General features: G+C 48.8%; 3 protein-coding genes across 4 annotated transcripts; 2 read left to right on the top strand and 1 right to left on the bottom strand.

Moving 5' to 3' along the window:
* Nucleotides 1-7,793: 7,793 nt before the first annotated feature.
* On the bottom strand, nucleotides 7,794-26,204 carry pum2 (pumilio RNA-binding family member 2). 2 transcript variants are annotated; one of them, XM_018731551.2, is made up of 22 exons: nucleotides 26,023-26,204; nucleotides 22,369-22,762; nucleotides 17,167-17,235; nucleotides 16,736-16,841; nucleotides 16,093-16,283; nucleotides 15,711-15,883; nucleotides 15,014-15,290; nucleotides 14,740-14,833; nucleotides 14,554-14,658; nucleotides 14,318-14,460; nucleotides 14,046-14,172; nucleotides 13,796-13,936; nucleotides 13,339-13,671; nucleotides 13,011-13,247; nucleotides 12,521-12,788; nucleotides 12,291-12,420; nucleotides 11,842-11,976; nucleotides 10,658-10,795; nucleotides 10,447-10,572; nucleotides 8,391-8,512; nucleotides 8,062-8,254; nucleotides 7,794-7,956 (listed from the first exon to the last, which is right to left on the bottom strand). In XM_018731551.2, the coding sequence occupies exons 2-22, from the start codon at nucleotides 22,747-22,749 to the stop codon at nucleotides 7,825-7,827; spliced, it is 3,621 nt and encodes a 1,206-aa protein (XP_018587067.2). In that variant the 5' UTR covers nucleotides 22,750-22,762; nucleotides 26,023-26,204; the 3' UTR covers nucleotides 7,794-7,824. The 2 variants fall into 2 exon arrangements, with proteins under 2 accessions (XP_018587067.2, XP_018587075.2); XM_018731559.2 differs by having other exon boundaries at nucleotides 11,848-11,976.
* Nucleotides 26,205-32,491: 6,287 nt separating this feature from the next.
* LOC108921851 (b(0,+)-type amino acid transporter 1) lies at nucleotides 32,492-40,070 on the top strand. Its single transcript, XM_029258654.1, has 6 exons — nucleotides 32,492-33,193; nucleotides 35,641-35,774; nucleotides 35,947-36,076; nucleotides 37,221-37,345; nucleotides 38,660-38,747; nucleotides 39,760-40,070. The coding sequence occupies exons 1-6, from the start codon at nucleotides 32,492-32,494 to the stop codon at nucleotides 39,988-39,990; spliced, it is 1,410 nt and encodes a 469-aa protein (XP_029114487.1). The 3' UTR covers nucleotides 39,991-40,070.
* Nucleotides 40,071-43,213: 3,143 nt separating this feature from the next.
* On the top strand, nucleotides 43,214-45,209 carry LOC108939511 (rho-related GTP-binding protein RhoB). The gene has a single exon (XM_018760938.2). The coding sequence runs from the start codon at nucleotides 43,415-43,417 to the stop codon at nucleotides 44,003-44,005; it is 591 nt and encodes a 196-aa protein (XP_018616454.2). The 5' UTR covers nucleotides 43,214-43,414; the 3' UTR covers nucleotides 44,006-45,209.
* Nucleotides 45,210-51,846: the final 6,637 nt, after the last annotated feature.

Genomic DNA, 51,846 nt, shown 5'->3' with positions numbered 1-51,846 from the left:
ATTTGAGCTCTAGCAATGTAAACTGTCCTTTCCAGTGCCTGTTTACCATGGTTACAGTGTTTGTTTCTGATTCAGGGAACATTTTATCACTCTGCAGAGTTTCACGAGCCGTAAAACACCTGGCCCGATGCTTTCCATGCCCGGCTTGCTTTGCCCTCGAAGCCGAGACGGGAACGAAGAAGAAGCCAGGCAAACCGTTGCACAACCAGTGAGAGAAAAGCTACCGGAGCGCAGAGTGGATAGAGAGGCCGGTGCAGCACAAGAACCCCTATGTGCTGCACACACCTTTAAAGGGCAGATGCGCCCAGCCAGCAGGGGGCGCTTTCCACATGCTGCTCCAGAGCCCTTCGGCTCCAAGGAGCGGCGGCTCCCTCACGCTTTCGACAGGCGTGCTCGGCGAGGCTGTGCGTCCGATCGTGCTCCTGCCTGTCGGGGAGCGCTATTACAGCGGGATTGAAAATGAAGGCGCACACCTGCGCCCCCGGGGCAGCCGTAGAGGAATAAGCCGAGCCCTGCTTGCGCGCACAGACAGCTCCGTGGGGGCCCGGACGCTGCCAGCCTCCCCATGCGCCAGCAGCCTACAGAACACGCCTAAAGGCTGCATGGAAAATGCAAATCGAAGGTAGTGGTTAAAACTCCATTTGGGTCAAATTCACTTAGCTGATGCTTTTCTCCAAAGCGATTTACACTGATTTACCAATTTATAGGGCAGGGTAATTCAGGGTAAGTACCTTGCTCAGTTGCACTTCAGCAGGAGGGGAAGTTGAACCTGGGTCCTTGAAGTGCAGCCTGGCAACTCTAACCACTACACCCCCTGCTGGTCCCACACCACATGGCTGAAAGACATGAAAAAGGAAGAACACAACAGCTCTAGTTGTGATTATGGCAACATCGCTAGATTCACACGGATCAGTTGGCAGCTGTCGGTGGCTCCGCCCCTTGCCCCGCGGTCGGCCCGGCTCATCGCCCCTCTAAGTAGGACAGATACTGACGCACCTTCAGCGGCGGATCAGGTGTTGGAGAAAATTAATATTTGCTGTTTTTTCCTTGCTGAAATGTCACAACGCTCACTTGATCCCGGCGATAGGGGCACGGTGCGACGGTCCGCCGGGCTCATGAACGCAAAGAGCGGTAAGAGGAGACGTGTTCACCGCTCAGGGTTTCCCAAGTAAAAAGCACCCGTTTCCTTGTCATCGACGGCAGCGCTGAAGTAATGCTTTGTTAAATGTACTCGTAAATTAACAATATTAAATATTTATCCAGTGCTGCCAGGCTGGACTCTGGCCCGCAGTGACCGTGTCCTGGACCAGCTGTTACTGATAATGAAGGAACAAATGAGAAAAGCACTTCTGCTCTAGACCTTCACTCCCACACAGGTTTATGACGCGGTACTGTATAAAATCATGGTTCGAACAGAGTAATGGAACGGATGCCGTCTCCCTGACCGGCGACCATCGGCCCAACGTGATCCAAACAAGGGTCAACAGAGTTTGAGCGCCGAGCAGTATTGCTGTGCAGACTTGGTTGTTTCCTGCCGTTTTGGGAATTGGGGCCCGAGCCAGCACCGCGGGCGAGGCCTTCGGCAGGAACGCGGTACAAAACGGAACCGTAACGTTGGCAATGACATTGACTGACAGTTGGAAGAACAGGAAACGTGAGCGTGTGAAAGGCGGTCGTTTCTTTTACGGCATTCGGAACATTTCTCGGGGACAACATCGATCCTCCTGCTAAAGCGCCACGAGGAGTTCTGTCGTTTACCGCGGTTCTTGGTCTGTGGTTGCAGCCGTTCCCTGAAAAAGTTCTCACGGTCTTTTCTGCCCATTAGCAAATTGCGAAGACGACCGTGTGACCGCAGATGGAGCAGAGCTGTGATTCAGAAGCGCGTCGGGTTGAAAGCCTGTTCTGCGCCTCTGCGTGGACTGCGGCGTGAGGAGGCAAAGGCCAGAACGCTTTTCCCATGATTCAGCAGGGCTGCTGGTGGACGGCTCGGTCATTTCCTGCGTACCTGGGTTTCCCAGGGCTGCCAGGCGTACACACACGCACGCAAACACAGCTGGCATCGGTTAGTGACTCACGGCGCCAGTTCCCGACCAGATAACCAGGTTCTGTGCCCCCCCCCCCCCCCCGGTCCAACATGCTTCCATTCCCTGGATTTGTTCTCGGCGCTCTGTGCCAGGGGCATGTGGGTCACATGGGTCACGTCCCACTCTCACCTTCACTTACGTTCATTTATTCAACTGTCGCTTTTCTCCAATGCAGTTTACAGTGTTGATTTTTACACTGATTTACCCATCTATACAGCTGGACAACTTTTACCGTATGAGGTCAAGGTAAGTACCTTCATCAAGGAAACTATAGCAGGAGGCGGGATTCGAACCCCTGTGCTGCCCCCAGCACCATTTTAAGTCAACGAAAATTCCAGGGTAGAATCTCGAACCCCCAACCAGCCTCAGGTGCCATTAGGCAATGCTCACGTAAGGAGGGCAGGTCGTCGCTCGGCTCGCTCCGGCACAGGTCCGAACAGCACCTGGCCAGGGGCTCAAACGCTCATCCATGCACACCTGGGCAGGGATGACTAAGCCCGGTGGGGCAGCTTCTTGTTGCGCTAGAGCACGGTTCGAGTGCTCAGACCAACCCCCCCGAACATGACATCTCACAGGTGTTCTCACTTGTTCTGTTCCAGGGTGGTTTTGAGTTTGCGGCCCAGTGGTGCCGAGATCCAGACACAGGAACCCACACACACACTGCAGGGGGCGTTGTGGCTAGAGCTGCTGCTGCCGCCTTGTCGTCGAAGGACCCCAGTTCCAATCCCAGCCCCTCCAGCAGTAGCCTTGTTTCAAGTCCTTATCCTGAATTAATAGAGTAAAATTACCCTGCTGTATAAAACGGTTTGGAGAACAAACTTCACACTAATTGACCTTGGGTAAAGTGACAAATACATGAAACAATAAGCAACAGAAATAATGATGTGGGGCAGGAGGCAGCAGACGCTGGAGACATTAAGTTGCTTGAGCAAAACACGACTCCACAGACAGAGTTTTGTGTTTCTCCAAACAGCAGAGCAGGAGCAAAGCAGTGGGAAAACCGCGGTACTGCGACGGGTGTTGTGTTGTGCCCCGGGTTGGCTGAGGACAGGCTGCACGATAATTACAGCCCTACCCCTCTCTCGAACTGTCCAGAGGAGCTCTGAACTGCTGCTTAAAAGCACAGGCGGGGTGGGTCTCGTATCGGCATTTCGGGAACGAGGGATCCCGAACCCAGTCAGTCTTGACCCGGCTTTTCTCGCTCACTCTCTCACGCAGACACACACCCTTTCCTAGGTGCGGCCCTGTATGAGGAACGAGACCACCGACCACCCACTCACACAACCTGGCCCACAGGCTGAGGAAGAAGAGGGAGACAGGGGGGAAGCCCCCCCACCCAGTGCGGGTCAGGGGTCGCAGCCCTCAGCCTGTTTGTTTAGGTCTGTGCAGTTTCCTCCAGTGAGTCAGAAGCAGCCGGACGAGGGGCATACGGGGGGAGTCCCCCTCTCCCCCCCAGCGCTGGAGGCGTCCTGGTGACACAAGTTCACTTGCTCCAGTGCTGATGGAGCTCAAGCAGATTTGCACGAAGGTCCCTGATGACGCAACGCCACGCGGGCGGAGACTTGTCCTTGGAGCGGGGAGTCCCACACCCCACAGGGACAGTCCACATGCAGCGGGACTCGGGTCTGTGTTGCACTGGGGACGCTCCTGTGCCTCCCGCTCTGCAGTCCCCAGAGACACCGCTTTAGTGCCCAGCCACTTTCACCTGTGTGCTGGACACTGCCCCCCAAGAGACACGTGCGGAAGAGCCCCTAGCGATCCTCCTGTTTGCTCTGACTCATGTGAACTTGAGCAAACGCAGCTACACCCGCACTGTGACTCAGCGACTTGAAGAAAGGGGCCCGTAATCTTTTAATAAGGTTGGGTGATCTGGCTCATCTGCTGCATCTTGTCCTGACGTCCACGCCTCGCATTGTGAGCCCTGCTGCCGTAGGGGTGGGGGGGTTATTCGCAACGAAACCCAGGAAGCAAAAGACCGAGCGACCGACCGACCAAACAATAACTGCTTTCCACCTGCTTTGCATAACATGTCCCCGAAAATTTTGGGCCCAAAGAAGTTGGCCACCATCCCCCCCAAACATGCTGAACTCCTTCCTCACGTTTTAACTGAAAATGAAGTCCATTTCCATATTTAACTGATGCATCTTTAAACTGTTACGCAGTGCCCAGGCGCAGTGGGTTGGACCGCAGTCCTGCTCTCCGGTGGGTCTGGGGTTCGAGTCCCGCTTGGGGTGCCTTGCGACGGACTGGCGTCCCGTCCTGGGTGTGTCCCCTCCCCCTCCGGCCTTACGCCCTGTGTTACCGGGTAGGCTCCGGTTCCCCGTGACCCCGTATGGGATGAGCGGTTCTGAAGAAGAAGTCCATTTCCAGGTTTTTAACCAATAGGTTAGGCTTTCCTTTGCTTTTCCAACATCTTAGCACTTAAACAATTTAGCTTCAGGACTCTGTTGTTGCACATGACTGTTTTGCACCCTGATATGAAGTCAGCAGATATTGGGAAGCTCCACAGGGTACTCCAGATGACCCCCCCCCCCCCTCCCAGAGAGAACAGCTGCAGTTCAGGATGGCAACGAGGTATCGAGGTAGAGAGCCTGTCGTGTCGTTGCACAAAACGATGGAGTGACTCCGGTTGCATTGTGAGAAACACTTGTTTCTGTGCCCAGCGCTGCACTGACCACATTTACTAAATGGAAATAGAGAAGGAAAAGTAGTGGGGAAAAGTTACACTGGTAGTCATTGAAATGAGACACATGGAGGATTGTGGCGCCACCTGCTGGACAGGCTGAAGAACTGTGGACTGAAAAGGTTCATGAGGCGAGGCGAGATCTACTGCAGTGCCATTTTCTCTGTCCCCCTCCAGAAATGACATGAACCAGCTTTTGTATGTAATTCACTTTGTTTATACAGCAAAAACAGTCAAATAACAATATTCCATCAGAAAAAAGCCAAAGAAGGAGACTTGACTGCACAGAGCAAACTAAAGGCTTTCCTACAAACGTCCCAACTCTGAAGGGAGGTGTGCGGGACGGCATTCGTACCCTCCCGTTCCCACCTGCCCACATCGAGGAACGAGGACAAATGTCTCCCGACCCCGTTTGGCTGAACATCACTGCAAGGCGCAAACCTCGGGCGCTGACTGTCCGACGACCGAGGACAAGCGTGGACATTTTGTGCTGAAGAATACAGAGAACCCAGCGGGTGACAAGACGACACAAGGGAACGAAGGGTTTGACTAAAACAACACGAGCTCAAATGTGTGACCTCTTGGAACGATGCTACAAATAAAGCTGGAGACTGAAACAAACAAATAAATTGGAAATACACACGCATGCAGACGCACAGAACACACACCTGACAGTCTCCTCAATGGACACACCTCGGGACGACAGCCAGCACCAGAGCGGGCCTACAGCAGCCAAAAGTCGGGGCACCGAGACGAAGGGACACGAAAAAGCAGGGAAACTCCGTCATCTATACAAAAAGCTGACTGCTGAGAGCCAGAAGTACAAAGAAAACTGTCCGGTGTTGCAGAAATTGAATATACAAACCAATTTCCAAAATATATTCAGAGTCCAACATTACAAAGAATTGTTTTAATTGTACAGAGTCATAATTCTGCCTGGAAAACATCCTTTTGCCTCTGAAATTTACTTCTGTAAAATGTACATTAAGGCAGTCGAAAATGTACATCACCTCTGATAGTGTTACAACCTCATATGTTCAGATGTATATAATTGACAATATTTTACATGTTCACTTACAAGTTAGTAGCTCTTCGGTACAAAAAGGCCTGTCGACTCGGGCGGCGTTCCCACGGCTCCGTGGTAAATCGGGGGACAAAGTCCTTTCTACTCTAAAAATTTACTGCAAAACGTTTCCAAAATGTCAATATGAAGAGAATATTTGACAGCTGTCAGTACAAAGACTACATTTCTAGCAGATAAAAAGAAAAGCCATTTCAGATTGCGAAGCCATATAAAGATTTAAAAATCACTCTTGTTCCAAAGAAATGTACAGAGTACTCTATATGCAAAAGGAAGAAGGGCATGAATGAATATACACTAAAATTCAATTTTTTTCTGCTTGAAAAGGATAAAAGACACATTTACAGCATTGAGGTTTACAAATGTACAACTGTACAGACGACATAAGCTTCACTACAGAATCAGCAAGGCTTATTGGACATCGAAATGAGGTTGTCTCCTAATTCAAAACTGTAAACTTACACCTGTGTTAGCTACATATCCATTACATAGTTATACGAAGCAAAAAAAAGAAATGGCTACTGGTATCATGCATGCCTTAAAGGAGCTACCTGCTATAGCTATTAATGGCCCCCCGCTCATGATTTTGTTGTGATATATTATAATTGAACATTATAATACATTACAACATTTGGAAGCTAAACATTCCCCAGCCCTCGGAAAAAAGAAAAAGGCAAAAGTAAACTAAAAAAAGATTCTCTCCCAGCAGTGGATGGATAAGCAGAAAGCCTGTCTGTCTGGGCATCTGTCAGGGAGTAAAAGGACAGGACGGGACTGGGCTGGGCTGCGGGTTTGAACGCGAGATCCTCCTCTTGTTCACCCGGGAGACAGGCAGGCATACGGGTCGCTTTGCTCAGCAAGGGACAGCAATACCCCCCTCCCCCTGCCTGCGTTCGTACTGTCGTGATTCCGCACCCTTCAAACACAAACATTAAATATTTACTTATATACAAAAGCTGCTATACATGACTAAATTCATCCCAAAAACAAACATATTTATATTTATATATAGGGCAGTGTTCATCTCGGACTGCTGGGCTTTATCGAAACGAGATGAACGTGTGTTAAAACTGTTCCTCGCCTACCATGTGTCTAACGCGAGGCTCACGCCCACCCTGTGGAAACCACCGCAACACAACTGAACCTCAGTGTGTGTACACACTAACACACCGTCAGCGCCCCCCGTCATTCAGGGAGAGTACAGCAGGCATAGCGTCTGTAGCAGTGCAGTCACCTGGACACGTATCGTGTCCCTTACACACATATATATATATATATCTGTTGCATTCAGAACGAGCTACAGGTCTGTGTGTCACATCCTCGACCACAAGAGAACCAGAACACAGCTCTCGACGCAAACGGCTCTTGGCTTGGATCTGCACGCTCAGTCACACACAGGTATCACTACTGAGGGGATGGCTAGAGAACACCTTCCTCCCTAGTGGGCCTCTGTGCTCCTGCACACAGATGGTTCATCTTCCCATGAAAAACAGCTGAGGATGGATCACAGCTGCATTATTAAAAAAGAAACGATAAGAAATAAATACATGTTGGCTGTGCCGAACTGGCAGATTCTCCAAAGTCACTTGCTGGTTTACTGTAAGAATACTAAACTTCATTTTAAAAACGGCCCATACTTTATACAGCGAATTTACAAGGTAAAAATTTACAAAATATATGACAACTTTTGATACAATTAAATCCTATACAATCAATCTGTGCTTTAACCAGCTCAGTGACTAGACAGCTCTGTGGCCCCCGGCCCTGCACCATGGGGGGCGCTGCGGAGCTGGAGGATGGGGCTTGCTGGGCGGCCTGCGGGCGTGAGATGACATCACAGCATTCTCAGGTTGAGTTGGTTTTTGGCGATTCCCTTCAAGAGAGCGATCCCGCAAAGGGAAGCGTGGGGGGGGGGGGGGTAGGGTCTGGGGATGCTGGGGGGGGGGGGGGGGGGGGGGGGCTCGGGGGCCGGGCTCCTACAACAGTCCGTTGGTGGGAACTCCGATAGGGCCCAGGTCAGCGTTGTTCTTCATGTAGTACTTCTCCAGCTTGGCCAAGATGTGCTTCCCGTAGGTGTACTTGCGCAGCGTGGTGATGTGAGGCCGGATCTGCGAGGACAGAAGGAGAAGCAGCACAGCAGTGAGGGGACTGGAGCCAAACCTGGTTAGAGGAGAACCCTGAGCACAGGATCCGAGGGCAGCAGCGTCCTGTACCTTGTGCATGATGATCTTGCGCTGCGCAGGCTCGGCCACGTCAATCATCTTCTGCACCACGTAGTTGGCATACTGGTCCTTCATCATGGTGTAGAGGGCGCTGTGGGGGCCGTCGTTCTGGCAGCACACCTCATCGATGAGCAGAGCGCGCTCTGTGCGGGACGAGTGCGTCACACACTTCTCCACCACGTTGCTGAGGGAGGAGGCGCAGAGGTGAGGGGGGAGGTGGCTCAAGCACACCAAAAAGAGTCAAGATGCATGTGGTAGGGCCAGCAACCGATCCCACAGGTCCCAAAGCAGGTGAGACTGTCCCACCCCGGGAGCCCTACCTGGCAAACTTGTGCTGGCTCAGAGCCAGGACTTTGCCCCTGATTTCTGCCACAATCTTGCTCTTGTCCTCAGCGCGCCCGTGCTCCAGGACATGCTGGATGACATAGTTACCGTACTGGTCCTGCAGGAGAAGGTTAAAATGTGAGACTGCCCCCTACAGACCTGATCCCGTCACAAGTGTCCCACCCTTCGCCCACCAAAGACACGGATTCCTAGACCAAGCAACAGTAGCCTTGCTAAAAATGATCCTGACACACCTCACTAAATCATGATCTGTACTCCTCAAACACCCGCCATGGTTGAAACGTGACCGCAGCCTGATGCTGGTCCAAATCTGCACAGTCCAGGTGGAAGGAGGACAAACACACTCTTTGGTGATATGTAAAAGTTGAGCGTGCAAACAATACTTGAGGGCCAAACCCAGGATCATCTTCATGAGAGCTATTCCTCTAACTTCCTCTGTCCTCTTCATGTTATTCTAACACGTATAGTGGTGCACAAGACCCCTTCTCCACACAAACTGCAGCCATAAACACATTTGGGGTTTGACGTCAGAGAAGGCTGACCTTCGAGGGGGGGTGTGTCTACACTTGACCAAAAGGTCCCTACACCCAACAGAATGCGCCCACAACTAGCCACAGCAGATGGTGCACAGAGCATGACTAGTCAGTGTGGCAACACCGGGAAATCTCAGATGGCCAAAGGTTTGCAGTGTCGAGTGTCTCTGAACACAAAGGAAGAGCTCTATACACAGGACTACTGGCACCTTCAGTTTTTCTGGAATGCCATCTAAAACTCTGAAGGATTGACAGCCATTCTCCTGGTGTCAACACAGACATTTACATGTATTTCTTGATTCATTTAGCAGAGGCTTCTCTTCAAAGCGACACACATTTCAGTGAACACAAATATGCTGTGCATCACAGCAACAAAGGTAGGAAAAACATGTGACCACATGTGGGCTGAACCGTGTCACCGGCATGAACAACACACTTTATGAAGAAATCAGACAGACTGCTCTATGTCACATCCTGCACGCAAAAGATTGCACAGGACCATTGGACAAACTTCACACTCCCTGCTAGATCAGTGGCCAAAAGTTGCATATAAGAAATGGGGGGGAAACTAGTCTCTACGAGCCTATTTTAGAATGTTTACTCTGAGCTACATTAAAACAAATTTAAAATGATATACAAATTAAAATTTTTTGTCATGTAGATTGATGCAACGTTTCTCATCTCACTCAGTGACACTGAGGAACAACAGAAATGTGCTGTAAATACTGGTCATATACACTGACTGCTCCTTGCTGCCAGTTAACACTTCAACGTGTAAAAACAGGTTGCGTTTGCTCCACTGAATACTTTAAAATTTAGAGAACTGCCATATGGAAAAAAAATGAACAGCAGAGAAGTTATACTGGGAAAAAATTGTACCTTTTCAAAATGTATAACTTCGCTATTTTTAATGTAAGCAGTCAGTGTAAAAACATTCCAACTTTACAGAACTTAGACCACAATAAATAATAAACAACCACACACAGAAGCTGTGAAACAATATGGAAAGAAGAGGTGGGCATTGTTATGTAGTCATGTGGGTGGTTGGGGGGGGTGCGCAGCTGAATGATCAGCACATTTGGGAAAAAAAAATTTTTAGATTTGGTTGCCTCCAATAATACGCTGTGATACATGTCTAGACAGAATGGGGATGTTTTTGATGGCAGTCATTTCAATGGTTTGAAAACTTTGGTAGCATGAACTTAATTTGGGGTCTGCAGCTCAAAAAGGTCAAAGGTGGCAACTAAAACCTACAAGAACAGACATGCAACCAGACGTGGAATAGCTCATGAGCACTTGTGCACACAGACTGAACAATTAAAACTGGGTTGTATAAAACTTTATACAAAACTCATTAAAGCAATCAGACCAAGTTGGTATGAAAAAACTCCTTCAAAAATTAAGATGTCACAAGCCTGTGATGACAGACAGGGAGCCCCCTGGTGGCCTGGAGGCTCAAACAGAGGGCTGGACGAGGGCCTTGTCCGGCAGCGCTCACCTGGACGAGCTGCTCTGTGTGCTGGTGCAGTTCCTCCAGGATGGGCAGCGTCTGCTCCTGTGTGCAATGCTCCAGGATACGCTGGATCACCCTGCAGCCATATGGGTGTGTGGACAGCACAAACACCTGGCGGGAGGGGAAGGTCACCAGATTTAGTCACGTGATGCTCACAAGCCTCATGGGCACGAAGGACCAAGGGTGAGGCGCTGACCTGGCCCTTGAAGGCGTCGATGATGAACTGCAGAGCCTGTGGCTGGACGCATTCGATGCACTTCTGGACCACGTGGTTCCCGTTCTGGTCCTTCACACACTTCAGCACATGTCCGTCCAGCTCACGGACCATCTCACTCTGCGCCGGGGCAAAGCACGCGCTCATTTGTGGACGCACGCATACGCCACCTGCTCCCCTTTTCCCACCCTACTGTCACTCATTCCCCTCTTTACAGAAAATCAGTCCACACCACACTGCTAGGAAGTTAGTCAGGCTCTAGGAACATGCCATCTAATACCAGGAAACGTAAGGACAAGGTGCCACAAGCCCAAGTATCAGCGTCTCAGCATCCAGATGTCACTCTCCACCTATTCACGTGCGTAAGTAGCAAAGAACATCATCATACATTGACTCCTCGCGTTAGAAAGTTTGAGATATAAGCCCTTGGCCAGTGATTTTCACATGCATTTTCTTTTTACCTATTTCATACAATACCAGTTTGCGGTGCAGTCTATCACCTGTGTTTACAAACCTGGACAGCAGATGGCAGTAAAGAGAATCCAACCATATCAGGTTGGAGACTCCACTGGATCAGCTCACTTCGGCACTGCTTACAGCTCCTGTGTCTTAGCGATCAATAACAGAATTGCTATACGTTTAAGGGATGAAATGGTCCACAATCAGCACTGAATAGGAGTTTGTGGAGATGGCAAATTTACCTCATTTGAGCTTTAAATTTAGTGTAGCTCAGATTTAATAAAAGGTAAAATATCTTTGAAACAATTTTCACTATAGTTTACCCCACCCCCACAAGATTTTTTTTTTTTTTTTTTTTTTTTTTAACAGAACATAACCTGTAAATAAATGGAGGACTGTCTGTATCATTGCATTTCATTCATTGGGACTTAAGTTACAAATAGAATGAATTACGAACCAACTTCTGGTCCCAACAGTGTATTTGTAAGTTGAGGAGCCAGCACACATTACCAAGAAAAGATGTTAGCAGCAGCAGCTGAAATGATTAGGAAAGTAGACTAAAGCAAATCTGGCATGCAGCCATTAATGTGATTGGAGAGAGTGCCACAAACACATGAAGGAGGACAACAGGACAGGTGTGGTACCACGATGCAATGTGATCCCACACCAACTGCTTCGACGACAGCAAGGAAGGGGCTCCAACTTACAATTACCTGCTGGTCTGAGGAGATGGACTCCAGTGCCTTCTGGATAACACGGCAACCATACATCTGCAGCGCGAGGGGTAACACGTGGCCTCGGATCCGCGTGGCCAGCGCCAGCTTCTGCTCCACGTTCCCGAACTGCAGGGGGTATGAGAGGCGCTCACAACTGGGAACACCGACACCTCTCGGTCAATAAGGAAACGTGGCTCTCCAAGCAGTCACCTCGGACTTCCTGTTATGACTACTTTCTGTCAACAGGGAATAAAGTGACTGTTTCTCTCAGTAAAGCAACATTTAAGTCACATCTGCAGTTAAAAAGTGTTACACACCCTGAACTAGATAAGTGTAACGCTGTGAGTCGCTTTGCACAAAAGAGAGGAGAGAGTGGCTCAGGAATGACTAGACTAGTCATCAGCTCAGGGTGACTTGTTTTGGCTGCAAGTGGCTCTTACCTCAAAGAACTTCTGGATGACGTAGTTCCCAAAGACATCCGTCATCAGCTGGTATGCCGCCTGCAGGATCTCGGTGAACACCATCTGTCTCTCAGTAGGCGTGGCACGCTCCAGCTTCTGCTGGATGAACCTAGAGAGGGCCGGACAAGGAACAGTGAGAACCCCCCATTGCCTGCAAATCCAACCTGGCTCCACGACCATCTGACAGCTGGAAGCGGGCTGAGCCGCACCTGGAGCCGTGCTGGTCCTGGGAGAACTCCACAATGTGGCCAGCCAGGTCACGCAGCTGCAGGTTTGGGAAGCGGTTGTTACGGAAGTCCTCGAGCAGACGGCTGCGGCCCGAGGGCATGATGTCGGAGCGGCTGTAGCGCAGACGGGAGGGTGGGAACAGCTGGCTGCCAGAGCTAAAGAGGCTGGAAGTGGCTCCTGCTCCACGGTACTTTGCCTCAGCTCCAGGAGCTGCAGAGATGTAGCGCCCGCTCCCATTGGTCAGACCCCCTGTGTGCACGAGGAAGGACAGAGACCGTCACATTCAGTCGATGGAGCATCATCACATGGTACGAGATCATGACATCTCAGACACAGGGACAGAAAGTGATGTGAATTAAGATGGGTGTTTTTCTAATTCAGTGTAAAACACTGAATAATCTAGACTTTTCAAACTCAAGTCGATGTGTGGAACAGGGTCTCAGTGGAGGTCCGACTGCCACAGCAACATACCCAGGTGGAGGCTGGAGGAAGAGCCATGGGAGGAGAGCGATGGGGGCGGGGTCAGGGAGTGCCCAGGGGTCTGGCTGGGCAAGGGCATGCCAAGAGGGCTGGGTGAGGAGGAGAAACCCAGACTGTTGTAGAAGGGCTGGCCGATGGGCGTCAGTCCGCCGCCACTTCGCTTGTACAGTTCTGACCCGGCCGACAGGGAGTCCCTGCGGGCAGCACTGGTGTTCCCAGAGCTCGACACTGCACGTGACGGTGAGAAACACACACCGTTGGAACCAAAAACAAACACAGAAATGTGGCGACATACATAAAACCAGGAGAAAGGTCTGACCTGAGGAGCCAAAGCCCCCCAGCGCAGAGCCGATGGCGGCACCCAGAGAGCCGGCGGTGCCAAAGCCCAGGGACGAGCTGGCAGGGGGGGCAGCAGGGCCGTGTGAGAACAGCGAGCTGCTCTGGGAGCTGGGTGCCACTGAGCCGGAGCCGTAGAACGAACTGGACGGCATGCTGCCGCTGGCATGGGGTGGAGGCGGCGGTGGAGCAGGTGGCTGCTGCTGCTGCTGAGGGGGTGGAGGCTGCTGCTGTTGCTGTTGCTGGCCACTGATTGGACGGAACAAGCCATTGGCTGCACCTGTCAGGCTGTTCCCCGAACCGGAGGCAGAGGCAGCTGGAGCAGAATTGTGTGAAACAAACATGGGGGGGAGCGCACAACACGGCTTCAGCACAACTGTGAAGTTACAGCCAGGTGTTGGATAGGATGTCTAACACGAAGCACAGATGCCTGTACCTACCTGCCTGCGCAGCCGCAGGGTTAATGAGCACGGGGGTCTGCACCAGCCGCACTGGACCACTCAGGCCAGCACGGGCACCAGGGCCCATCACCAAAGCACCAGTCTGATCGTAGTAGGCGGCCGGGGCTAAAACCTGATAGCCTGGAAGACAGTCAATTGCTGTCATTACTGGAGATGCTCACAATCACAGCTGAGTCGGGCCAAGCTGGGCCAAGATAGGCAGTCCCTGGTACGAAGGGGTCAAGCTCACCTTGCATTCCTGTGGCCAGGCCCTGACCGAATGCCAGTGCTGGGTTGCCAGCCGCCAGGGACTCCTGCTGGTTCTGCTGGCCCTGCCCAGGTGTGAGGGGTCTCTGATTGGCTCCAGCACGCATTACCTGGTGAGCAAAGTGGACAGGACACAGTACATGATGTTTCAACTTCCTCGCACCATTAAAAAGAGAGGAGATATTTTACACTGTAACCCATGACACTATGTTTACGAAACAAAGTGAGCCAACAGAAAAAGCAGGAAGACCGTACCTGCTGCTGGCCCTGTCCCTGACCGGCTGCCTGCTGGTTGGCAGAGCTGTTGGCCGCAGCAGCCGCTGCCTGTTGCTGGAAGAGGTTGGCTGGATACATACCCCATGGGACACTGTAGTACTGGGGTGGTACCACCGCAGGGCCTGGAGCAGGAAGAGGATTTTTGCTTAAAGTCTGCCTCCAAACATCTCTCCCACTGCCATTCTCACCAGCATTCTGGTCGACTTGAGGCTCACCTGCAAGTGTGGCAGCTGCAGCTAGGCCAGCAGCATAGGGGTCTGTGCCAGGGGGCGCCGTGCTGATGATGTAGGGGTTCGGCATGAAGGCAGCTGGGGCAAGGCCTGCTCAAAACACAAAATCGTCAACAGAAAGACACATATAACCACGAAAGCAAACAAGTCCCTGGTCTCTCTGTCCCTTACCTATGTGCTGCTGCTGGGCCGCAGCCAGGGCATACTGCTGCTGCTGTGCAGCTGTTAACTGCTGGACCGTCAGGTGGTTCGGTCTCTGGAACAACTGGGGTGGAGTTAAACACAGCTTGAAAACCCAGCCTCGACAGTCGCCATATGCTGTCCTCCTGGATACTCATTACCCAGCGACTCCTGTGACCCCTTGGCAATCATGCTCAAGCAGTCAAGTGTCTCAGAGACCTACTGGTTTCTGTGTTCCTGAAGGCATGCTCCGAAGACCTCTTACCTGCTGCTGGGAATTGTAGTCAAAGAGCCCGACGGGAGCCCCGGAAGAGTCCATCTGGACCTGGTTCCCAGCGTAGTCGAACTGGAGCGACTCTAGGCCCACCTGCTCCATACCATCCATGCCCTGTGCCTCTGGGTTCTGGAACTCCTCGGCCGGAGCTTTGCTGATTGTCTGGCCAGGGTGCTGGTGCTGCCCCATCAGTTCCTGGCCTGCCTGGCTCGAGCCGATGCGCTCCGCCACTTCCGTTGGGGAGGCCTGCCGGCTGCCCGGAGTACGGCTGTTGGAGACAGACGAAGCGATAGCTTAGACATGAGAATGCATCATGCACTTCAGGACTAATGTCAGAGCAGCCAGCGTGCAAATTAATCCTTAGTGCACCAGTGTTGTGCTTCTCCAGCCCTTCTACTGCTTGACCTTTACAGAGGCATAAAGTCCTTTCCACTACCTGGGCACAAGACTGACATAGACTAAATGACGCTAAATACTAAACTCAGTCTCTTCTACGATGTTGGTCTATACGCAAGTGGCGATCTCAGTGGGGATCTCCTGGCAGACAACCTGCAGTGGGATCCCAGGATATCCCTGGAGGGTCCAAGTAGCGCCGATGCTGAGAACTAGGCAGAGAGCTGAGGTGTGCTGCTGTACGTCTGAGTGAAGCAGTTAACTTGACCTTCAGCCAGCACTAGAGAACACCCACTTGAAGTCCTTGCAGTCCCCCTCCATGCCGTTGGGCAACCCGCGGCTGTTGGCTTTGGAAACGTCGTCCCCCTCTCCCTGGCTCATCTCCCGGCTCTTGTCCTCCTCAAATGGGGATGGCTTGTCCTTGGGGTCAACCTTCTCTGTTCCGTCAGGACCGCCGTCTCCACCACCCTGTGGAATCAAGCAGTTCAGCAACTTCCCCAAAGAAGGAGTAAAATGCACTCATCACCTGTTAAAGATGCAAATCCACACCTGTGCAATAATCCTCCAGACTGCACATTTTTAAAATTTTATTAATCGACAGGCGACACTGAACCCGAGCCATTTCCACGGCATGCAGGTGCAGTGGGTGGAGAACCAGCAGAGCCCAACTGACTTACATAGCCCCTCTTGCTGTAACGGCCATCCAGCTTGTCTCCAGGGGAGGAGCTCAGCACGTACTCCACCATGCTCACGCCCAAGCCACCACTCTCGGACCGCGGTGACAGCACCGCGCCCACCTCATTGTTGCCATGGAAACCATGACCTGGTCGTGCCCGTTGCACCATGATTGGCTGGGATACAGAATGATCTACAGCATCGGGGGTACAAGACATGACACACACAAGTTACAATCGGCTCTGGTTTGCAGAAACGTCAGGAAGTCGTTTTTGGTCTGGCTGCAAACAGTGATATCATTTGCTTTAAAAACTTTGCACAGCAGCAGGTAAGTTGAGCTTTGAGACTGACAAACACTGCACAAAAGAGCTGAAATAATTTGTGATCGTTAATGTGCCAAAAGCGGGCATTTCTCCTTCCGATAAACAATGCTCCAACAAATTACCAGTGTTTCAATACGGTCACTAAAAGAAAACTTTATAAAAGATACCGAATAGTGATTCAGGATCATGGGAACAAAGGTAAATAGAAACACAAAAATGATAAAAGTGCTGTTAGAAGCACTGCGACCCAAAGTGTACTGAACAGACACTCCTGCACTGCCACGTGATCCACTCTCCAGAGAAGGGTGGCCAGTCCACTTACGGGATGCTCCCCAGGTGTTCTCCCTCCACTCCTCGCCAAGGAACATCGCTTTCTGCCCATCCTTGCCTAACTCGTCAGACTCCCACAGTTTCTTCGCTGGTAGCAACTGAAAAGTGTAAGATCAGGCTGACAAGTAAATGGATGAGTTCTCACACAGTTTGCTGGAAAATGAGGAAAAACAGAACCTGATTAGTAATCTCCTTATTGAGTATTCTCTGGCCATTCCCACTGTACCCTAGCTGTGTCGAGGAAGCCCATATCATCCAAAGGGTCTCCTTTCCACATGAGGTCTTAGAGAAAACACTAAATTCCTGTTTCATTGCGACATCAGTTTAGGTGATTTGCTTATTTTTTCACTAGGCTGCCATTTAGCACTTTATAAAGCAAGGTCAGAAAAGGGTCGTGGGACAGACGGCTGAAGCACCACCTACCTCGCCCATTCCCCGTGACTCTAGCGCCAAGGCCTGGAAATCGTGGTTCATCTCATCCATGGACCTCACCTGTACAGGAAACATACCGCTATCAGCACTCAAGAAGGTGTTGCCATGGACACGATGGAAATGGATCTAGGATTCTCCTGTCAGAAACAGGACTTCAACTCCTAGCAGCAACTCCATTTCCCTGAACAAGCAAGGCAGAACATTTGGGACTCGTTCCAGAGGCTCACGTTCACCTGTTCATCCAGGTTGGCAAACTACATCATAATTAGGCATCTCAGTTTTGACTAAACTGTGGCGCATTACTGCTTTCTTCCCATGATTCCTACAGACGTGGCTCTTGGCAAAGGGGCACCTTCATCTTGCGGGCCTTCAGCTGAGCTGGGTACATGCTCTACTAGCAGTCAAAGATTGGCATCAAACAGCAGGGTAGGCATGTTCTATGTGTCTGGATGACACAGAAAAGGACATGTCCACCACCCAAAACCACAAGGTGGGGGGGTGGTGTTAAACCTGCACCAAGTCTGAAACAGTTAACGTGTGTCTAATAATGTTCAGGAATCAGGCTGGAATGTAGTGACATGCAGGGAAAAAAAAAAAAAAAGAAAAGAAAAGAGAAGGATGCTCAACTGTTAATGAGCTCCTGAGCACCATTGACATTACACAACAACATTTCATAGGCAAATACAGGGGCTACACAAACTCTGTTAGAGAACAGGATAAGGTTGTATTTTTAAATTTAAAAAAAAAAAAAAGAAAAAAAAAAAACTCTGGCTTTGCTCAGGACGGCCACCAACACGTCATAAAGCTTCTTGTGGCATTAATTATTTTTATACTCTTTGGAGCATCACATCCTGTTTACTTTCTCTGCAGAGCTCAAGCAGTCTGCCTCATCACTATTGAGCAAGTTTTACGAGAGCTGCTGGGGGGATGACATGGATGATGCCAGTGGGGGTCTCCTCATGGGGGCTGGACACACTGAATAAGAGGAACAAGAAGGGCTTCTACATAAACAAAAAACATCCTATGTATTGAAATAAACACTGGCAGTTGCCTAGAAACCAGACATCTGTAATAGTATGACTAACGTTTACAACGTCTCCCAACGATGCTCCTACACTGGAAAGGCAGGGTGATAATCTGTCGAGTCAAGGGGAGACACAATAAAAACAAATGTGTGGTGTGCAGAATGCCTGTAAAGGAGTGGTGGAGCCGCTAATGATGGAACTTGAGAAGGACTGTGGACCACAGTAAAGGGTAGAAGGTACAGAGCTGCTGGGTTACGCTTTACCTTTCATTACCTATTAATTAACACCTGAAACACCACATAAAAGTACTGACCAGCCAAACTGCACCCAACAAACACCCACCTCAAGTCCTGGCTGTGGTGTAACCAGGGAACATGTACGAAGACCTTAAGCTTCACTAAAGACCATTATAAACTGGTTTTTCCTACAGTGTGTGCCCAATACACCTGAGGTGAGAAGCAGCAGCAACTATATCACAACCCACACACAAAGACTAAGTCAAGGGGTGAGCCTAATCCATCCTGCATGGCAGCAAACTTATCCAGTGATTATGGGTTACAGTCTGGCCAGCTACATTCCATGTTGACCATAGGATCAAGCCATGCCCACAAGCCCTGACCCAATGCACTGACTGGCTAAAGCCTGCACCCATGACCAATCAGAACCAGTACACTCCATTCCTCTAGTGATTCACAGGAACCAACGCAAAGCACTCACTACATTTTTTCATTTAGCACACACTTTTCTATTGAGTGATGTCAAGAGACAAAGGAAAAAAGTGACTCAACAAGCAATGACAAGCTTTACAGACAGTATTACTGAAGCACAGCTTATCTGATACTATCATGTTTCTGGCTGACATCACCGAAGCACCTTCTTATAGAGGTGACATTCAAACAGCAAATACATAATCACAACAGATGGAGGACTCATTTAGCAGTCAGGAGAAAAGTGAGTCAAAGATTTAAGGGTTTGAGGCCCTTCTTGAACATTGAAAAGGATTCAGAAGCTCTGAGGGACAGAGGGAATTCTTTCCACCACATTAATGATGAAACTAAGAACCTACTGTATGTAGTCTTGATTTAGGAACCTTTGTGAGAAAGAACATCAAGTCTAGCCAAGTGGCAAGATTGGGAGAAGTATGCAGCTCTTGCTTGTGTGATTTGGTACATAACACGGTCTGTTCTTTAGGTAAGCTGAAAACTAGCCCAACCTAGGTGTTGTCAGTATAGAAACCAAGATCAGGTAGCCAGATGTATCCACACCTCCAAGAAGAGAAGAGGCTCCACAATGCAGTAGCTAGCAACTGTAACAGAAGATATTTACACAGACACTGTTAAAAAGCAAACTGGAGCTTCAAACACTAAAAGCGCAAGCAGCCTATGGGCACTTTCCCACAGCTTGTTATTGACTAATAGAGTCAGGTCAGGTCTGACCCCTATGCCTCATACTGAGGGCAATTCAACCCACAGAGGGTGTTTGACTATCACACCCAGTCCTGCTTGCTGGTGGACCATGTGAGGTCCTCCCCCCACAACTTTCCAAAGCAAAAGGAAAGTCATGTTGTGGATGAGTAAGAGCTTCCACGTTGAGCAGCAGGGATCTACAGGAGAACAAGGCCTCCAGAACACATGCAAAAAAAGGACAAAGCAGTGAACAGTGCACAAAATATGTAAATCGGAGAGAATGCAAATGACGGAGAGCAACCGCTGGCGTGGGAGTAGAAGGCCTAAGGATCAGTGTCCACGTGTGAGGATGAGGGGGCGTGGCCAGGGACAAGGTGAACAAAAGGAAACGCAGCACTTTGTCAGCGCTTGCAGGAACAAAAAACTGCATCAACAAAGAGGTTAAGGCTGGTTCTAACAGATCTAAGACCTGAGGACAGGAGGATTTGAGATGTGCGCAGAATCCCGAGGTCTCCTGCCTGTGAGCCGTTTCTGTAGCTGCATAAAAAAAATAAAAAAATAAAAAAAACCTGCCTGCCATTAACTTCCACACAGATTAACATCTCGCAGCAGAGGATGTACGGGTGGCAGACAATTAACCTGTGGGAGGTGGAACTGTCCGTCAGCGTTAAACATGTCACGGAACACACTACAGGGATGCCTCAAACCCTCACAAGAAAGAGTGCACTTACAACCATTGAGGGGACTCAAAATTTTCAGTTACATGCTTCTCCATACATGCCAACTGATGCTCTGACAATTCGAGGAGCAGCACTGAGTTTTTCCAGTGTAGTCAGTGCACCATTTCTTTCACCCACACGAGCAAACAAGTTTGTAAAGACACACTTGCTGGGCACCCCCTTCAAACTGAGCGTCCCCCTACGCTGTCTGTAGAAAAGGAGCTAGTTGCACCACACATTTAAAGCCACAAATGGACTGTTGGCACAAATGGCTGAAGGAGAGTGGGTGATGGAATATAAAGGGTTTAGTTACTACCTGCATGGTTTTTTTTTTTTTTTTTTTTTTTTAAATATATGGGACAGCAGGTAGTGTAGTGGTTAGAGCTGCTGCTGCTTTTGGACCCAAGGGTCAGAGGTTTGAATTCCACCTTGGTCTGTAGTACCTTTGAGCAAGGTTACTTACCCTAAATTGCTCCAGTAAAATTATGCAGTTGTATAAATGGGTATATAATTGTAGGTAGATTAACACAGTCATTCTGGAGAAAAGCACTGGCTAAATGAATTTCCACCCAGTGGTCAATAAAGTACATCTATCCATCTAGTAAATGAATACATGTAAATATCACCTGTGACACTTTTCTGCAAGGTGACTTAACGTTAAGTCCGTGCACTAATGTACTTATGATTTCCCCACTTACACAGCTGGATCATTTTTACAGTATCGGATCAGACTAAGTACCTTGATCAGGAGAACTGGAGATTTGAACCAAGGTCCTTTGACGCCAAGGAGGGGGGTGAGGGTGCAATAGCAATGCTCCTCCAGTTTCAAACCTGGGTGAAGGACATGGTACCCAAATGGTAGACTCCAGGATGACAGCCTGGATATTTCACAGCAGCGCAGTAATTACTGATCCCAGACAGGTCACTAACTGTTGCATTACTCATTTAAGGAGACTCAAAAACACAAGCGTGTCTAATTTCCACAAAGAAAAAGCACAGAAATGTGATCTTCTGCCATTCTAAATTGAAAATGACAACAAAACTCTATATTGAGCTTGTAAGGAATCACGGAGCACGCACAGATGTGTGTCATAGTGACCACAGTGCCATTCGCAACCTTGTGCTACTGCAATTTCCCATGCTTGTCTTGACAAGTTTACATGAGCTTTAAACTTGGGGGGGGGGGGTCCTGACTAAAAAGCTAGAGTGCATTCTGGGGGAAACATCTGTCTGTTCTCTCCAGCTCTGGTGTTCCTCTCCTCTCTACACCCACCAGGGTGTTTCAAGGCTTTCAGAGCAGAAACACACCAGTGAAAACAGAACCCGAAGCACATGGATTAAAGTAAGATCACTGTGTACAGGCGTCACAGCCGAACATCGTAAACAGACTAAAAGGTCTCAGTTGCAGCAACATGGTGCATTTCAGAAGATCATCTGGAGATCCTTGTGCAGAGCACTGCCTCTCAGTGGTGCTGAACAACACAGAGCTGCAGGAAGAATCATATACTAACATTTGTTTATTCTTAAAATATCTGACACTTCTCATCAAGTGAACGACAGCACAATTTGTACTCATCTACTTACACTAATTTACCAAATTACACAGCTAAATTTTGCTGGAGAAATTCAGGGTAAGTACCTTGACCAAGGGTATTAAAAGTGGGACACGGGATTCAAACCGGGGGACTTCAGTTACAAGGTAGCAGCTCTAACCAGTACAGCCCCTGCTACCCTACATCTGATTTGTTCATAAAATTTTCCTCTTGTTGTCCTCTGCCACTTACCCTGATACACCCAATGCAGTCACTCTCTCACTACAGAGAGCCTGGGGGGCAGGAAACACATTGCAGGCAGATGGGCCATACAGTCAGGGACAGCGGGTACTCCAGCACACGGGACTCTCCGCTTCAGCTGAGCCGGTCTAACAAAGCTACCGAGAAGATGGTTCAGACGTTCTAAGACACGAGTGTCCAGTGTGACAGCGCGTGGACTGTTCATTTGGAGCATTAGTGGTGAGACATGTGCTAGGCAGCACCATCCTACCTGGTCCATGTTGATGCCATCCCCAGTGGGCCAGCGGTGTTTGCTGGTGTAGCCGGCGAGCTGCTCCCCCGGTTGCCTCTGGAAGAAGTAGCCCACGGTGGCGTCGTCCTGGGACCTACCGCTCAGTGGGCCTTGGGGGCCTGCGGTGCCAGCTGCAGAGGCCGGGGGCAAAGTGTGTGGATTGGAACCCCCGTCTAGGGCCTGAGGGGTCCCAACAGGACCCTGTGTTCCGCTGCCTCCACCGCTGCTGCCAGCCAAGGCCCCTGGCCCAGGGACCCGGAGACCGGCGGATTCCTGAGCCCCATTGGCGTGCAGCATCCCGCCCCGCGTCTCCTGCCAGCCCACTTCATTCATGCCGAGGAGGACGCATGGAATGCTCATTCCACGGAAAAACCTGCAGTAAAACACAGGGGGTGGAAGGATCCTCAGCCACGATATCACACCCTGAAAGGTCAGGGGTCAAAAGTTAATGTCAGGATGCTTCAGTCAGCTGCTTTGGCCATGCACTAAATAAACCCCTGCCTTTACCACATTTTCCAGTTCCTCATTTGGGTGAAATCTGTAAGGCGCTGCAGGTAACACTGCACCAAAATGACATCCTGCAGACAGTTTATATTATTCTTCTGTAAACTCTACACTGACTTCCTCCTACAATAAACTTTCAAATTAAAGCAGAGCACAGAAGTTTAAAGTTAAAAATTAGGTATGATTCAATACTAGTTATAAAAAAAACAGGCTGGGTTGTGCAGTTGACGTGAAAAATGTAAACCATGGCAGCACTACACTGGGCAGGTGAGCTGTGAAATTACAAGTGTGAGATCACTGTAAGGGAGGCCTAAAGGGACAGTTCAGGGTAAAACCACACTACATGCTGAAGCTGACAAAGTTAAGCTACATATCTTAAAAACAGAGGACTGCCAGCTGCTTTTATTCAGAGGTGGGAGGTCGGAATTCCTGAAGGCGACTAAAAGGACAGCAGACCAGCAAAAAACGTGTTCTTACACTGGGACCTCTACTTACAAACAAAATTGGGACCAGAACGCTAATGGTGCTCGAGCTGGCAGTGTCCTCTTCTCCAGCTCAACCGGTCTAATATTGTGACCCGAAATACCGTTCAGATGTCCCTAGTCACGAGGGACATGCAAAGTAACACACAAGATACTAACAGAAATTTAGAACCACCATGATTTGTTAGTAACTTCAGTCATTGTTTGACCACTAAGGAGTAATCAATAAAAGTACATATGTTAATCCACTTATTGACGGATTATGTTGTGAAAGCCTCAGAGAAAACGGTACATAAATACTATGGAACACTTCATCTATGCATTATCAATAACCTGATCAACCACAGCATTACAAAGGTGTGCTATATCCCAGAAGCACAGGGTGTGTGGCAGGATACACCCTGGACTGGATAACACCACTGCAGGGTAACACTAGCATTTTAATTAGCTTCAAATAGTTTAAAATGACCAAAAATTTTAAAATGGCACTTTTCATTAAAAGATTATTAACTTTGAGCTACAGTACGTTAAAAAAAAAAAAAAATTTTATCATTCATTTTTAATGTCCACAAAGTCCTGTTCAATACTGATAATCAAATACTTCATCTCAGGAACAAGTGCAGGTTTCCTCATCTTGTTACTGACCATCAACACTCTGCAACACCAGACATCCAGACATAAGCTCTAAACACTGTGGAACTGAGTGGAATGAAGGTGTTCCAACGCTCCTCATGTGCATTCGTTTTGCTGCCACCTAATGGCTGGAAGTGGAAAAGCAGGTAGCTGAATTGCTAAAAGACAAGTTAACAAAAAAAAGTGAAGAAAACGCTGGGAAACCAGAAAATTTAATCTTTGAAAATTTCTAATTCAAAAGTTCCAAACATGAGGATCTAGTCTATCTGTAAAAAAACATGCAGACTGGTCTACAGTTCCCTCATGAAAATATTCCGACTGGCTATGTTTTTAGTGTCACAAAGAAACGTGTAACGGAAAATTCAATCTGCAGTTGGGCAACTGAGTTAAAAGACAGACAGATAAAGACTGTTTTGCCACAGCTCACAGAACTATAGTGACAAACACGTCAAAGTACTGGCTGATCTGACTTGTGTCAGGAGCGCAACTCCTTTCACTGTTCATCACTACAGCAAGTTCAAAACCGGCAGAGGACCAGCGCTCACCAACGCCTACTTCCCCTTCAGGTAAGTAGAAGGGACCTTACAGAGGGACCCCGCTGCCTCGCTCTCTCTCTCCCTACCTCGCTCTCTCGACCGGCGGGGACCCCGCTGCCTCGCTCTCTCTCTCCCTACCTCGCTCTCTCGACCGGCGGGGACCCCGCTGCCTCGCTCTCTCTCTCCCTACCTCGCTCTCTCGACCGGCGGGGACCCCGCTGCCTCGCTCTCTCTCTCCCTACCTCGCTCTCTCGACCGGCGGGGACCCCGCTGCCTCGCTCTCTCTCTCCCTACCTCGCTCTCTCGACCGGCGGGGACCCCGCTGCCTCGCTCTCTCTCTCCCTACCTCGCTCTCTCGACCGGCGGGGACCCCGCTGCCTCGCTCTCTCTCTCCCTACCTCGCTCTCTCGACCAGCGGGGACCCCGCTGCCTCGCTCTCTCTCTCCCTACCTCGCTCTCTTGACCGGCGGGGACCCCGCTGCCTCGCTCTCTCTCGCCCTCCCTACCGGTAGTGGCCAGGCTGGCTGAAGGGACCCAGGGCCTCAGTCCCACTCTCCATCCATGCCATATCCACATGGCCCAGCAGTAAACAGTAATGGACAGAACACAGGAAACACCAGAAAAGCAGCAGCTCAAAGGCTTCTAAGATAATGCAAGTAAAGTAACTAAATAATTACAGGCTCTTATTCATTCAATACTTTGAAGTGCAGAAAGATACGGTGCGAATGCAATAAAAACAACTTTGACACCCTGTGTGTTACAACAAAGAGCAGGACTGAGTCTGAGGGCGCTGAGTTTGGACGTGGTGGAGAAGCGGGACCTGGTCCACGCCGGCACGGGGTTGTGTACTGTGCTTCAGACACACTGACCGCACACGGGCACATGATGGGGGTGAAACCACGTCCCACACACATACATACACGCGCGCGGTGACGGAGCGAGAGCTTGACAACACAGCACACACACAGGGAGATCAGACTCAGAGAGTGTGTAGCTACACACGCCACGGCCTCCTACCTCACACTCATCTAATCTATCCTAGTAACAGGCCGACAGAGTCAGACCGCTCGACGTGATGATTCCGCATAGCTTTATTTTCCACTCGGACGGATAGTCAGCGGCTCAAAAACGAAATAGATGTAAATAAGGCACCGAAAGGCCGGACGGAGGATGCGGGCTAGCAGGCTAACGAGCTAACGACACAAAGTGCCGCGGCGCTTTCCTCAGCCCGGGCCGCGCTAGGCAAGGCTAAGCTAGGCTAAGCTAGGCTATGCTAGGCTAATACCAGCTAAGCTAACAACATGGCCCCCCGCTCGGCCACAACAGGCCTCCGCTGCCCTCCAAACAAAAGGAAAAGCGGAAAAATAACAAACCGTCTCGGGCTCCCCGTCTCTGGCCATCGCCCCGGATCTGAACTCCCTGCGGGGAGCACATTTCTAAGACTACTACCTCAACCCGAGGACGGAGCGCATACTCACGGGCAGCGCCAATGGATGGCGATCGGTCTTTATTCTACAGCGGTGTATTTTCGGTTCGGTTACGCCGATTCGGCGTTTTAATGATTCTGATTTGTGTGAAGTACGTGGAGCAGGACTGGCACCCTGCCCCCCTCCCCTTGTGAACTGCACAGGCTACTGAGGAGCTCCGACAATATGGCGGCTACTCGCGAGGGAGGGCTGAGTCCTAAGCGGAAGTACGTCATTTGGTATGCGACATGATTTTGAGTACGTGAGTGCCGGATACACTCGCTCTGTAATTTAGTTTGACATTATTACACACGAGAATGAAAATCGTTTTTAATAAAGAGCAGTTATATATCTGTTTTTACTCACGCTTTCATTTCAATTAATAATGTAGGAACACTGATGCGCAAAATACACTCACCGAGGATGTTTCCTATGGATTCCGCTTTGTGTCGCACAATTTTTATGTCACGATGGTTTGTTTACAGGTATTCCTCTGGGTTTTAGGTATGGCTCATGTTACAAAAATGTCCATACCAGTATGATCTCTACTTGTGGTGGCACAGTGTTTATGTGATACACTGGTAAATTTAGAAATAGAGAAAATACGCCTTCCGTCAAATTAATAGTTGTAGAACAATGTAGAAAGTACATTCTCAACAAAAAACTGAAAAAATTCACTTACACCTATGCTTCTCCCCGAACCTAGTACGTACAATGAGTAACTAGTACTTGGTTGACTTTTCTTCAAGGCAGCTTACTGTGCAAGATAACTACCCTCTAAACATTCACCCAGTTATATAGCTGAGCGTCACCAGTTCACATGAAACATGTGTCTGTAGGCTGTGGGAGGAAACCAGAGCACCCAGAGGAATCTCTTGTGAACATGGGAATAACAAAGTTCACATAGACTGGGCTGGATTCAAATGCACATCTGAACCCACTGCTCACTTGCTGCGAGGCATCAGCACTGCCTTCTGGGCCATCCTGAAAATGTATGCAAACTGATTATTTTTCAATAATCTTTGAGACATAAGAAACAGAATATTCAACTGAGCATTTTGCCCTCAGACAGCACAGCTTTCCTTCAAAGCAGCCAATGAAATCTGAGTGTGTTCAGAAAAACTACAGGTGCCTTCAACATCATTGGCTTATGTCCTATTACTCATTCACCGCAAAAACATGTTGAACCACAGACAATAACGGGATTTTGTAATGATTAACTAACGCAACTGTGGTGAGTGTGACTTTGTCCATTACGTATCTTAACATCACGGCTGGCAGCAGTACCCTCAGCATCAAACCCCACTGTTGGTGAAAAGGAAAAGGCCAAACTCTGCTGGATGAACATGAGCGGCAGCCAAGTCAAGCTTAGCCTGAAGCGTGAGGTGGGGCTGGTGAGCGCCGTCTCCCTCATCGCCGGCACCATGATCGGATCTGGGATCTTCATGTCCCCACAGCTGGTGCTGCAAATCATAGGGAGCCCAGGAAGCAGCCTGATGATTTGGGTGGCATGTGGTATGTTAGCCATGCTTGGCTCCTTGTGCTACGCAGAGCTCGGCACCATCATCAAGGAGTCTGGGGCAGAGTATATCTACATCCTGCGCACATCAGGCCCACCCATGGCCTTCTTGTTTATCTTTACCTCCACGTTCATTGTGGGTCCGACCAGTACCGTAGCAATGGCCCTGAGCTTCGCACAGTACACAGTGGCTCCTTTCTACAAGAACTGTGTCCCACCTCAGCTGGTGGTGAAGTTCGTGGCAGCGGTGGGTATCGTGGTGCTGGCCATTGTGAACAGCAAAAATGTGCGCAGCTCCATGTTCATCCAAGTGTTCTTCACAATGGCGAAGGTCCTAACTCTGGGCATCATCGTAATTGGAGGCATGGTGCTGCTCATTGGAGGAAAAACTGGAAGCCTGGAGAACTCGTTTGAAGGCACCAATGTGGGCGTCGCTACAGTTGGCATGGCGTTTTATCAAGGCCTTTGGTCTTACGATGGCTGGAACAATTTGAATTACATAACAGAGGAGCTGAAACGTCCCGAGGTAAACATTCTGTGCATTTAATACATTTTATCTCTACATGTCTTTTGTTCAATGAGTCTAGAGAGCATTGTATTCACATTTATTTATTCAGCTGATGTTTTTTTTTCAAAGCACCTTGAATGTCCCTATACTTATAATGATTTACTAATTTATGCAGCTGGGAAATTTTTACTGGAGTAATTTGTTCCTTGATCACGTGTATTACAGCAGGAGGTGGAATTTGAAACTGAGTCCTTAAAGTCCAAAGAGGGAGCTCAATATGCTGTGCTACCTGCTGCACACTGATACATTTACATTTATTCATTTAGCAGACACTTTCCTCCAAAGTGACATACATCTCAGAAGAAAAAATACAAGCAGAGCATTACATCAACAGAGGGAGAGATTTGGATGCAGACATGATTCTAGAATACAGTCAACTTTGTCATATACCACAGTACAAAGCAGTGTACATTATGAGCAGCTGTATACTGGGTTTTCCATTATTAAAAATTATTAAGCAAGACAAATGTGCACGTTTATTGAGCACTTATGAGATCAGGGGATAAGTGAGTCCAAAAGAGGTGAGTTTTGAGACCTTTCTTAAATGTAGCGTGAGATTCAATAGTTCTGAGTGGGGGGGGGGGGGGTTCATTCTACCACATTGGACCAGAACATGAAAACCTTTGTGCTGTTGTTTGGACGTTTTGTGTGGGACCACAAAACAGGCAGAGGTGGAGGAGCACAGCAGTCTGGCTGGGGTGTAGCTGATACTTTTCTCCAAAGGGCTGGGCAATGGCTAACTAGTAATTACCCGACACTTTAGTCCAAGGTGACAAGATACACACTACTGAACTCCCTGCGGTCATGTATCCATCTATACAGCAGAACAATGTAACACATTTACTCACACAAACATATTACAAGCATTTTAGTCACCAATTCACCCAAGACATATGTCCTTGGAGTATGGGAGGACAGCCACACAAACATGAAAACATTTAAACTCTACACAGAATGAACTGGGTTTGAACCCACAGCCTAGTTGCTGTGAGGCACCAGCCAAAGAGCCACTGTGCCATCCTTATCCACCATTGTTATTATGCACAGTGATCTTTGAACATTAAAAAATATTTTTCAACTGAGCACTTTGCCTTCAGACAGCAAACATTGTTTCGAAGCAACCAATGAAATTTGAGTGTTTGGAAAAACCCCAGGTGTCTTTAAAACAATTGTCTTACCTCTTATTGTTCACACACACTCTCAGAACCGCTTGTCCCATACTCTTATTGTTCATTTACCGCAAAAACATGTTGAACCACAAACAATAATGGGATCTTGTAATGATTAACTAACGCAACTGTGGTGAGTGTGACTTTGTCCGTTACGTACCTTAACATCACGGCTGGCAGCAGTACCCTCAGCATCAAACCCACCGTTGGTGAAAAGGAAAAGGCCAAACTCTGCTGGATGAACATGAGCGGCAGCCAAGTCAAGCTTAGCCTGAAGCGTGAGGTGGGGCTGGTGAGCGCCGTCTCCCTCATCGCCGGCACCATGATCGGATCTGGGATCTTCATGTCCCCACAGCTGGTGCTGCAAATCATAGGGAGCCCAGGAAGCAACCTGGTGATTTGGATGGCATGTGGTATGTTAGCCATGCTTGGCTCCTTGTGCTACGCAGAGCTCGGCACCATCATCAAGGAGTCTGCGGGAAGAGTACATTTATTCATTTAGCAAATGCTTTTCTTCAAAGCGACGTACATCTCAGAGAAATACGTGTGCATTATGTTCTGAGAAAGAGACATTGTTGCAGACGTGTGATTCTTAAGTAAACTTAGTTTGTTTCTTTCACTATTTGCACCAATGTTCATCACACGAGTAGCTGCATAAAACTCAACAGATGATTCCTGATCACGTTCTGCCAAATTTTTTTTTTTTTTGATACACGTTATGGGAGTAGCTGCGTAAAGGCTTATCCAGGCATGGTCCTAAAGTTACGGTGCATGAACATTTACACTTTACATGAGATGGAGAGATCATGGGTGAAGTGAATCCAGAAGAGATAAGTTTTAAGACCCTTTTAAATGTGGACAGAGATTCAACAGTTCTGAGTGAGAGGGGAGTTCATTCCACCACAACGGAGCCAGAACTGAGAACCTCCGTGCTTTACCTTTTGTGCACGGGACCACCAAGCAGGCAGAAGTAGATGAGCAAAGGGGTCTGGTTGGGGTGTAGCGGTTGATCAAGTCTTGTACATAACTAGGAGCAGTTCTGTTGATGCGTTTGTAGGCAATAACCAGGGTTTTCAATTTGATCTTGGCAGCTATGGGAAGCCAGTGCAGAGAAACGCGTAGAACAGATACATGGGAACGCTTCGGCAAGTCAACCACAACTCGTGCAGTAGCGTTCTGTACATCTACATCCTGTGGACATCAGGCCCACCCATGGCCTTCTTGTTTCTTTTTACCTCCATGTTCTCTGTGAGTCCAGCCAGTACAGTAGCAATGGCCCTGAGCTTCGCACAGTACATTGTAGCTCCTTTCTGTCTTTTGTTCTACATGTCTTTTGTCCAATGAGTCTAGAATGCAAATTGATACATTGATCTCCAGCTGCCATTGACCTTCACAGATAAATTTCCTTTTTATAATTGCTGTCACCAAAAGAGTTGGACTGCTGGTAGAATACCTGACATGGAGAGGAAACCCAACCTGGTTAAAACTCATCTCATCCCTGTCGGCCCATTGTCAAAGCAAATGGTTATTCTGTAAGTTTGGGTGCAGTAAGTTTAGCTTTGCATGGCTCAGGCTCTTAAACCGTTTCTTACTACAAGTGGCAGGTATCCAACCAATCACTCTGTCAAGGCAGTTGGGATTTTGCTGATTTCATTTTCCAAATCCTTGGAAACACTATAGCTTCCAACTGTATGCCAAAACCCTGCTATTATATTTCAAGAGACACATAGACCTGTATTAAAGCAGCCCAAGAGGCCAGCATGGTCTACCTCAGACATGAATGAAAAAATTCATTCTACACTAGGGCTGAAGGTTGCGGTGCTTCTCAGTGTTGACATATGGTCAGAGACATTGCAAGAGAGGACATTGTGTCTCTTTAGTGTTGTGCAGAACTCAGGTAGGAGCTTGGAGATCATTGCATCTTGTACACCATAGGGTTAAAACTGGAGAAAGAGACATCTTGTCTCCTTTCTTGCCTCCAGTTCATTGTCATTGGTGAAGTCATCCAGTAGGGTGGCTATGCTTCTCAACTTTTTGTAGTTTCCTCCAGCGTGAGGTGTGAAATGTCTTTGTCTCTGTGTTTGTCAATATTCTCATTTTCAAGGTCAAGGTCCTGTCCTTGAGGGTGATTAACCAACAGTGATTGGGAATAATTGTCGGTACTAGTTGCAAAGAAGCTGTTAAACAATGGAAGAGCATGATTGCCTTTAATCTGGTAGCACTGCCATTTTACCAGGATCTCTAGACTTCTCACAGCTTTAACAAGGTCAACCGCCTGCCTGTGGAACTGAACAATCCAAAAATTACCACCTTGGTTTTTTTCTGTATCTTGTGTAGCTGGTTCGTACGAGGATGTAAATACTGTTTTGGTGAACCATCATGGCATGACATAGGTGTTTACTCTGTTATTGTAACATAATGTATGATTGCGCTTAGTCACATGGCCATGGCAGGAAAACAACTTGTGCTCTAAAAATCTGTGTCTTGTAATGTTGGCTTTGACGTTCTTGCAGTGTTCACTGGTCGTCAGCGACACACCTAGCAATCAGGTTCTGTTCCATCACACAACTGTGCAGAAACACCAGCATCTACAACAGATGATATTCATTACCAGAGAGAGTGACATGACCTGAAGTTGAAGATAGCAATGATTTGGATGGAGTGTATGGTTTCAAGAGAATGTGTACATTACAGACTGCAGTATCCTTGACACCCTAGGAGGTCATTATAAAGGTTTTACCCAGTTTGGTTGACTAGCATCCAGTAAAAACAGGCCATGACAGGTCAGATATGGGATGATGTATTAACATCTTTGCAGTTTAAAATTTTGGGGGCTTTGACACACGCCAGCCAACCAATGTCAACAACCGCTTGTTCCAGGGTCATGGCGAGCCGGAGCCTATCCTGGAAACACAGGGCGCAAGGCTGAAGAGGGAGGGAAAACACTCTTGAGGGGACGCCAGACCATCGCAGGGAATCCCGAGCAGGACCCAAACCTCGAACTCGCCACGCAGCTGGCACAGGCCAAACCCGCTGCGCCACCAGACCCCCCTGCTTTTATGCATTGTGACAATGCCATTCAAGGTTAATATTAAACAGGGTACTTTGTCCTGCCCCCATTTAGATGTTTGTTCCCTCATTAGCAGGTACACTGAGGCACTGAAAGTCATAAGCGTGGGTTGTGGTTACCATTCCTCAATACCTACACTCACGTGTGATGTGACCATGGCAGATCAGACAACAGAAAAGCTCAAGCTGAAACGGGAGCTGGGCTTGCTGCGTGCTGTATCGCTGGTCATCGGAACCATGATTGGCTCGGGGATCTTCATCTCGCCTCAGTATATAGTGCAGGAAGTCCGAAGCCCGGGGGCCAGCCTGGTTATCTGGGCAGTGGGTGGCCTGGTGGCCCTGCTGGCGGCTCTCTCCTTTGCTGAGCTTGGGACCATAATCAGGGAGTCTGGTGGGGAATTCATCTATGTGCTGCGGATCTACGGCAAGCTGCCGGCCTTTTTTGTGGCATTCACCTTCCTAGTCGTAGTGAAACCTATGGGTGGAGCGGCGAGCTCCCTGAGCTTTGCCAAGTATGTGTTGGCTCCTCTATACCCTGAATGCCCCCCACCTGATGTGCCTCTTAAATGTACTGCTGTAGTGGTTTTACTGTTGGTGGCTATAGTCAACATTCTCAGCGTACACCTCAGCATGTCCATCCAGGTGTTTTTTGTAGTGGCCAAGCTGGTGGGGCTCCTGGTCATAGTGTTCGGGGGGTTTGTGACGCTGGCAAACGGACACGTCGGAAGCTTGCAGAATGCCTTTGAGGGAACTGTGCTAGGGGTCAGTGATATAGGAATTGCATTGTACCAAGGACTGTGGTGCTATGCTGGGTGGTACAACCTGAACTATGTGACCGAGGAGCTGAAACGACCTGAGGTAAGCTTCATAAAGCATAAACTTCATAAAGTTCTTTTATGTGGGAGTATTACAAGCACTAAAAAACGTACATGATTTTAAATAGCCTATTTAGGACATGATATGGTCATGCAACCTCAACACCTGAACAGTTTTGCTCTTGTACTGCTTTTAGCAGGTTTCTTTCCTCCGTTTCTTTTCCTTGACTGCATGTTGTTAATCAGTTCTATATCCATCTGTCATTTGTTTCTAATGGCTCTTATAATACGTCTCTTTGACCTTTTCTAAATTAACATTATAATTAAAATTAAAGGACTCTGAAGAAATCATTGAAAAGGCAACTAGGAAAAATAAATTCAGTTGAACTGAATTTACCTACAAGGAATAAAAAGTAAGGGGGCGCGGTGGGTTGGACTAGGTCCTGCTCTCCTGTGGGTCTGGGGTTCAAGTCCTGCTTGGGGTGCCTTGTGAGACTGGTGTCCCGTCCTGGGTGTGTCCCCTCCCCCTCCAGCCTTTTTAACTTGTGAACTGCTATAAGGAGGCACCAGTGACGGCTGCAGTGTAAAAACTATTTGACGCTGAAAGAACAGGCAGTATTTATCACATTAAGAGCAACAGGTCTGGACACCTTTGCTCACGGGAACATATGCTGATAAGTGGTGTAAGCGGTGAACTGGAAAAAAGGAATGAACTTATGACGAGCTGGTGCATCTGAAATCAGCTCCTAGGGCACCAAGATGGAGCAGATGCCTTCACTGAAATGTGTCGTGTTGCACTTGCGGACCTTAACTTTGTGTATCACTTACTTTATTTACTTTGCTTGTTAGAAATGGGCTTATTTTGTCTAAAATGTTTTGGGTGTCTCACTTTTGGCCTGTTCTACTTTTACAGTGATTACTGATTTGCCTCACTGAGATAAAGTGCATGTTCCACACAGGTAAAATGCACAGTTCAGTGAAATTTTACATAAATACCTTGTCTTACTACACACACATACACTGGCTGAAGCCGCTTGTCCTGAGCGGGTTGCAGTGAACCGGAGTCTAACCCAGCAACACAGGGCGCAAGGCTGAGGGGGAAGGGGACACACCCAGGACGAGATGCCAGTCCAATGCAAGGCATCCCAAGCAGGACCCCAGACCCACCAGAGGGCAGGACCCGGCAAAACCTGCTGTGCCACCGCACCCCCCCCGTCTTACAACAAAGTAGTGTAACTAATAACACACCTGTGTTCCATTTTGTGTAAAGTGTTATATATTAAAGTATTTTTTTCCAAGGTAACAAGTAATCTTTGACACATTAAAATTTTTACGTGATGTACCCAGCACTGGGGAGGGGGGTTACTTTGTCACTATCTGGATGGACCTCATGCCATGTGTGGACGTGGGCCTGGTTTGATCACCAGAAGCACTGTTGGTCCTGGTGATGTCAGAAGCCCAGGGGCCACTTTGGTTGTCTGGTGGCTCTGCTGTGGGCGCTCTCCTTCAAAGGCTTGTGTCCTTTATCATGGTGCTCACCATCCTGCTGATGTTGAGCCCGTTGGCCAAGGTAAGAAATGCCCTGTGCTTTGAAGTCATGGCCAATTTGCAGAGCGCTGGTCAAATGTCAGTGACCGTACTGAATATCCAGGGGCTCCTTGTGGAGGCCTTGCTGCTCTGCGTCCTGCTCGTACCGTTTGCCAGGATTTGGTTTTTGACTGGGGGTGTGTTTGAAATGGCCAGAATGTGGCTGTGGATCACGTTTGCAGTGCTGCACTAAATGGAAAAACCTGACCTGGATATAGGAGGTCAAACTACTTAAAACACAACTTATTGTTTTGTTTAGCATCATTACTCTTAATTCAGTAATTCCAGGATAAGAGAGGAAGAAGCGTACTCAGCTCTGCGTCAAGTTGAGCAGACGTGATCAGCTGTCCTCACGTGTGGGGACTTCACATATGTGCTGTTGGTATGGCTGTCCAGACACCTGCTGCATCCCTGAGATAAATGTCCTCCACCCTGGAGGGGAAAACAGGGTGCAGTAGACAGTAACTACCTGGAGCTTCTTCCAGTAATGCGGAGTCACCCCAGTCCCGACTGTATCCCGGCGTCTGTCCAGAGGGGTGCTTCTGTGGTGAAGCTGCTAACCATGTAGTCGCCGTTATCAGCAGGATTACTGTGATCACTAAGGGACATGTGGACAGTTGGAAATGTCCACTACAGAGCACATGCTGGACCCTAAGTGCACGTGTCCATGCACTGTGTCCACTGTGCTTCTCAGGGAGTTTTTGTACAAAGACTGCAAAGGTTAAGGATGCGCAAACACACACACACACACCTTCAACGAATGCCCTGATTCTCCTACAAGTGTTCCCTTTCACTTAAAAATGTCATAAAGGTTGTATAGCTACAGAACAAATAACGACAACATCGTTAGGGTTTGTGGCACACAAACTGATGGGTGGATCTCACCTTCCCATGTGTTGACAGGTGAATCTCCCTCGAGCTTTGCTGATCGCCATACCCACGGTCACCGTGCTCTATCTGCTGGTCAACGTGAGCTACCTGACAGCCATGACACCCAGGGAGCTGATGTCCTCCACCGCAGTAGCTGTAACCTGGGGGTAAGACTGACCGCAGCGCTGGGGCAGGAGAAGCCCTTCTCAAACCCCAAGAGCACAGCCAGCCTTCACCATGGAGATGCGAAGAGAAGCCTGCTGTGTTGTTGGGATGCTGCTCTGCACTGCCGCCCTGCTGGTCCACACCGATACATCCCTCTCCCTCGCTCTCTCTCAGGAACAAAGTGCTGGGCAGCTGGGGGTGGTTGATGTCCATAGCTGCAGCCCTCTCCGCATTCGGGTCCCTAAACGGCTCGTTCTTCAGCGGGGGGCGGCTGTGCTTTGTGGCCGCCCGGGAGGGTCACATGGTGAGACCTCTGCACCTCGCACCTAGAGTTGTGCGCTAACAGAAGTCCATTAGCGTCAGGCATTTATTCTAGCACCCTTTCATTTGCCTTCCTGTGAATTCTGCTCTGAGAAAGCTACAAGCATGCACCCACTGCAGGGGGCATTCAGTCTGAGACCAGTATTAACACCACCTGTTGTTAATTGGTCTGGATTGCTTTTACCTGGTCTGCAACACCAGCTCCGGTCCATGACACTGGCTCAGCCCACTAAACTCTGATTATGTTTGAAAATTGTGCAAACTGTGTGACACAGACTACGGGATCACTGTGCTTTAATTTTCTAATTATTCGTGTACTTAAATGTGGTCTACAGCCTTCATATTCCTCAAGGCAGTTCACACACACTATCACAGTAGGTTTAAAATTATTTTCTATACACTGGACCCTTCATGAATGAAATTTCTGCGAACAATTCACTATTGCCCTGTCCACACAGAATGTGAGCTCTGCAAGGTAATTAGTATTTTAATCATTCAGTTTTTCAGTATGCGGGGGATTTCCCGGAACAAATTAGAAACGGTTAACGGGGCATAAGTGTACTGTTGTCTTTGAGCTCTTTTTTTTTACATGTGCATTCATACATCTACACTTTTCTCCAGTGCAACGTACAACTGAGAGTAAACAAAAGCGCATCACCAACAGAAAGAGAGATACAGTGGGAAATTTTGTACAAGTGCAGCCAGTTAGTCCACCAGCACCATTTAACCAGCACACGTTACAGAGTAGCTGCATATAGGATTGCGAGAGGTTACAGAATTATTTTGTGTTTTTTAATTAAACACACTATGCTGGGCAAGTGTATGAAGAAGCTAAATGATCAGGAGAGAAGTGGCTCTGAAAGAGATGTCTTTTGAGAGCCTTCTTGAATGCAGAAAGGGATTCAGCAGTTCTGAGGGACAGGGGGTGCTCATTCTACTATACTGGAGCCAAAGCTGGAAACCCATGGACTTTCAATTCTGGAACCTATGTATGTGCTACTTCCTATATTTTGGCACCTCCTGGAATGTTGGGCAAACGGTTATGTTATCCTCCCCTTCACCCTGACCTCACCGTGTCCATACTAATGAACCCCACTTGAGTTGTGCTGTTGTCCGCTTCTGTCCAGCCTGACATCCTGGCCATGGCCCATGTCCATCGGTTGACCCCTTTGCCCGCACTAACCTTCAAGACGGTCCTCGCACTGGTGGTGCTGATCCCAGGCGACTTCGAGAGCATCATTAACTACTTCAGGTAAGAGACCTGCTGTCACCCGCAGAGTCACTGTTGGGGGCAAAGACAGATTTTGTTTGGAACACATGTCCTTCGTAAGTTTATTTGTGTTAATTAATGGCCATGAGAGATGTGGTATTGGTCACATGACAAACTTACACTGTATCATGACAACAGCCACACAAGTCACTATCTCATGGTCACAGTAACGCTTCAAAATTTAAGTCCCCTGAGAACCGTCATATCTATCACATACAAAAGAACTAAATGTTTTTGCAATACAAGTTACTGAAGAGCTACAGATAGTGACTTTTTAATCTTGAGATACCAGTTTATGATGAGGTCAATGGAGCACGTGTACATTTTATTGACAGAAGAGAGATTGTAAAGTTAATAGGCAAGTAATAAAATACTTGATTAAACTCACACACACACAGTCTGAAACTGCTTGTCCCAAGTAGGGCCGCAGCAAACCGGAGCCCAACCCAGCAACACAGGGCACAAGGCTGGGGGGGACACACCCAGGACGGGATGCCACCCCATCGCAAGGCACCCCAAGCAGGACCCAAACCCCAGACCCACCAGAGAGCAGGATCTGGCCAAACCCGCTGCACCACCGTGCCCCCCTTGATCAAACTGCCCTTTTATTTTTAATGAATAATTGCAAACAAGAGTGGCTTTTGAGTTATGCCCAAAGTACCCCTTTATTACATTTATTTATTTAGCAGACACTTTTCTCCAAAGCAACTTTCAACAAACTCCATATAGTGTTACTATCAGCCCAGACACCTTATTCACCATGGTGACTTACACTGCTAGATACACTACTTACAATGGGTCACTCATCCATACATCAGTGGAACACACACACACACTCTGTCACTCAAACACTATAGGTTAAACCAAACAGCATGTCTTTGGACTGTGGGAGGAAACCACAGCACCCAGCAGAAACCCACACATACATGGGGAGAACATGCAAACTTCACACAGACTGAGCAGGGACCGAACCCACGTTCTCTCGCACCACCCAGGCACCGTGAGACAGCAGTGCTACTCGCTGTACTACCTCCCTGACATCATCACTTCATTAACTTTGTCAACATTCGTAAGATGATCAAGTGTTACAGCAGAGATCAGAAAAGGGAAACATGAGCTATAAAACTGGTGTATCACTCTAAAAGTACGACTGACACTCTAACGGTGTTAGCATTCAAGGACTTTATATACACATCGTGGTCAGCTGGCTGGGGAGCGAGTCTGACCAGTGTGGCCTCTTGTCATGTTGTGATCATGTTGGTCATCCTGTGACCTTTGTTCAACCTGCCATTTCAGCTTTACTGCTTGGTTCTTCTACGGAATTACGGTGTCCGGTCTTCTTTACCTTAAAATCAAGAAACCAGAAATGCGCGGCTCGTACAAGGTGAGCCCAAACCATGATCAGCGTGATCAGCATTCTCTCAGACTAAACCACACATATTCCCACTGTTTATACATCACAGGGTGTTCTTTGTCCACTGGGGTGGGCAAGTTGGGATTTTTGTGGCACTGACGACCCACCACTGCATGCATTTGAGTGTTGAAAGTGGAAATTAATACATATTTTCTCAGAGCGACAGCTGAATGGGGAAATTACATACCAACAATCCGGGCAGGGTGTACACTCTACAGGCGTACTGTTCTTCAAACAGAACATCAAACAAAAAGCCAATGACACTTAAGGTACATAATGAGGTATGAAAATACCCTGAAATGACTGTAGCTGTGCTGGAAATCCTGGCCAAATAAAATACAATTCCACACAGTGATGAAATGTGACATGCTGACAGGGTTGTTTTCACCTGTTGCTGTGTCCCACCAGCAAACAGCATCAATGCTTCTTGAAGAACATTTCTTGATTTAGTCTGTTGTACTTTACTCAAACACCAGGGGGGGCCACGGGTTTGCATCTTTAACTCATACCAAAGTTTTATTTTTTAATTATAATTACAATTAATCAATTTATTTGGTGTTTTTCTCCAATGCAACTTACAGTGTTTTGTATACTCAGATGCTTACAGTATCTTTCTTACCTTTTTATACACCTGGGTAATTTTCACTGTATTGGTTCAGGGTAGGGGGTGCGGTGGCGCAGTGGGTTGGACCGTAGTCCTGCTCTCCGGTGGGTCTGCGGTTCGGGTCCCGCTTGGGGTGCCTTGCGGCGGACTGGCGTCCCGTCCTGGGTGTGTCCCCTCCCCCTCCAGCCTTACGCCCTGAGTTGCCGGGTAGGCTCCGGTTCCCCGTGACCCCGTATGGGACAAGCGGTTCCGAAAATGTGTGTGTGTGTGTGGTTCAGGGTAAGTTCCTTGATCGAGGGTTCTGTAGCAGGAGGGTGTAGTCGAATCTGGAACTGGGGATCCCATCCTGATCCTTACTGCCACTGCTGTTGTTCCCAGACGCCTATTTTCGTCCCCATCCTGGTTATCATTGCTGCTGTGTTTCTCGTGCTGGCGCCCATCATCGACCAGCCCAAGATCGAGTACCTGTACGTGACGCTCTTCATCCTCAGTGGCAGCATCATCTACGTGCCCTTCATACACTACAAGCTGTGCCCTGGCTTCCTGGATAAGGTCACCATGTTCCTGCAGCTCTTCCTCGAAGTGGCTCCAGCGGACAAGAACCTGTAGGACACGTCTAGGCTGGATCCTCTGCTACAGCTGCCTAGCAGTTGACTCCATTAATACAAAATACATTGTTAGAAAAGTAGAAGGAAAAATAAAAAGCTAAATTTGTCATTTTAAACTCCTTGTAATGTCTAAAGTCTCAGCTGAACTGCCTTTGTTAATCTGTCCAGTACTGATGTTAGAGTATATGGTATGTATTATGTTTCTGTAACATTTTAATTAAAAATTTGTCATCTTCCATTTGTGTCACCTTTATCAGTTACCTTTTATAAGCATATTTAATCAAAACTCACTCTAATGACTGTTCGAAGCCAAACGAGTATGTTTATTTTGAAAACTATTATTCTTGTATTAGACATGTAGTATTTGTTGTTACTGGATTTCATATAATTTAATGTACAAATGACACATTTCATTAAACAGCACACTGACTCTTTTCTTAACGTGTCACTTTCTTCCTGAACACATGGCCAGCTGGCTGACAGGTAAGGAGCGATGCCACACCTTCTCTCCTGCCACCTGCAACAACACACGTGCACGTTATCAATGGCTATTTATTACACTGCACCGAAACTTGTTTACGTCCCAGAGCACAACTCTGTTTGTCCCCCAGTTTTTCTCGTTTAACCTGTTGGAAGTCGTTCTGCAGGTGAGACAGCACAGTCACGGGACAGCGACTGACAGGTGTTTCCCTCTGTGGTATCGACACTTTTTTTAGAAACCAATTTGCATCAGATGATGACAAGGAAAGGGAGCAGCTTGTAGTGCAGCAATTTGAGCTGCTGCTTTTTATCCCACAGGTCACCGTAGTACCCTTGAGGAAGGTACTTATGCCAAAATTGCTCCAGTAACAAATTACTCTGCTGTGTAAATGCGCAAAGTGTTCAAGGTAGCTTGACACTGTAGAGAAAACACACACATTGACCAAAACCGCTTGTCCCAAGGGGGGGGGGGGGGTCACAGCGAGCCAGAGCCTAACCCGGCAACGCAGGGCGCGAGGGGGAGGGGACACACCAGGATGGGACGCCAGTCCGTCACAAGGCACCCTAAGCGGGACTCAAACCCCAAACCCACCAGAGAGCAGACACAGGACAAACCCACTGCACCACCACACCCCTGAAACTGTAGAGCAAAGTGTCAGCTAAATGTAAATGGGGGAAAAAAATGACATTTACATACAACGTGGTGGTGAACAGCTCTTTTCCATACAATCAATATGTCCACAGGCTTCAGCTCACCCTGTTCAGTTTGACTGGGACAACTATAAACAAGTAAGGTAACTGGGGACAGCTGGTAGCATAGTGGTTACAGCTACTGCCTTTTGACCCTGTGGTTGCAGGTTCAAATCCCACCTCCTGCTGTAACACCCCAGAACAAAGTCCTTACCCCCATTGGGTGCTCTAGTTGTATAAACAGGTAAATAACTGTAAGTTGCCTTAGAGAAAAGCACCAGCTAAACAAATAAATGTTAATGCACCCAGAGATCCTTCTGGAACTCAGCCTGACACACAGCTCAGGGCAGCAGGCTAGAAAGAGAAGAATTTGCATACATTACATAAAATTTGCATGCTCCTCATAAATATGCAGATCATCACAGTCATTATCATTCTTACGACAGAATAATTAACATTTGACCTGCAGAACAAGTAGCATGAATTCTGGAGCTGCTGGACAGCCTTGTGACCTCGTGATGGTATCACACCTGTAAAATACCATAACCTTTTGACCTTTTCCCCTTGTTTCATGTATGCGCTCGTGTCTGCAGGTCTTAAAATTAATTTAAAAAACTGCACGTACAGAGGGAAACCAACCGATTTGTAAAGTCGAAACGCAGGTTTCCGTCATGACATCACTCTGTTCAAGTTGGAAATGTTTTTTTTTTTTTTCCCCCCAAAAGCCAAAACAAGGCTACGGCCTCAAGTGACGTGACCTCGCCTTCTGTAAGAAACTACTATTTATACTCGAAACCACAAGAAAGGGACGGAAAGAATGAACACAGCAAAGCTTCTTCGCGATTTACACGCCTAAGGCCGCAGAGATGCTAACAGCTAAGCGCGATGCGCGCCAATTCCGACGCGTTACGTCACTGCGCGTTCCTGACGTGCTGACGCACCGAGGGCGCGTTGCGGGAGCAGTGCGGGGCCTCCCAACGCACTCGGCGCAGGAACTCGGTGCCTGTTTGCGCTGAAAGCCGGGCGGGCGATAAAAACGGAAGCGACGAGAATCCGCGCCTAATAACAAAATTGGAGCGCACACACGAATATTATCGTTTCTAAACATCCGAGTCATCCTCTTTTTACCTTTCTTCTCTTTTTCTCCCATTCCAAATATGACGTGGGGAAGACATTAACCGCTGAGGGGAAGCATTTAATGTTTTCACTTGTATTCACGTTGCCTTGTTTTATAACGTTCCTTAATAAGGATATTTTATTCCATGGATCTTTTTGATGTAATAACTGGGCTCAACTTGCCACAAGGTGTCGCTCCATTTGCACACATTTCCGCGCCTGGTTCCATATCGGGACTTCATTCAACGGAGACTTTTTTTTGGCCCTAAGAACAAACTTTAGCGATCAAATTAACTGGATCTCAAGTGAAAAACAGGGACTAAACGGCAGGCAACACAAAGTCATTCTTACGTTGTTTCCCAATTTTCACAACACTATCTTTTCAGACCTTTCCCAGTCAAGGACGCGAGTTTCGCTCAAAATTAATCATTAACACTTAAGTTTGTCAACTGTACCTTTCAAACAAGTGGTATGGAACCACTGTGGTATCTGTTGGTTATCTGAAGAAAAAAAACATCGGTTATTCTGATACATAATGTTACTTAATTCAAATACAAAACGACCATTCGCAATTACATTTTTTTAGATTATTACTTTTCTGTGTGTGGGTATGAAAAATATGTTTAATGTTTATTTAGCTGTCCCAGTATAAGTTAGGAAGAGCGTGGCAGCGAAGTGATGTAACGGACTCCCGCTATATTCACTCCGTGTCCTATGGCCCAGCCGTCAGCGCATGCGCATCCTGCGTTCCCGAGCACATTACCAGGACGGGGCAGGTCCTCGTGGCGAGCGAAGCGAGTCCCTCCCACTTTAATTTCAGGGGCTTGGAAGAGCCAATAGGCGCCGTCTTGTGAAATGTTGACCTCACCTCGTTCGCTCCGATTGGCCGGCTATATTAAGAAAGCGGCTGGGCTCTTTAAAAGGGAGCCGCTCACGGTCCTCCTTGTAAAGCGGCTGTAGAAATTCAAGGGAAGACGTGACGTCGCGACGGGGGCAGCAGTGGGTGTGAGAGACGCAACGACAGACCCCGCATCGCGCAACAGATTTACGGAGGAGCGCCGTGTATTTCAGCTTATTTAGAGCTGGTGTGTTTTTTCCTTTTCAAAATAACAAAAGGAAAACGAAGGTAGGCGGAACCAATGGCTGCAATTCGCAAGAAGCTCGTGGTGGTGGGCGACGGCGCGTGCGGCAAGACGTGCCTACTGATCGTGTTCAGTAAGGACGAGTTCCCCGAGGTCTACGTGCCCACCGTGTTCGAAAACTACGTGGCCGACATCGAGGTGGACAGCAAGCAGGTGGAGCTGGCGCTGTGGGACACGGCAGGCCAGGAGGACTACGACAGGCTCCGGCCCCTCTCGTACCCGGACACTGACGTCATCCTCATGTGCTTCTCCGTGGACAGCCCGGACTCGCTGGAGAACATCCCTGAGAAGTGGGTGCCGGAGGTGAAGCACTTCTGCCCCAGCGTGCCCATCATCCTGGTGGCCAACAAGAAGGACCTGCGCAACGACGAGAACGTGAGGAACGAGCTGGCCAGGATGAAGCAGGAGCCCGTCAAGACGGAGGACGGCCGGGCCATGGCCGTGCGCATCGGTGCCTACGACTACCTTGAGTGTTCAGCCAAGACCAAGGACGGCGTGCGCGAGGTCTTTGAGACGGCGACGCGCGCCGCCCTCCAGAAGCGATCGAGGCCCTCCGGCGGCTGCGCCAACTGCTGCAAGCTGCTGTGAGGCCCCACCGGCGCTCCGAGAACCGCCGAGACGAACCCCTGCGAGTGCCGCGCTCTCCCCAGCGAGGAGCGTGAGGGACGCAACCGTGAGACCTGCCTCGCGTCCTTTCTGCTCAACTTTTGCCCCACGGGGGTCACCCTTCATAGAAGATGAACGGTGCATGACTGGGGGGGCCCTCTGTGTGACTCTATAAGTGACCATCAACAGTTCTTTTTTTACACCGCTACTGGGAGGCCGCAAACGGACCACGGGGGATGTTGGGCGGGGGAGGGGGGGGGGGGGGCACGCATTTGCCGATGCACTGTTGTCACGTCCCGAGGGGTTGGACATGCCTGACCGCTGCCTTCCGCCGCTCTGCCCCCGTCCTGAATGTCCCGAAGGTCACAGAGTGCTCTGAGGGCCGATCCAGGGGGCGGCGGGCGACGTTGGACGGCTCGGTGTGCGCGACCCACTTCAGCAGACGTGGCCGATGGAGGTGGCCGCCATCCCACCGACAGACTCTGAGAAAGCTGGCAGTCGCATTGACTTGTACAGCGGTGACGTGATGAAGGCAGCGGAGCTGGGATGCGAGAAGGGCGGGGTGGGTGGCGGCGGATGCCGTTAGGCACACGGACCACCCTATGTGTCGCTGGGGGGGGGGGGGTCAGTTTTACGATGGATGTGGAAGAGCCATCTCGTTTCAGTTGTCCTTTGCTCCCCGTTTTGCACAAAGCCGTGATGCACCTCAAAGCTGGACGTGCAACGTTGACTCAACATCGACACCAAGTCTCTACTATGACACGGTGACTGCCTTCCAAGAGGCTTGTTGTCCATACTTCATTTTTCCAAAAAAAGGAGCAGCAGCTCAGTGTGGCCTCATTGGGCTTTGTGTGAAATGCTCCCTTTTCTCTGTTAGACGGGTTCCCCTTTTTTTTTTTCTTTTTTTTCCTCCCCCCCCCCCTCCTCAAAATCAACTTGCTCCATGCTGTTTTGCATCTTAATGCCTGTGAGATACAAAGGACGTTTTGTTTTAAACAGGGCGTAAGTTATAAGGCATAGCCCGAGGGATGTTTACAAAAAAGACATGTATTTAAGCTGTGTGGAGGTTTTGCAAAACAAAGTATTAAATGTTTAAATGGTATTAAATGTTTGGCTGCTCATTTCCACGACGTGACCACTTTTCCATGTTGTGTGTCTTTAAAAAGTGATTAAATTATGCAAAACAGATGCGTGCTGGGACTCCTTGTCTGAGTTTCGGGGTGTCAGTCTGCTGTTGGCCCTGTGCGGTTTGCCTTCATGGGCAATGAAAGACCTTGTTTGACACACACGAGGCACTGACAGGGAATAAAGGGCTCATTTGTGGGGGTCTTTTGTTTGGAGGGGTGGGGTCACATCCCATGCGGTGGCGGTTGGGTCCTAGTGCCCCCCACACAGCAGGATGCTGCTGCTGCTCAGAAAAAGCACAACTGCAGTTATGAACTGCCACTCACTTCCATTGTGAGGCTGCTCTCCTGTTAGGTTATTAACAGATCTTTAAAATAAAGATTTAAAAATGGTGAATAAGTATCATAACTAGATTTGTTGGTTCCAGTTCAGGGAGGCACTGTACATTGCTCCAAGCGGGTCATGTCCATTGCTAACCAGCAGTTAAAAGGGCTAAATGTCCAGTAGAGCTTAAAATAATGAAAATGTTTACAGGAGCTGTGTAAATGAGGACATGATGGTAGGTGTGTACGTACTGAAGTCGTTCTAATATCCAAAGACTGCACAGGTGTGTAGCAAACAGGTATTGCGTATGATGGGCACGACAGGGCGTGTCTCCGCGGCGGACCACCACATTAATGCAGCTTCGTGAGGACAGATGGGCTGTGGGAAATAACACTAGAATATAATCAGAGCAGTGTAGGTTTTTTAAAAATTATTTAGTATTAGGTGCTCACTTAGATGGGCGGCGTGGTGGCGCATGGTCTACAGAACCTGTCCAGCTGAGATCCTGCCGGGGACATCTGATGGGCTGTGGGGGGCAGGACGGTGCAGGGAAAACACGCCTAATTCACAGAAGAGGCGAAGAAAAACTACACAGCAGCAGAACCACAGGGACAGGTTACTGCTGGACTAAAAGTGTGACCTTACCCTGGTACCTCTGGGGGACACATGTCCTTAGATGCCCGATACATCTGCAGCTGTCCTTCCTGGGTCCTCGAGCACGTCCAGTAGGACAGCTCTCTGCCCTCAGGAGCCCCGCAGGACGCCTTCCGCCGTCACGTCGGGTGAAAGGAATTGTGGGCCGTGAGTCCAGGAGAGTCTGTTCTCGATCGCAGGAGCGATAAAGAGGGAGAGGTGCCGCCGGGTTGGCCCTTCTACCGCAGTATTTCAGCTGGTAACATGTCCCCCTGCAGGGAGGAACGGTGCGTCCGTACAGAGAGAGGGGCTCACGAGTAATCTGACATGGTGACAGCGCAGCTCCGTAATGCTGATTAAACACAATGTTCCCTCATAAAGAGCTATTTTTAACAAGTCATTAACCGTGCTTTGTGTGCAAGTGCAGCAGGGTGGATCGCAACCCTGCCCTGACTCTGCTCCCTAGTGCCGAAGAACACTGGAACACTAGGGGGTGTGGTGACGCGGGGAGGGAGCGCTCCCGTTCCGCACGCCACGGCACTCCGATTCCAGCTCTTTGCACGCAGCCGGTGCCGGGGATAGAAGTCGCGAGAAAGCCGTGGGATGTCCCGTCCGAAAGGGGTCAAACTCACGAGGCCGCTGGTTGCCCAATGGAGGCCCGTTGGCTGTAACACAAAATTTCACCTGCGCTCCGAGGTCGTCCTCAGTCAGCCTACGGCAAGACGCCGAACTCGTCACATGTGGGCCACATGTGGCGTCAATCATACAGCAAGACGTGATACTCAAAGTCATGGTTGCTGTGCCGCGATCTGATTTGCCTGTGCCTGAGCTCTCCCATCATGCGCTGCGCCGAGAGGCCGACCACTGGCCGCAGTTGCCACCCGAATCCAGCCCGGTTTCTCTGCTCGATAGCATCTGCTTCATAACGTAGATCAGACAGAGTAAAACAAGAGTATAATGTGAATGAGCCTCATTCGGGGGCGGGGCGGTGCGGTGCGGTGCGGTGCGGTGCGGGAGCTGGGCAGGCGACACGCCCCACCGAGCGGTCCGCCCCTGCCGCTGCGGGACAAACGAGGGTGGGAAGCGTTTGTCATCTCAACGGTGTGTTGTTGAGAGCTGGGGTCAAGTGAGGTCCCGCTCCAGCAGGTCACGCGAGGGGAATTAGCGCAGATGAAAGAGTCGTCGCCGTGACGACAGACAGGTGTGTCGGCAACGCGCTCAGAAAGTCACACCCCGTGTAGTTGATCGAAACCCGTTTCTGTCGAATGCGGGTGCCGTCCGCCTCGTGCGTAATCGGTGTGACATTTCCCAGCTTTTTATCGATTTCGACACAATGGCACAAAAGGACACATTGTTGCGTTAGTGAGATGTAAACATTCCGGATGGTTTTGTCCTTACAAAAATGAGCCCTGCAAACAGCAACAATTTTTGGAAGAATGGAGAATTCAGAAGTCGAAAAACGGCGGAGTGCGGTGGGTCGGCGCTCCTCTTGTTTCACACACTGGCTGTTAGCAGAGCTGTTCGGAATGTGCACCTTCACCACACGCCTGAATTTACCGTCGTCTGTGGATCAGACACTGATTTATTTATGTACAACAGGTAAATTTTTACCGTATCAGCTCAGGGTAAGTACCTTGCCCGAGAGCACTAAAGCAGGAGGGAGTCGAACCCTGGTCCTTTGATTGCAAGATGGCAGCACTAACCACTGCGCCACCTGCAGGAACTGCGTTGCCACATCATGCCCCCTTTTGTAATTCAGCTCCCGTTTGCGGCGTATTTTTCCAAATACCTCAGCGGCGGTATCATGAAGAGAGTAACCAAAACCAGAAATACCACATTCCGGGGCTTTTTCATATATATGAGCCTCTCGGAGAAAGGGCCGCAGGAGTGCGGGAACCGCTCTGCGAAAGAAGGCCGAGAGCAGCCCGGCAGGGCGTGGGGACGCGACCCATTCCACCTTGGCGCCGTCGCAGACGCACATTTAATTGTGTTCAGAAAAGAGCGATACTTTGCGTCCTCTGTGGGGAAACATCCATCAGCCACATGTCTTGTTGCTGGGCAAACGTGCAGGGAGGGATGAGGGGGGAGATGAAATAATAATAGTTGACCTACTTTATGTTGCTGACTGCCAGTTGTCTGATCTATTATGCATCACCCGTTCAAACTGTGACTTTAGCTTGAAACTGGCAACATTAATAATAATAATAATAACAAGAGTAACAATAATAGTAATAGTGATGATGATGATGATGATGATGCACGGACAGCGGCAGGCTAACACACCTTTCACTTTGTATGTTCGTGTTATTTTACATCCTCATGCGCACTTTGACTATTAGAAACGACATTAACATAGAACTCGTAGCGTTTTTTGGACACAGTTTTATATCTTGCTTATGTTTCCTCGCTGCACATTTCTTAGATGTCTTCTTTTGTCCATGTTCTCAGCGGTGTGTTTCGGGTGTAACTTCACACTTTTGGGGGCTCGTAACGGCAGCTCACCCGGGGGTGGGGACAATGTGTGTGTGTGTGTGTGTGTGTGTGTGTGTGTGTGTGTGTGTGTGTGTGTGTGTGTGTGTGTGTGTGTGTGTGTGTGTGGGGTATGTACGAATGGAGGCTGGAAGGACTGTGGTTCCTTTGTGTCTTTGGTTAGTGGAATCCCCCCCCCACCCCACACACACACATCCAGTTTTCCCTCTTTTCTTGACCATGCAGTCATGTGGAGTAAATCGAGACCCAAGCGTGGACTCTGTCACTTTGGACTCTCTGGACGCAGGAAGTGCATCTAACACATAAATATATTATACTGATATTGAGAAGTGGGTCAGAACCCACTGAAAGCAAGAGTGACACCTCAGGGAAAGTACACAAACTAAGGGAAAGATTCTGCATTCCAGGACATTCCTGAAGCACATTAGCAGAGAGCTTCTTACACAAAAGTGTAAACTGTTCCAAATAAGATGGTCAACTCAGTATCCTCTCAATTAAACGGCACCAAATCCAAGTGGCTCAGTGGAAGTGAATCAAAGTAGAAACTTAATTAAGTCATTAATTTGTTGCTAACCTGATGTTCTTCAAAAACACATTAAAGTTTCCCTCCCATTTGTACAACTGAGCATTTCGCCCACTGTAATTACACTGCTGTAATGTGCAGTAGCAGCGGCCAGGAGTGGGGTTTGAACCAGAAACCTTCTGATCATAAGACCGTGTCCTTAAATCACCTCACTACTTACTGCGGTAAAGTGTTCTCCTGTATCTCCTCTTCTTGTCTCACTCCACTGGCTTCCTGTAGCTGCTCACATCAAGTTCAGAACCATGTTTATGGCCTACAAGACCATCGGTGGACCTGCGCCCCAGTACCAACAGGACCTGATCACTCCTGCCACCCCTGTAAGAGCACTTTATTCCTCCACCTCCGCTGGCTTGGTGGTCCATCTCCCTAGGTACCCTAAATCAAACTCCCTCTGTCACTCAGAGCTGCTAAATCCTTCCGAGAATTCAAGAAGGGCCTCAAACCCATCTCTTTCAGAGCCACTTCTCTCCTGAGCTCCTATGTACATTTATATCACATCACCTGCCACAATCATCTCTGTATGTCCTGGCTGACACGTCTCTGTTCTACTGGCAGCGACTACAGCAATAAATAAGGTTCGATACTCATGTGTCTGCAGCTAAATTTCTTTGTCTGATGTCGTCTGCACAGCATTAACAGACAAGTGTGTGAAGCAGGCTAAGTATTCCCCGTATCACATTTTGGGAGGCGATCTGGCCAAGGAGGACACCAAATTCGACCGTGAGATCGGCGATCATATGACTTGGCGAGTGCTGCCCTTCTCCACACCGTGCTGCTGACCCACATACGGCAGAAGACATTTCTTCTAGGACAAAGATAAGCATTCTCTCCCTGTGGAGCCAGGAAATTGTCCCGGTGCTCATGTAGGACATCCAAGTCAGCAGGGTTTCATCACCACATTACTGAGCTACCATGGCAAATTGGTGGGCTCGGGGGTGGGGGTGGGGGGGGGGTAGTGGCGGCAGGGGTCAGCCGGTCTGATGGAGGGAGGCCACGTTGGAACTAGACTCGTGACCATAAGGTCGTTCATTCAATGCACCGCATGACAGGCAGTGAAAGAGACAATGAGTGGATCTCCATGGTAACACAAGGTGGCTCTGGGTTAGGATTAGGGTTAGGATTAGAGTTAGGATTAGGGTTAGCGTTCGGGTCGCGCTTTCTTAGGCTTCATTACAACGACACGTTCCTGGTCAAAGTATAGTGGCGCCTTAGACCATTGACTTCTTTCCCAGGACGAGAACAGACCAGTTACCTTTGTGGCTTTAAAGGACAACGATTAAGAGTATTAAAGCAGGAGGAGAAATCTGAACCTGGGACTTCTGAGTGGAAGGGGCCAGTTGTAGCCATCATGGCACCTGAGCTGTTCTTCCTCACGAGAACGACTTATTGATCACCGGTCCATCGTCACTCTGCCGTGCGCTCATATCTCCCCCCTAGGGACATTGCTCAGGTGCTTGAAGGATACCCTCATCAAAGAGTGACTTTACTTGCTTATGGGTTATTTCCGTGGAATCAACTGGTGTCAAATAACCTTTGGCCAGTGCCAGAATCTGAAAATGAAAAAGCTGAACATAAACTCTGAGTGCATGTTGACAACCGCTGAAGCAGCTTCGCTCATTAAAACCGCCTCGGTTCCTGCCGCCCAGACCCGTCATCCATCTCGAGGGTCCGTTTCCTGAGGAAAGAGGGTGACGCGGCTCCACTTCTTGCATGAACTGACGTTATCGCGCGACTACACGTTTTCTCCCGGCGAAGAGCACTCCCTGTAGGGGTTACATTTCCGGCAGGAGCTCCACAAATAAAGGGAACAGCACAGATGCTGGGGATTCCCCGAACCCCCCGACCCTGGAACACACGCATGTCATCAAGGGTTATTGTTAGACCATGTAGTCCTCAGGGTGGGACTGGGATTCATGTTTACAAGGACCTCACAGGGTTTAAAGAGGGTGGAAGGACATTATGAACAGGACTGAAGAGGGTCAACGCTGTCAAAGACGTCTTTTGCCAAAGCTTTCGGTAGCACTTGGCTTTCAACTACCGCTACCTATCGGGACCATCACTGGGCCACCGTATCCCAACAAAGTATTATTTTATTATGTCAGAAAGGAGGGGTGATATTTGTGATTAACTCCACTGAGCGTGATTGGTAATATTTTTGGGTCCCCCAACACCAGACACACAGGTTGCACCTGGCCTACGGATAATAAGAGAATTCCGGGATACAAAGCATGCACTTTTTAACGACTTCCCTTTAGTAATTACGTGCAACAGATCTGAAAGCCTATGAATATTTGGGGCATCAATTTTTCATTGGGACTCCATGGGTTTTCCATGCCGTTCCATCTTCCACCAACATGGTGCCACGGTTCATTTGGTAAAGGGATCCTGGGAATTTAAATGATGCGGGAAACCGGTCGATTCCAGTCACGTTCGTAGACATATCTGACATAAAAAAAATAGTCAAATGTGTCTGAGAGCTGCTGCCTAACTGAGTAAAATCCAAATCCAACTCTGTATCTGACATCAATCGGTTTCAAAAGACTAACAGTCAGTGACTGAGGAGGAAAACTGATCAAACGATGACCACGGTCTTTTACTTTTAGATTCGACCGCTAGTCAACGGTCGATTCCAGGCTGTTGGCTTCAGTGCCCCACCCCAACCCCCTCC

This window comes from Scleropages formosus, chromosome 15 (genome assembly GCF_900964775.1).
Source record: "Scleropages formosus chromosome 15, fSclFor1.1, whole genome shotgun sequence".
Lineage (NCBI taxonomy): Eukaryota > Metazoa > Chordata > Actinopteri > Osteoglossiformes > Osteoglossidae > Scleropages > Scleropages formosus.
The sequence above is the reverse complement of the archived record's forward strand: the minus strand, read 5'-3'. Positions and strand labels throughout refer to the sequence as shown.

What these genes read in the sequence shown, in the direction of transcription:
- LOC108939511 (XM_018760938.2), top strand. Translation starts at nt 43,415, where the DNA reads ATGGCTGCAATTCGCAAGAAGCTCGTGGTGGTGGGCGACGGCGCGTGC.
- LOC108921851 (XM_029258654.1), top strand. Translation starts at nt 32,492, where the DNA reads ATGGCAGATCAGACAACAGAAAAGCTCAAGCTGAAACGGGAGCTGGGC. An exon ending in AGGAGCTGAAACGACCTGAG is followed by an intron (nt 33,194 to 35,640) that starts GTAAGCTTCATA and finishes ATGTGTTGACAG; the next exon opens with GTGAATCTCCCTCGAGCTTT. An exon ending in AAATGCGCGGCTCGTACAAG is followed by an intron (nt 38,748 to 39,759) that starts GTGAGCCCAAAC and finishes TGTTGTTCCCAG; the next exon opens with ACGCCTATTTTCGTCCCCAT.
- pum2 (XM_018731551.2), bottom strand. Translation starts at nt 22,749, where the DNA reads ATGAGCATTCCATGCGTCCTCCTCGGCATGAATGAAGTGGGCTGGCAG. An exon ending in AGTCACGGGGAATGGGCGAG is followed by an intron (nt 16,842 to 17,166) that starts GTAGGTGGTGCT and finishes TACACTTTTCAG; the next exon opens with TTGCTACCAGCGAAGAAACT. An exon ending in TCGACGCCTTCAAGGGCCAG is followed by an intron (nt 10,573 to 10,657) that starts GTCAGCGCCTCA and finishes CCCTCCCGCCAG; the next exon opens with GTGTTTGTGCTGTCCACACA.